The 71,753-nt window shown below is 44.3% G+C and overlaps 4 protein-coding genes across 6 annotated transcripts; 3 read left to right on the top strand and 1 right to left on the bottom strand.

Moving 5' to 3' along the window:
- Window positions 1-35,177: 35,177 nt before the first annotated feature.
- On the bottom strand, window positions 35,178-37,394 carry LOC123142188 (uncharacterized). Of its 2 annotated transcripts, none has more exons than XR_006470545.1 (2): window positions 36,869-37,394; window positions 35,178-35,734 (listed from the first exon to the last, which is right to left on the bottom strand). XR_006470545.1 is itself a non-coding variant. In XM_044561188.1 (2 exons), the coding sequence occupies exons 1-2, from the start codon at window positions 37,063-37,065 to the stop codon at window positions 35,565-35,567; spliced, it is 360 nt and encodes a 119-aa protein (XP_044417123.1). In that variant the 5' UTR covers window positions 37,066-37,394; the 3' UTR covers window positions 35,203-35,564. The 2 variants fall into 2 exon arrangements, 1 of the variants encoding a protein (XP_044417123.1); XM_044561188.1 differs by having other exon boundaries at window positions 35,203-35,727.
- Window positions 37,395-40,234: 2,840 nt separating this feature from the next.
- LOC123142187 (uncharacterized) lies at window positions 40,235-41,090 on the top strand. The gene is made up of 2 exons (XM_044561187.1): window positions 40,235-40,765; window positions 40,850-41,090. The coding sequence occupies exons 1-2, from the start codon at window positions 40,508-40,510 to the stop codon at window positions 41,003-41,005; spliced, it is 414 nt and encodes a 137-aa protein (XP_044417122.1). The 5' UTR covers window positions 40,235-40,507; the 3' UTR covers window positions 41,006-41,090.
- Window positions 41,091-44,633: 3,543 nt separating this feature from the next.
- LOC123146223 (probable E3 ubiquitin-protein ligase RHB1A) lies at window positions 44,634-48,738 on the top strand. 2 transcript variants are annotated; one of them, XM_044565830.1, is made up of 7 exons: window positions 44,634-44,856; window positions 44,980-45,127; window positions 45,980-46,106; window positions 46,776-46,950; window positions 47,051-47,188; window positions 47,744-47,853; window positions 48,234-48,738. In XM_044565830.1, exons 3-7 carry the CDS (start codon window positions 46,044-46,046, stop codon window positions 48,261-48,263), a joined length of 516 nt encoding a protein of 171 aa, XP_044421765.1. In that variant the 5' UTR covers window positions 44,634-44,856; window positions 44,980-45,127; window positions 45,980-46,043; the 3' UTR covers window positions 48,264-48,738. The 2 variants fall into 2 exon arrangements, with proteins under 2 accessions (XP_044421765.1, XP_044421766.1); XM_044565831.1 differs by lacking the exons at window positions 44,634-44,856; window positions 44,980-45,127 and adding an exon at window positions 45,592-45,844.
- Window positions 48,739-54,510: 5,772 nt separating this feature from the next.
- LOC123142184 (calmodulin-binding receptor-like cytoplasmic kinase 2) lies at window positions 54,511-56,208 on the top strand. Its single transcript, XM_044561186.1, has 2 exons — window positions 54,511-54,816; window positions 54,900-56,208. Exons 1-2 carry the CDS (start codon window positions 54,564-54,566, stop codon window positions 56,039-56,041), a joined length of 1,395 nt encoding a protein of 464 aa, XP_044417121.1. The 5' UTR covers window positions 54,511-54,563; the 3' UTR covers window positions 56,042-56,208.
- The last annotated feature ends 15,545 nt before the right edge of the window (window positions 56,209-71,753 follow it).

The raw sequence follows: 71,753 nt of genomic DNA, 5'->3' as shown, positions 1-71,753 counted from the left end.
AAGCGTAATCATAATGCTCCATGCACAAAGCTGATACCACATTTTCTCCTTTCTTATATAATCTTTCTTACCTTAACAGTGCAAACTTTTTCTATCTGCTTCATGATTTCCATATAATGAAGTGGACTATGCATCTTATTTTCAATCTGATTACCAAATCTGTTGAGACCTACTAAACAGTACATTTATTTAGTTGTCAGAAAAACTGGTTTATTTGATGAAAATCATGAAGCCATACAGCTATATTGTGAAGACATTTTCTGATTGCAGTCAGTAATTCATTGCACAGTTTCTTATGTATGCACCCTATGTAATTATTAGCAACAAGGATGAGTAATTAAAGCCATAATTTCTTATGTTCGCAACCGATGTACCTCAATCCAAAATTTCTCTTTTTTATACATAATTCATGACCTCATTCATATGTTTTGTTTTCTTCAAAATATCAAGTGAGGGCAATCTTTTGTTTGTTGATGCGGTAGTTTTACTTTGTAGTATGTACTCATCTAGTTTGAATATCATTAAATTAGATATTGTCTGGTATCTCTTTATGATAAAACCAGATCATACAACATATTGTTGCAAGAAATGGCAAGAAATGATCCTATTTTTGGAATTATCTATTTTCAGTATGAACTAAAATATGTGCTTGAATGCAGTAAAGTGATTTGTTCATACCGTAAAACCTGAACACTTTAGTTAATTGTCAACTTAGATTGTACAAATAGGAGTACTTTAGAGGGGAGAACAGCTACGCATGCAAAGAAAATAAAAAAGAACAAGAAAGATAACAAATAATACATAAACGTATATTGCAATACATGAGGTACATGTTGTGTGAATCATCTGATTGATCATATTTTTGTATTCCTACTTTAGGAATGTACTTGATACTCTTATGAAATGCTACATTTCTGTATTCCTAATCTGACATAGCTGTCGATCAACTAACACACAGGAAGATGACGAAGACGTGGATGATAGTAAGGAGAGTAGGGACAGCAAGAGCCGCTACGTCCTTAGGAGGCTGCGGAATGGGGAAATCCCATACCGCAGCGGATACAACAGGCTCTACGGCAACATAGCATGCCCCTTCTGCTGCGCGATTATCAAGAGCGACTACAACAGCCTGATCATGCATGGCACCTATATCGGCCGTGGTAATGGGAGGAACCGCAAGCCCCACGTCCGAGCTAAACATACCGCTTTTGGTGCCTTCCTCAGGAAGTACGCAAAGGGGCATCTGCCATTCTACCTCCCGAGGCCTCCTCGTCCGGCCAAGATGCCGAGGATCTGATGCGCTGCTTGGTTGTTACTGCTGGCCCACCCTAGTTAAGACCGTTTTTATGTTATGTTGTCGTGTGATACTTCTGCCCCACCGTACTGCTTGAACTTATGCGCCGGTTTATCTTTTGGGTTCTGACTGTTTAACATGCTATGTTTAAGTGTTTGGTAGTACATTGCTCATTTCTGGTAATGGCCAACTTCCAATGCTACGTGCTTAGGTACATGCTAACAATAATAAACATGGTTTTCTAAAGCAGCAGTGCCAATTTGTACATGATAGGCGCCTAATTAAGCGTCTACCCTGTTCTAATAAGCGTCGTTGCTTCATTAAACTATTGTTTATCTTGTTAGCACCTACCCTAAGTGCATTGCGGTCAACCTTGCCTAATACCACTATGGTGATATATGGTACATATATGTTATGACTCTAACTGAAGATGCTAATGCTATATCTTGCACTGAATTTGGTATGTTTAGAAATAATGACATTCAAGTTATTTCTATGGACAGTTAAACCATTATAAATGAGCTTGTATTAATAGCTGCCAAAAGTAGAGCACACAAATGTTTGCCAGGAGTACATACTGCCATTTGAAGGAAAACAAATGAGCATGCATTAGTAATTGCCAGAAATGTAGCATGCACATGATTGCCAAAAGTACCTATTGCCACTTTTTGACATGCACTTAGGTTGTACTATAAGATATTGCCAAAAGTACATCATGCAAATGATTGGCAGAATGACCTATTGGCAGTTCAACCAAAAGAACTGAGCATGCATCCCTAATTGCCAAAATTACATAATGTTCGTGATTGCCAAAAGTATGTACTGCGACAGCAGATATTGCTATATTGTGGTATGTTATCATACCCTACTTTTTACGGTCTTAGCTGGTGTTAGCACGCCATCTTTCACCGCTCGTCGATGCATGTTTGATAAAGTTCAATCACCAAATCGTAAATGACAAATGTATCATAAGTAGTGCTAACTACAGTGCTACCCAGTACGTACCTAAACTACCATTTGGTTAACTTGAATGGGCTCGATATAGCTTGTGATTGTTTGCGTGATCGTCTTGACATCGAAGAAGCCACTTGTTTAGCAATGGTCTTGCTATCAAATTTCACTCTTAGCTCTTCCATAGTTTTTGTTTTTTTAGCTTGCACTTCATCGACAAGCTTCCTCGGGCGTCCACGTCCTCTCCGCTTTTTTGGGGAGCTTGGGGTGTCGGGATCCTTTGGGGAGCTCGACGTGTCTGACATCTTGCACTCAACGGTACCGATAATTTCTTGGACATCGTCTTCTGAACCCATAGGTTGCGATGCAACATGGGCTTCATACGTCTCCGCCTGTAAAGCAGACATGAGTGCATTCGGTAGTGTCATGACACATATGAATAAAATAAAATATTCGTGCTTTTTCGCTAACCGTTATGGGGTACTTGTATGTTTCCATGCGAAGACTGTTGCAATCTGAACGCAACAAGCTTGAAACTATTTTCCAGCTAAATATATCTATCTGTGACTACATTTGATAAGCGACACATATGTCAGCACAGCGTTCAGTCATAAGATATTCTACAAGAAAATATAGTGTTTGGCTCACCTGCTCCACTTTGTCGGTAAATACTTCACCGTTCCATGTCAACATGTACTTCAGTGTGAAAAACGCACATGAATGCTTGCAGTGTTTAGTTTAGGTTTTAGTAAACTTGGACGTGTCGGCAAGGAATAATTTAGGAGGTCGTACGTACCCGTCATTCTGTTGCAGTATGTCGTCATAGCGTACTACTTCCCAGTCGGTAAATTTGATGGGCTTAGCTGGTGTTACCAAGCCATCCTTCACCGCTTCGTCCATGCAGGTCTGAATCGCCTCCACCTAGCATAATTCGAGTATTACGAAGGGTTACGGTGATTTGGGAGTTCATGTGCCATGCGACAGTAAAGAGGCAGCAAGATAAAGCTTACAAGAGCAGTTTCCTTGGACTCGTCAAATTGATTTTTCAAGGAGTTTAGGATTTGAATCTCTTCTTTGTCGAAATTGAACACCATTGCCATCCAGTGGTTATCATTCACATTCAACGGGATGTGGACCTGCCGTAAAGTCAAAGAGGACTCATTCCACGGAATAATGTATATAAGGTAACAATTAGGGTTCGGGGGACCCCTGAAATATTTCATCTACACTATCTATTACGATATATGAAAGTGAGGAAAACGGTTACCTTCCGGCGTCCTACAAATTTATTTGCAATACGCTGAACCCACGAGCTTCCATGGCCCTTTGGAATAACCCCTTTTGTTTGTAAAAGCTTTCTGGTTTCATTGGGGGATATGACTGAGGTAGTATCAGTCTCAACTCCGCTGATGTGAGCATACGCCATAATAACCTGCCAAATTTGTAATCATGTAATGATGTGCCAACAGTTCAAATAGTTGATGTACAATGGAGTACAAGGGGCTTACATCACCACAGATGTATTTTTTATCGTAAATTGGCTTCAGTTGTTCCGCTCTTAGGGGAATGTCTCCGATTTGAACGACTTCAACAGGGTCGTGTGTTCCCCGGATGAAAATGGCTGCCTCTTTGTCCTCAGCGGTGAGCACGTAATCATTATCAAACAGAGGCTTCATCGATGTGATTCGAGGATCGTCCTTGTTTGGCAGGACGTGTCTGGCACTTGGTGTTGGAGTCGAAGTACGTGGCGTGGATGCGTCGAACTTAGGAGTCGCCATGAAGGGATCACTGCACACATTGACTTGTTCCTACAACAACAAAAAATGGTCAATTATAATTAGTTTGGTAATACTACTTATGTGGTGGGCCATAATTATTACCTCGATGCCTGCTTTCTGTGACTCGGATTGTCGGCTGACTTTACTTTTGTTTTTTAATTCCTGTAACAATTATAACAATAATGAATATGGAGGAACATATTCGTAACAATAAAAAATGCACAACATGACATACCTTCAGTTCCCTCCTTAAGTCCTTAATTTCGTCCTCGAGCAGCGAGAGCCTAGGATTACTGCCAGATTTACTCTTAATGTCGATTAACTCTTCGCTCAGGGTGAGGAATTTCGCGTCAAATCTATGCTGAAATTCCATTAACTGTCTGCCTATCTTCTTTTCTTGTTCAGCACAACGTGCATTCAGGGATGCAACTATCATTTCCACCTGTGCAAACGAAATAACACCCCGTTCACAAGAAATCAAAATGAATGAGTTTCGATGCGACCTTTTACTGATCTTGGAAAATGAAAATTGTCTTTGTTGGGCTTACTTGGTGGCTACTCATATTTTGACCTTGTGATTGTGCTCGAGATGAATCACCTTCATCCACACGTATAATTTTTTGCTTCCTGGATCCTTTCTATTGTTGGCCTCTGGTTGTCGAGCACAAATTTCCATCACAACCTTTGAATCAGGTACAATGAATCAGTAGTAGCAAATAAATAACCGGATATATACATGGGTCAAATCTAGAAACACACCAGTCCTTTATGAAGACCTCCTGAGGTGTAAGCTTCTGCTCTTATTACGCACGTGCATTCGTCCCATCGTGCGACCAATGGTGGGGGTATAGGAGTATACATCAATTTGCCGGAACGCAGGTGCTCCCAGTACCAAATCTTCACAATAAATTACTTCGTCAATATAGAGAGATATAGAAAAGAAAAACAATTGTACAATGTTAACTAGTGATGTTGCACTAACCTGAAGCAGAGGTAGATTTCCCTGTAGAGATACTTGATCAAGAGAGTTAAATTTGTGTATGGACATGAACAAGTGTTTCATTGTGAAACATCCCCAGTTCAATCTCGGAAGGCTTTTAATATCCGCAACAAGTTTAAGGTATTTCGCATCGACATAAGATTGTGTTGTTGGTGCTAAAACTGTGCCAATAGCGAATAGAACGAACCGCGCCAGGAAATCATTGTCCGGTGTTTTGGAACTTAAGATCTCTCTCTCAAGGTCAGCCAGATCAATGCTCCCATTTTTTTGAAATGTGTTAAACAAATTTGGATCCGGTGCGCTTTCCAGCTTTTTATCGATATCCTCCCCTTCTATCGCAAGGCCAAATATATGGTGCACGTCTTCTGCGGTGATAGGAATGGGTGTTTTACCTATGGTAATGGACGATGTCTCACTATCGAAGCTCTTTGCTAGTCTTATCAACATAATGCGCCGGAGTTTAAATTCACGAATCATGTTTAGACACCCAAGACCGGTATCGCTTATGATTTTCTCTATGTGTTTTGATGACAACAATTTCATGACTTTGGCGAGCCTTGACGGTGAGCACACTAACTTCATATGGCCGTGTTTCCTCAAGATTTCCTGCAAAAGTGGCAATAGATTTTATCGAGTATGAAAGAAGGGTCTGCAAGTACAGTTTTCAAACGAAATGTCAACTACGTACCTCATCGGTCATTTCGGAGACGTGTTTTTCTCCATTAGCAGGACTTTTAACAGTAGTTTCCATTTTACTGGCACCTATGGAACAGAAGCAAAACCGGTTCAATTTATTTGACCTTCACGTTGAGAAATGTGTAACAAAAATAAAATCTTATACGCAGGCACGGATGAGTTTATTAAATAATATGAACTACATGTAACTTTAAGCACACTACAGATTTTGGTCATGCATAACATTGGGACAGTTCAACTAGGGTTTTGGGATTGCATAAACATACGACGTGTTATTTCATGAAAGAGATACCCTTGTTGTGGTATTACCTCTTCGGACGTTCGTGTAGTGTGCCAAGATTGATTACAAGATAGTTATTAATGAGAGCTATGATCAGGTAATCTTGACGACTGGAATAACTTGTGGGAAACCTATTAGGGCTTTACTAGTAGACGTGTGTGTCTGAGAAAGATTAAAAAGAGCTATGATCACGTAACCTTCTGTCATCGGCGGTGGCGGCCCAATGCTCCACGCGGATAGTGCGTCCCACACTAGATGTCGATGTGTGGCGCTCGATGGCAGCAACAGGAGCAGCGGCGCGTTGACGCGCGTAGTAGGCGGCGACAACACCACTCCCGTCCGACCCCTCAGGCGACGTTGGCGGTGGGCGGGGCGGCGGCGGCGGCGGGCTACAATCTGATCTTGCAGCGGTCGTGGGAGGTGGTAGGGGACCTGGATGCTGCGGGTGGTTACGAGGGAGGAGCTGTAATCGTGGGATTTCGGGAGATCTGGGCGGCGTGAGTTATGGGAGGTTGAAACATTAGCATGTAATTGGCCAAAACAAATGTAATGTTCCGAAGAAAAAACAAATGTGCCGTCGAGAAAGGAATGCATTTTTTAAGTGGTAAAATATGTTGTTTGTTCTGAAAATGCCCGGAAATTGGCCGTACGTGACTAAACTTGCAACTTCGCTGAAAATGGTTGAAATTTGAAAGTACCCCAATAATTACCATGGCTTGCAACCCTGCAAAGTTGGGTTGATTTCAGGTAGGTCAACAAACCAGCATGTGATTTCGGAGGTGCCAGTCAAGGCCGCAAGGGCGTGTTTGGGGGCACCCCCATGTTTAGTAGATCATCTACAATACAAAATGATGTGTACTAATTCCCATGGAATCCCATGACCAAAACAAGCTGCCATGCGAAATGCTTCTAAGTTTAGACTAAGATTTACACATGAAAAAACTTTCAAACTTAGATGAAAATGGTTCAAACTTGGCATATGTATCCCTAACATGGCCATGGATTGTAACGATACAAACTTGGCGGTCATTTAATATAGGTCAATAAACCAACATGTGCTTTCGGAGGGTACAAGGATAGCCCGGAAGGGCCCGTCTCGGGCCACCTCCTTCAATACACCATGTACATAGGATTCCAAGTTATTTTGATGCCATCCCATGAACCAAATCAAGCATGCATGCACAGTGCGTTCAAGGTTACACATGATTTTCATGATTTTTTCACCTCCCAGACGGTCTACCCGTAGACAACCATCGAAAGTGGTAGCACATGATGCCTTCAAGCTTTATTGCCTAAGGTTAGACCTAATTGACACCATACCAAGTGCGAACATTGGTTCAAACTGGATTCCATCCATGGAGTCGATGCAGTACACGCACTGCCTCCGTCGAGAACCTTCGTGCTACACTGTCGAATGTACAAACCAAGTAGATCATGCTTCATGTGGAATGAACCCAAGTTATGACATGCAATGGAAAATGTTTCATTACAGGCTTCCAGGACAACATCAAAATGAGTTTCAGCAAAATTTGCAAGTTTTGGCAATTGCGGCCACTTTTCGAGCATTTATGACCGAAAAATGGAAGAAAATGGAAAATCTAGTAGAAACTTACAACCATTGTGCATGCATGCTTCATTTGGTCATGGGAGGCCATGAAATATATTTGACAAAATATAAAGATGGTGTGAACATGGAGGTTCCCCGACACAAGCCCTTCCGGCCGAGCCTGGCGCCCTTTGAGAGCAGATGCTATAGTACTATCCTGACCTGTATGAAATCGACCCAACTTTTTGGGGTGACTATTGAAGGCCATGTTTGAACCATTTTTTTGTAAAGTTTGCAATATGATTCACGTGTGGCCAGTTTTCGAGTATTTTCGGCCGAAAAAATTACCGTACATGCAAAATTTTGTGTAAACTGAATAGCATTTTTGCATGCTTGCTTGATTTTGTCATGAGATGTACTTTAAAAGCTTGGGAGAATTTCACAAATTTCATGTTGTACTCGCTTCACAAAGTGGACAGTGCAGTTCGAAGGTTCTAGACGGGAGCAGTTGATGTGCCCGAGCTTTCATACGACATGGAATCCGGTGTAGGCCAATGATCCAACTAGGCTTGGTGTGTCAACTAGGTCCACCATAAGACAAACAAAGTGTAATGCATCATGTGCCCCCTTCTTTCGATGTGTGGCTAGGGGGTAGACCATGCAGGCGATGTTTCCTTTTCGCTTCGAAATTGTAGAAGAATTATAAATGTTGGACAAATTAAAAACCATTGTGAATGCATTATTGATTTTCTCATGGGAGATCATGAAATAAAGTTGGCATCATTTGTGGATATTGTAAACACGGAGTTGCTCCAATACGCGCCCTTCCTTTGGGCTAACATGGCATCCTCTGAGAAGACACATGATGGTTTGTTGACCTTTTTCTTGAATCAACACAAAAATTTTGGGGTAACAACTCATGGTCATGTTAGTCGTCCATGCCAAGTTTGAAGTATTCTTAGTAAAGTTTGCAACTAATGTCACGTGGGGCCAGTTTTCGGGCATTTTCGATATAAATAAATCCCAATACGTGGAGAAGTTGTCGAAACTGAGAACCATATTTGCATGTTTGCTTGATTTTCTCATGGGAGGGCATGAAAAAAAGTTGGAATCATTTGTATGTGGTGTTAACATGGAGGTGCTCCCGGACTCGCCCTTCCGGGCTAGCCTGGCACCCTCCGAAAATGCCCGATGGTTTGTTCACATATCTTAAGTCAACCGAACTTTTTTGCGGTGACAATTCATGGCCATTGTACGCCTCCATGCCTAGTTTGAACCATTTTCGACAATGATTGCAAGTGTTGTCACGTGCGGCCACATTCGGGCATTTTCGTCCGAAAATGAAAAACTTCGCTAAACTAAAAACCATTTTGCATGCTTGCTTGCATTGGTCATGGCATGTATAGTTGTGAAACTTATTTGGAAAATGGACAAGGCCAATTTTGGAATTATATATCGTTCAAACTTGTTTCGAACCAAAAACCTAGTTCACCGTTATGAAATGTATTTTTTAGCACAACATAATGTTCTTTTTTATCTTGATGATATATGTTAAAAGATCCCATAACTCACGCACGCCACCTCTCCCGAAATCCCGTGATTGCACCGCCTTCCTCCTAACCACCCGTGGCATCGGGGCCTCCTACCACCGCCACGACCGCTCCAATATAAGATCGGAGACGCCGGGCGTACGCGCTTTTCGAAATCTCCGGACGCCGCCGCCGCCGCCATCGTCAGCTTAGGGGTCGGAAGTGACTGCTCTTTTCGCCCCCTCCTCCTCACGTCCCTCTCTCGAGCGAAAATGGTTAAGGAGATCAGTGCGGTACGTATTTGGACTATAGAATCTGTCAGATCTGAATTCAACTGCTAGCACTAATCTTTAAGACTGTACGTACTAGTAATGAGATTGATCTCGATTCGCAGTGTGGCATTTGTTTGGACACCAAGGGTTTGTGCCCCGGTGAGCATCGTATGAGGGAGTTTTGTACCGTCACCCTGCGCGCGGGATTTGCAAACAAGACAGTAAGATCCAGTCTGACATGACCCGTAGCAAATATCATGAGAAATTTAGTACTCCGTCCGATCCAAAATTAATGTGTTAGATTCATGTAGATACGCATGTATCTAGTCATGTTTTCTGCATAGATACATCCGTATGTACAAAAATTTGTCCACAAATTTTTGGACGGAGGCACTAATATTGAACGAATATTGTACTCGGACCCTTTGTACTCAGTCAGTTGTTCGTAATGTTTACTGCAAAAAGAGTTATATTGCATGTTGATTTCTTAGATGATAAAATGGTTTTGTGTACGTGCATGTAAATTTAAATCTTCTATGGGGTTATATGATAATACTGCTAAGAAGTAGTGAACTATACTATGCTAGTCATCTATGATTGGACAAATTCTTTAGATTAACAGGCAGTTCATATATATTAACAATCGTACATATGCTACTCAGGTAATCCCCTGCTACGACAGATAAAGTTTCACGCAGAAATTTGGAGTGCCCTTGGGAAAATATGGGAACTTTGAAGCAAGTTTCAGTACCAATGAGGGGTTTGAATTCCCATGTGAGATTACCAATGACAATGAGTTGACATACATTTCAGGGGAGTCTTGGAAGGAATTTGTTAGAGTTTATACGCTACATGTGGGTCAGGAGATTACGTTCAGTACTGACAATTCAGAAGTACCAAGTAGCGTTGCGACAACTGGGAATTTGCCTATCATACATCCGAGTAAGATACTTTTTTGCTCCTGCAAGTTTTATTACTCTAAATTTATCATATACCATATATAATAAATTAAATTGTATGTGCTATAATATTGTAGCATACTACCAATTGTCCAATGAGAAAAGAGATATTATTGACAATGTCGCTGTAACTGAGGGGACAAGCTTAAACTGGAGAATGATGGAGTATGTCATACGCCAAGTGATGGACCTTGACAAGTTAGTGGAGCGTCATGATGCTGGAAACTATGATCAGGGAAGAGCATATGCATTCCTCCATACGTTGACATGGTCAGATTGCAACAAGAACTTCTCGGTAACCATCTTTCTGTTCTTCATTTACTTTGTGTCATTTTAGTATGTTTTTAGCTTTGTTCCAAATTAATTGTTCTTCCTTTACTACATAACAATAAGTTGCCATGTGGTGATGTAACAAATATTGTTTTCAAACAGAAACTGCCTAATCGTGTTGTCCCCGAAGAAATGGAGGAATATGGTGCCATAACCATTGTTTATCATCCACACAGTACTGTGTCAAGTACATACACCATTTCTGATATTGACGGTCGTGTCTGCGTCAACAAATGGAACGAGTTCATGAAGAAGGAAAAAATCTTGCTGTTAGGACAGAAGGTGCTGATGTTGCTGTACCTGGGAGATCATGGGATTTATTTGTTTGTTTCCCATGTTCCTGACGTGCCTCTAGAGTAGTTTTGGCAAAACGTAGTGTGATAAAATAAATTAAGGGATTTTTAAGTCATTGTTGTAATGGCGTACTTTATTTTTATATCATGGTACTCTTGTGTTCGTGCACAACATAGTGGGCAAGAATTTAAATGGTCGTTTACGTTTTTCCATTCGATTGCCTTCATTGCAACTCGGTTTATTCATTATTTTTTAGCAATTTTAACATGCTCCGTCTTGCCCCTTATTTTCTCATAATAGTCAAGAAGGTAAGAAATAATCAAAACAACTATTTCATGCAATCATCGTGTAAGATTTATTTCTTACTCTTACCTATCATGTTAAAAGAGGGGTGGGGGCCGGGGGTGTAAGAGGTATCATGTTAGAACACCTCTTCTTATTAAGCTGTTATTACATGTGACCATGATAATCGCCTTGATACGATCACAAATATATTATTTCTTCACAATCAACATCACACACACACACAACACCATTACACTAGCCGTCAACAGCTTCAGCATGAAAACAATTTGTCTCCCTAGTCCTAACATCGTATAAGCTTGGTGCTTCGTAATGGTTGCCACATTGCTCTGACTGTAATTTGTCCTGCCTCCAATGTTGCCAATCTTGGCACATGCATTCTTTTCACACTGTTTTTTTAGCGTTGTAGCTGTTCCCTTCTATCCTGTGCCGCAGCCATTGCATCAAGGGCATTAGCACCAACAAGGACACTTGTACCAACAAGATGATCCACATACTCTAGTTCCCAGCGCCAGAAATCACATGGATCCTATGAATCAAGTGAACTCAAATCAAACCAGCACTAACGAAACAGTAGAAAAAAATTACTCATGCAGTAAATGTCATGTAAAGGGATTGTACATCGTGGTGCTTGCACTTGTAGAACACCCAACCATCATGCTCTTCAGTACTGGAGAGATAGAATCTAAACGTTTCGCCACAGTCAGGGCAAGGGATCAGGGGCACATCAACTGATCGGCCCCTCAGCGCGCACCTAATTGAGCTCGACGACGACATGGTTGATTTGGTGTCAGGTGACTGCGGCAATGACAGACGGTGGTCGTAATCCTTTGGGTAAGAGAAGAACTAGGGACTCCTCCGCTGGGCTAACAAACCCTAACACCAGGACCAGAGCATCGTGCTCCCTCTAAATAGGCTAACTAACAAATCTTCCAACCGACTACCCACCCTAAAATCACGGACGGACCATCCATGCGCATTACTTGTAAATATATCGTCAGATATCACAGGAGATATGTACCCTTCCATCGTACCGCATATCCCTCCCATCTTTTCTTTCCGCATATCGCTCCTTCCTTAACCGCCCAGAAAGTTTTGGTGTCCAGAGGTAGCCGTCGCCGGGATAATCGCCATCGCTCTGCGGAAGCCCACACCGACGGCCGAGTAAAAAGGAAAAGGTATCGTCCTCCACGTCTCCTCCCATCTCTTGAAACGTTCATACTTTTTCCGTCGATTGGACCAAAAAGGAGGTTGTGATGAGATTAGAGATGCCATATTTGTGTGCAAGATCTTTGGTATTTGTTCCTGGCGGATTAGTTTTTCGTCGAAGGTACTATTTTGGTGCAAGATTGTGTGTGCTTGTCTTTACTTGGAGTAAAGGCCGTTATGAGATTAGATGTGATTGCAAGTTCACAGTAGTTCATAATACGATCTGGTTACGGAAATATTATGTTGGTGGAGCTAATTTTCTAGCCCTTTCTGCTATACTGGATTATTATGAATGATTTGCATAAGGTTGGAGTGAAGAATTTTATGCAAGAGCTTTGCGATTGGTTGTTAGGGGATCCTGATCATACGGTCTAGTTATGGATATTTTTTGTCATTGGATTTTCTTTACAAGACCTTTAGGCTATGTTCCATTAGTAGGAATGATTTGGATGATGTTTGATTTAGCCACTTAGATGTGGCGTACAAAGACTTGTTCTCAATACTACAGTAAAGGAGGTGCTGTTGAAGGAGTTGCTGGATTATTTAGGACTGATTTGGATGAGGTTGTTCATACCAAATTAGGAATACGAATTTTAGGAGATTAGAGCGTTTGCTGGAAATTCATGACTCAGTTTGTCTCACACATACCATGCTATTCTATATTACGAGGTATTTAAATAGTCCTATGTTTTAGTGAGAATCGGTATATTTTGACAATCTGGATCTCATTAATCGCATTCTACTATCTGGTGTTGTAGGCACCATGGATTCACATGTGCATGGCAATAAGCGTGCGGAGTACGACAGGTTGTTGCGTGAAGCCCGCCGAGAGATCGACGCGAAGGTCCAACACGAACATGATGAGATGGACAGGGCACTCCAACAGGAACGTGCGTATGTCCATAGGATGCTTAAGGATGAGCGTGCTGATATGTCTCAGAAGATTAAGCAGATGCATGAAGAGATGGTTAAATCAGGACCGCGAGGCCATGTAAAAGAAATTCCAGCTGCCGTACAAGGAGATGCAGCTTAAATTGCAAAAGGACCGGAAGGTTGTCGACGGCCTTATACAGACAGAGCGTGTCAACATGGACCCGAATGTGTTGCAGGCACGTGCCAATATGGACATTAGGCTACAACAGGAGCGCAAGGACATGGACTACAAGGCTATGGTGGAGCAGGTCATGATGGAAGGAAAGATGCTGGAAGACCGTGCGATGCTTCAATCCCACGTTCAATGCCACAGCAGTCAACCGCAAGAGCATGTCTTCAGTACTCCCCCTGTGAGTACCTTGCAACGATGCTATTCAGTCACGATCACGACCGATATTGTGTATTAATAGTTTTTTTGTGAGTAACTTTGTGTAAGCTATTCATATTGTTGGGGAACGTAGCAGAAATTCAAAATTTTCCTACGTGTCACCAAGATCAATCTAGGAGATGCTAGCAACGAGAGGGGAGGAGTGCATCTACATACCCTTGTAGATCGCGAGCGGAAGCGTTCAAGAGAACGGGGTTGATGGAGTCGTACTCGTCATGATCCAAATCACCGATGATCCTAGCACCGAACGGACGGCGCCTCCGCGTTCAACACACATACGGAGCAGCGACGTCTCCTCCTTGTTGATCCAGCATGGGGGGAGAAGAGGTTGATGGAGATCCAGCATCACGACGGCGTGGTGGTGGAAGTAGCGGGATCCCGGCAGGGCTTCGCCAAGCGCAAGCGGGGAGGAAGAGGTGTCACGGGAGGGAGGGAGGCGCCAGGGCTTGGGGTGCTTCTCCCATGTGCCTCCCCACTATATATAGGGGTGGAGGGGGCTGGTTTCTTGCCCTCCAAGTCCATTGGGGCGTTGGCAAAGGTGGGGGAAAGAAATCCCGTCATTTCCCTTCCCCACCGATTGTTATCCCCTTTTTTAGGGATCTTGATCTTATCCCTTCGGGATATGATCTTATTCCTTCTAAGGTGGGATCTTGGTGCGCCTTGACCAGGGGTGTGGGGCCTTGCCCCCACTACCCACGTTCATGTGGGTCCCCCCATGCAGGTGGGCCCCACTTCGGAACCTTCTAGAACCTTCCCGGTACAATACCGAAAAATCCCGAACATTTTCCGGTGGCCAAAATAGGACTTCCCATATATAAATATTTACCTCCGGACCATTCCGGAACTCCTCGTGATGTCCGGGATCTCATCGGGACTCCGAACAACTTTCGGTTAACCGCATACTAATATCTCTACAACCCTAGCGTCACCGAACCTTAAGTGTGTAGACCCTACGGGTTCGGGAGACATGCAGACATGACCGAGACGACTCTCCGGTCAATAACCAACAGCGGGATCTGGATACCCATGTTGGCTCCCACATGTTCCACGATGATCTCATCGGATGAACCACGATGTCGAGGATTCAATCAATCCCGTATACAATTCCCTTTGTCAATCGGTACGTTACTTGCCCGAGATTCGATCGTCGGTATCCCAATACCTTGTTCAATCTCGTTACCGGCAAGTCACTTTACTCGTACCGTAACGAATGATCATGTGGCTAACTCCTTAGTCACATTGAGCTCATTATGATGATGCATTACTGAGTGGGCCCAGAGATACCTCCCCGTCATACGGAGTGACAAATCCCAGTCTCGATTTGTGCCAACCCAACAGACACTTTTGGAGATACCTGTAGTGCACCTTTATAGCCACCCAGTTACATTGTGACGTTTGGTACACCCAAAGCATTCCTATGGTATCCGGGAGTTGCACAATCTCATGGTCTAAGGAAATGATACTTGACATTAGAAAAGCTCTAGCAAACGAACTACATGATCTTGTGCTATGCTTAGGATTGGGTCTTGTCCATCACATCATTCTCCTAATGATGTGATCCCGTTATCAATGACATCCAATGTCCATGGTCAGGAAACCATAACCATCTATTGATCAACGAGCTAGTCAACTAGAGGCTTACTAGGGACATGTTGTGGTCTATGTATTCACACATGTATTACGGTTTCCAGTTAATACAATTATAGCATGAACAACAAACAATTATCATGAACAAGGAAATGCAATAATAACCATTTTATTATTGCCTCTAGGGCATATTTCCACCAGTCTCCCACTTGCACTAGAGTCAATAATCTAGTTCACATCACCATGTGATCAACACTCAAAGTTCACATCACCATGTGATTAACACTCAAAGTTCACATCGCCATGTGACTAATACCCAAGAGTTTACTAGAGTCAATAATCTAGTTCACATCACCATGTGATTAACACTCAATGAGTTCTAGAGTTTGATCATGTTATGCTTACGAGAGAGGTTTTAGTCAACGGGTCTGCAACATTCAGATCCGTGTGTGCTTTACAAATCTCTATGTCATCTTGTAGATGTAGCTACCACGCGCTACTTGGAGCTATTCCAAATAACTGCTCTACTATACGAATCCGGTTCACTACTCAGAGTCATCCGGATTAGTGTCAAAGTTTGCATCGACGTAACCCTTTACGACGAACCCCCTTTCCACCTCCATAATCGAGTAAATTCCTTAGTCCACTAGATACTAAGGATAAGTTCGACCGCTGTCATGTGATCCCTTCCTGGATCACTATTGTACCCCTTGACTAACTCATGGCAAGGCACACTTCAGGTGCGGTACACAGCATAGCATATTGTAGAGCCTACATCTAAAGCATAGGGGACGACCTTCGTCCTTTCTCTTTCTTCTGCCGCGGTCAGGTCTTGAGTCTTACTCAATACTCACACCTTGTAACACAGCCAAGAACTCCTTCTTTGCTGATCTATTTTGAACTCCTTCAAAATCTTGTCACGGTATGTATTCATTTGAAAGTACTATTAAGCGTTTTTTTAATCTATCCTTATAGATCTTGATGATCAATGTTCAAGTAGCTTAATCCAGGTTTTCCATTAAAAAACACTTTTCAAATAACCCTGGATGCTTTCCAGAAATTCTACATCATTTCTGATCAACAATATGTTAACAACATATACTCATCAAAAATTCTATAGTGCTCCCACTCACTTCTTTGGAAGTACAAGTTTCTCATGAACTTTGTATAAACCCAAAATCTTTGATCATCTCATCAAAGCGTTCATTCCAACTCCGAGATGCTTACTCCAATCCTTAGAAGGATTGCTGGAGCTTTGCATACTTGTTAGCATCTTTCAGGATTGACAAAACCTTCTGGTTGTATCACATACAACCTTTCCTCAAGAAAATCGTCGAGGAAACAATGTTTTGACATCCTATCTGCAAGATTTCATAAATAATGCAGTAACTGCTAATATAATTTTAACAGACTCTTAGCATCGCTACGAGTGAGAAAGTCTCATCGCAGTCAACTCCTTGAACTTGCCGGAAAACATCTTAACGACAAGTCGAGCTTTCTTAATGGTGACACTTACCATCATTTTTTGTCTTCCCTTTAAAATCCATCTGCACCCAACAACCTTACGACCATCAAGTAGTTCTTCCAAAGTCTATACTTTGTTTTTATACATGGATCCTCTCTCGGATTTTATGGCCTCGAGCCATTCGTCGGAATCTGGGCCCACCATCGCTTCTCCATAGCTCGTAGGTTCATTGTTGTCTAGCAACATGACTTCCAAGACAGGATTACGTACCACTCTGAAGTAGTACGCATCCTTGTCGTCCTATGAGGTTTGGTAGTGACTTGATCTGAAGTTTCATGATCACTATCATAAGCTTCCACTTCAATTGGTGTAGGTGCCATAGGAACAACTTCCTGTGCCCTGCTACACATTAGTTGAAGTGACGGTTCAATGACCTCATCAAGTCTCCACCATCCTCCCACTCAATTCTTTCGAGAGAAACTTTTCCTCGAGAAAGGACCCGTTTCTAGAAACAATCACTTTTGCTTCCATATCTGAAATAGGAGGTATACCCAACTGTTTTGGGTATTCTATGAAGATGCATTTATCCGCTTTGGGTTCGAGCTTATCAGCCTGAAACTTTTTCACATAAGCGTCGCAGCCCCAAACTTTTAAGAAACGACAGCTTAGGTTTCTCTAAACCATAGTTCATACGGTGTCGTCTCAACAAAATTGCGTGGTGCCCTATTTAAAGTGAATGCGGTTGTCTCTAATGCCTAACCCATAAAAGATAGTTGTAATTCGATAAGAGACATCATGGTATGCACCATATCCAATAGGGTGCAGTTATGATGTTCGGACACACCATCACACTATGGTGTTCCAGGCGGTATTAGTTGTGAAACAATTTCCACAGTTTCTTAATTGTGTGCCAAACTTGTAACTCAGATATTCATCTCTATGATCATATCACAGACATTTTATCCTCTTGTCACGACGATCTTCAACTTCACTCTGAAATTACTTGAACCTTTCAATAATTCAGACTTGTGTTTCATCAAGTAAATATTCTCAGCATCTACTCAAATCATCTGTGAAGTAAGAACATAACGATATCCACTGCGTGCCTCAGCACTCATTGGACTGCACACATCAAATGTATTACTTCCAACAAGTTGCTCTCTTGTTCCATCTTACTGAAAACGAGGCCTTTTAGTCATCTTGCCCATGTGGTATGATTTGCATGTCTCAAGTGATTCAAAATCAAGTGAGTCCAAACGATCCATCTGTATGGACTTTCTTCATGCATATATACTAATAGACATGGTTCGCATGTCTCAATCTTTTCAAAAATGAGTGAGTCCAAAGATCCATCAACATGGAGCTTCTTCATGCGTTTTATACCAATATGACTCAAGTGGCAGTGCCACAAGTATGTGGTACTATCATTATTATCTTATATCTTTTGGCATGAACATGTGTATCACTACGATCAAGATTCAATAAACCATTCATTTTAGGTGCAAGACCATTGAAGGTATTATTCAAATAGACAGAGTAACCATTATTCTCCTTTAATGAATAACCGTATTGCGATAAACATAATCCAATCATGTCTATGCTCAACGCAAACACCAAATAACAATTATTCAGGTTTAACCCCAATCTCGATGGTAGAGGGAGCATGCGATGCTTGATCACATCAACCTTGGAAACACTTCCAACACATATCGTCATCTCACCTTTAGCTAGTCTCCGTTTATTCCGCAGCTTTTATTTCGAGTTACTAACACTTAGCAACCGAACCGGTATCTAATACCCTGGTGCTACTAGGAGTACTAGTAAAGTACACATTAATATAATGTATATCCAATATACTTCTGTCGACCTTGCCAGCCTTCTCATCTACGAAGTATCTAGGGTAGTTCTGCTTCAGTGACCGTTCCCCTCATTTCAGAAGCACTTAGTCTCGGGTTTGGGTTCAACCTTGGGTTTCTTCACTTAGTCAATGGGTCTTTCGTCAAAGTATCCTTGGGTTCAACCTTGGGTCTCGGGTTTGGGTTCAACCTTGGGTTTCTTCGCACATAAAAAATTATTTATGGAACTTTGGTGATTGCAATGTATTAAATTTGACGTGAGATACTCATATGTAGGTGCCGGTAATGGAATTTTACATTCATAGGGATTGTGAGCTTTCGCATGTCCCGACAGGATACTTTGACGAAAGACCCATTGAGATGAGATTGTTTGAACCCGGCGTATTGGACTATGATTTTCTCATGAAAGAAGTGACGAAAGACCCAATACGAAGAAGTCACTGGATTTTGGCACCGGAGACGAGCTTCCGTAGGAGGGCTAATGTTATTTTAAACGTTTTAAGCTGGAGACAACATTTTTTGGTTTTTTTACGAATGTTTGCTGTTATGGAACAATTCATTCACGATGGAGGTCTTGTAACAACATTTTTCCTAGAATGTGATTTCCATTTCCGACGCGACATCCATGTGTTTATACCCAACTGTACACTCCATCCGTTCCTAAATACTATATGTTTTTAAGATATTTCAGTATGGACTACATACGGATGTATATAGACGTATTTTAGAGTGTACATTCATTCATTTTGCTCCGTATGTATTTCATACTGAAATCTCAAAAAAGACTTATATTTACGAACGGAGGGAGTAGTTGTTAATGAGCAGGTGCTGCAGGATCATGTACAACTGCGACTGAAAAAAAAATTGCTGCAAAACGGTGCAAGAAATAAACCAAACGGACATTTTATGTGGCACAAAGTGACAAAATTGCTAGCGAATCATCCTCGGGATCCGCGGAGTCAGACCTGACGAGATCTGCTCCGGGATCGGTGTGGTGTCAGGGCGCATCAAAGCGCAGGCGGATCCCCGCCAAAGCGCACGAGAAAGGGCCGTCGCACGCCCGCGCGTCGTCACCCGGAGACAGGCCGACCGAATTAATCTATGCGGGCCCCGCACATGTACGCCTGTCGGGCCCAGTTCGATAATCCCGCGCGATCCGCCTACTGTGCAGTTCCATGCATGCACGTAGGTTTCCCACGTCCGCCACGCCTCCTCCCCCAAAGCCCGACCCATTCAAGCAATTCATGGCGGGCCGGCCCACGTCGCGCCGATCTCGAGCCAGGATCATGTCTTAATATTTTTAGTCCCACCTCGCCCCCCCGAGCAAGTGCTGCGCCGGCTTAAATACCTTCATCTATTTGATTATCACAAGCGTTGGTCTTCCTTGCACTCTACGTGGAGGATATGTAGGATGAGTATGATTAATCATCTGTATTCATCCTATATATTCTTCACTTGGAGAGCAAGGATGACTGATGTATTTTTTAGGATTTATAGAAAATGCAAACCAAATATCGCAAAAAAGAGAATTTGAAATAAGATGTAACATGTTATTTTTTGAGTGGTCAGGTAATTTTTATGTAAACAAAAGGAAAAGGAAAAAAATAAACAAAAGGAAAAGCATGGGCCAGCCTAGACATCTAGACCCACGCGTGGTCCAGCACGCGGGATAGGCTGGCCTATGAAAGCCCATCTAATCTGGCCCATCGCGTGGGCGCACCAGGGCAAAGCAGACTGTGGTGGGAGTTTAGTCCCACCTCGCCGAGCGAGAGGGAGACGCACCAGCTTATATACCCGGCTGTGCCTCCCCACTCAAGCTCCTCTCATATGCAGGCAGTACTTTGCCTAATGTTTCATGCTCTTTGCCCAGTTGGCCCCACCAGCAGAAGAGTAATCTGTACCCCGGGCCTGTATCCTTGCCCATAAACTGTTGGATTCCTAGTCGTATACAGGCCGTGGTGTATGAAAACTCCTGCCTCTGGTATGGTAGGTGTGCATTTTTTTGCATTCATATTGAAATTAGTCAACAAAATTTAACACATGCTCACTGACTTACCTAGCTTTGTTTGTGCAAGAGATCATGTGTGCCAAAATTTGGGTGATTTGGAGGTGGTCGAAAAAATCACCGCATTCCGGAGGGACCATTTGGTCTTAACTTAAGCCATTTTTTGAACAAAGGCGATTTTTTTCCACCACCTCCAAATCACCCAAATTTTTTATGACACGGTGACCCACATGTGCCATTACAATGCCCCCTTGAGGTATAGACCGATGTTATGATCAGTCAGTCTAGAGGGCAGTATAAATTCAAAAAAATTCAAAAAAATATAAAACTTTGGAAACCTAGCTTTGTTTGTGCAAGAGATCATGTGTGCCAAAATTTGGGTGATTTGGAGGTGGTCGAAAAATCACCGCATTCCGGAGGGACATTTGGTCTAACTTAAGCCATTTTTTGAACAAAGGTGGTTTTTTCCAGCACCTCCAAATCACCCAATTTCTCTATGACACGGCGACCCACATGTGCCAAACATGTCCATGAAAGAAAACGTGGAAAAAATATATTTTACAATGCCCCTTGAGGTATAGACCGATCTTTTGATCATTCAGTCTAGAGGGCAGTATAAATTCAAAAACATTCAGAAAAATATAAAACCTTGGAAACCTAGCTTTGTTTGTGCAAGATCATGTGTGCCAAAATTGAGGTGATTTGGAGGTGGTCGAAAAAATCACCGCATTCCGGAGGGACCGTTTGGTCTAACTTAAGCCATTTTTTGAACAAAGGTGGTTTTTTCCACCACCTCCAAATCACCCAAATTTTCTTTTACACAGTGACCCACATGTGCCAAACATGTCCATGAAAGAAAATTTGGAAAAAAATATTTTACAATGCGCCCTTGAGGTATAGACCGATGTTATGATCAGTTAGTCTAGATGGCAGTATAAATTCAAAAAAATATAAAACCTTGGAAACCTAGCTTTCTTTGTGCAAGAGATCATGTGTGCCAAAATTGAGGTGATTTGGAGGTGGTCGAAAAAATCACCGCATTCCGGAGGGACCATTTGGTCTTAACTTAAGCCAGTTTTTGAACAAAGGTGGTTTTTTCCACCACCTCCAAATCACCCAATTTCTCTATGACACGGTGACCCACATGTGCCAAACATGTCCATGAAAGAAAATTTGGAAAAAATATATTTTACAATGCCCCTTGAGGTATAGACCGATGTTTTGATCAGTCAGTCTAGAGGGTAGTATAAATTCAAAATAATATAAAACCTTGGAAACCCAGCTTTGTTTGTGCAAGAGATCATGTGTGCCAAAATTGAGGTGATTTGGAGGTGGTCAAAAAAATCACCGCATTCCGGAGGGACCATTTGGTCTAAACTTAAGCCATTTTTTGAACAAAGGTAGTTTTTTCCACCACCTCCAAATCACCCAAATTTTCTTTTACACAGTGACCCACATGTGCCAAACATGTCCATGAAAGAAAAATTGGAAAAAATATATTTTACAATGCCCCCTTGAGATATAGACCGATGTTATGATCAGTCAGTCTAGAGGGCAGTATAAATTCAAAAAAATTCAAAAAATATAAAACCTTGGAAACCTAGCTTTGTTTGTGCAAGAGATCATGTGTGCCAAAATTGGGGTGATTTGGAGGTGGTCGAAAAAATCACCGCATTCCGGAGGGACCATTTGGTCTAACTTAAGCCATTTTTTGAACAAAGGTGGTTTTTTCCACCACCTCCAAATCACCCAATTTCTCTATGACACGGCGACCCACATGTGCCAAACATGTCCATGAAAGAAAACTTGGAAAAAATATATTTTACAATGCCCCCTTGAGGTATAGACCGTTGTTTTGATTAGTCAGTCTAGAGGGCAGTATAAATTCAAAAAAATTCAAAAAATATAAAACCTTGGAAACCTATCTTTTTTTTGTGCAAGAGATCATGTGTGCCAAAATTGAGGTGATTTGGAGGTGGTCGAAAAAATCACCGCATTCCGGAGGGACCATTTGGTCTAACTTAAGCCATTTTTTGAACAAAGGTGGATTTTCCACCACCTCCAAATCACCCAATTTCTCTATGACACGGTGACCCACATGTGCCAAACATTTCCATGAAATAAAATTTGGAAAATATATATTTTACAATGCCCCTTGAGGTATAGACCGATGTTTTGATCAGTTAGTCTAGAGGGCAGTATAAATTCAAAAAATTTAAAAAAATATAAAACCTTGGAAACCTAGCTTTGTTTGTGCAAGAGATCATGTGTGCCAAAATTTGGGTGATTTGGAGGTGGTCGAAAAAATCACCGCATTCCGGAGGGACCATTTGGTCTAACTTAAGCCATTTTTGAACAAAGGTGGTTTTTCCACCACCTCCAAATCACCCAATTTCTCTATGACACGGCGACCCACATGTCCCAAACATGTCCATGAAAGAAAATTTGGAAAAGATATATTTTACAATGCCCCCTTGAGGTATAGACCGATGTTTTGATCAGTCAGTCTAGAGGGCAGTATAAATTCAAAAAAATTCAAAAAAATATAAAACCTTGGAAACCTAGCTTTGTTTGTGCAAGAGATCATGTGTGCCAAAATTGAGGTGATTTGGAGGTGGTCGAAAAAATCACCGCATTCCGGAGGGACCATTTGGTCTTTTACTTAAGCCATTTTTTGAACAAAGGTGATTTTTTCGACCACCTCCAAATCACCCAATTTCTCTATGACACGGCGACCCACATGTGGCAAACATGTCCACGAAGGAAAACTTGGAAAAATATATTTTACAATGCCCCTTGAGGTATAGACAGATGTTTTGATCAGTCAGTCTAGAGGGTTGTATAAATTCAAAAAAATATAAAACCTTGGAAACCTAGCTTTGTTTGTGCAAGAGATCATGTGTGCCAAAATTGTGGTGATTTGGAGGTGGTCAAAAAAATCACCGCATTCCGGAGGGACCATTGAGGTGCAGGAGAGTTCGCGGCCGCAGAATATCCCGTAGCCCTTTCTGGAGACAGGACAACGACGAAATCCGAGGCAGATTAGCCTGCAGCAGCCGGTTTCGGGCGGTCCTGATCTTCTGTGGCTGCGGGCCGAGGCGCTGGTGAGAGTGGAGCGGCAGAAGATCCAGGGCGGCTCGCAGACTCATCATGAGCCCATGATGTTGCAGGCCCACTGGAGTCAGGGGCTGTCTCCACGTCCGCCTGGTGAACGGCGGGGCGCCGCTTGTAGCACACGTGCTGGGCCGCAAAGCGCGTGCGTCCCTGACCATTATCTGGTTTCCGCGTGGCCGCCGGTTATTGGTGCGAGCCGGAGGGCGCGCCTCGCCCGGTCCGAGGTGGCCGCGTGTCGAGCGGCGGGTCGGAGGCGCGCGTGCAGCCGACCGCAGCTGGCGCGTCTGGTCGATCTGCCGCGAATCCGCAGCTGTCACCTGGCGCTGATCCCGGAGACGATTGCCTGGGCCTCTGCGACGGAAATCCCGAGGAGGATATGTTCCCCACGCTGCGGCACACGCGATATAACTCACCTGAACGATTTCTTCACCAGTTTCTTCGCCGTTTTCACTGTTTTGTTCGCCTGGCTCCCCTGTAGCATGGTGAGTTGTACATGCAGATACAAACACACTGTGATAAGAAGTCGCAAGCAATTTTCCTTGCACTCTACGTGGAGGATATGTAGGATGAGTATGATTCATCATCTGTATTCATCCTGTATATTCTTCAATTGGAGAGCATGGATGACTAATGTATTTTTCGGATTTATCAGGCTTTTATTTTGTTTTCAGGAGCGAAATATAATTCCTCCATTACATCTATTTCTAAATTTTATCGTGCAACCTAAACAAGCTACACGCTGGCCACAAAGAAACCATGATTCTTGAGGTTGTACTTGAAAAACTCACATATAAAATGCAAAAAAAAAATCCCAAACTAATACTGTTACAAGGGAGTGGACAACCAAATAGCCGAGTCATACAATATGAGTCAGTCACTAACTGACAGAATGAAGTATTTTAGAGAAAAGGTCACACGATACTAGACATAGACGACAATGCACACGCCAACATCAGGTTGATCGTCGACGTACTTGATGTCCGACCGTGTGCACAATGTTGTAGCTATCATAGTTCTGCTTTGAGATCCTGCACATAAGGATATTATTAATGTCATGGAATATATTTGGACACATTAAAACATTAAATTATGGTATATTAGGTACCTCTATCAATTTGGCGCACGTACGTCGATTGTGACCATCTGCCTCATGACAATAGCTACATCTACCCTTTGTTCTGGTTTTCTTCATCTTTGCCTGTAGCCTTTTCTTCGGAGCACCTCGGCCTGGCACATGCACGGGATCCAGAACCTTTTTGAAACCTTCACCATCAAGGTTAGCCGATTGTGGCATCAACGGGCCAAACCTAATGTTGTTACCCTGAGCATTAGTTGATCCCTTGCTATCAGCTTGTTCACTTGTTGATCCCTTGCAAACATCTTGTCCTTCCAAAACCCTTTTTAGATGCTAAAACGCCTCATCAGAGTGGCATGCCTTGAAACATGCTACGTGACTAAAATTCCTTAGCTTACGGTACCTTTGTAGGGCTGCAGAGTATGCATACATCTCGCTCTTTCTGGTCGGTGCGAATGCACATTTTGCACTCATTGTCCACCTAGTGAGAACACAACACCTGGGCAGTGTTTCTTCTTGCGGCAAGAACATGGTGTGCCTGCGCATTCCAATTTGCGGCAAGAACAACTGATACTGCGAAGCATACCTTCCTTCGACTCCGTGCGCACTTCGATCTTTTTATCCATTCTTTCCTTCTTAGACACAACGTATGTGGTAACCTCTGCTGCATCAAGTACCTCTCTGATCTCACATTTTTTGACAGCATCTTTGCTCCATAAGACCAACTTAAACACAGCAGGAGTGAAAACTTTCGCGGCGTGTTTCTCAAGAACTGAAGCATTTTCCTCTGTGAACGGAACGGACTGTAAGGCCTCGACGTCTTGGAGAGCCTCGTTCAAGCGTCGCGACGCAAGGCAACGCTCATAGTGCTCTAGCATTTGAAACAACGTCATCTTAGCCTCAAGATGCGTATGTAGCACCGAGTTTAAACTCTCACTCCGCTGATTGCTGCTCAATCCTAGAAAACAACGGCCCTCAAGATATGGAGCACACCACAGTTTTCTCATCTTATACATCTGATGCAGCCAGGAGTCCTCACTTGTTACTTTATTCCGTTGTAAGAAGTGTAACCATTTTCTCTCATGCTCACTAGTAGAAAAAGGGCCTTTAGTCCCGGTTCTGGAACCGGGACTAAAGGGTCGTTACTAAAGCCTCCCCCTTTAGTCCCGGTTTTTACACAAACCGGGACTAAAGGCCCTCCACGTGGCCGCTGCCTGGAGGTCCACCTTTAGTCCCGGTTGGTAACACCAACCGGTACTAAAGGAAATTTTATGATTTTTTTTCAAAAAAAAAATTGAATTTTTTTTATTTTCAAATTTCTGAATTTTTTTAACCTCTAATCTCTAATCACCCCTCATCACTGCTCAATTTCACCTCTAATCTCTAATCACCCCTCATCATTCCAAATCATCTAACTTCCGAATGGTCACCCATCCTCTCACTACTCCAGTCTGAGCACGCTTAACTTCCGGGTTCTATTCTCCCTCGTTTCCAAGTCTGCACTTGTTGTTTTCCTGACAATAGTAAGATGTCAATCCTATTAACCCTCAGGAATTTAGCTTGAGCAGGAAGTCACACATTTCACTTTTTGAGTTTGAAACTATTGTTCTAAAAAACAATAATTATTTAGTAACACTAATATTTCTTGAATAAGTAGTTTGACCACAGTTTGACCAGATTTGACCAAAATTCAAAAAAACTAAAATAATTATTTAGTAACACTAATATTTCTTGAATAATTAGTTTGACCATTGTTTGACCACAGTTTGACCAGATTTGACCAAAATTCAAAAAACTGAAATAATTATTTAGTAACACTAATATTCTTGAATAATTATTTAGTACCACTAATACTTCTTGAATAAGTAGTTTGACCATAGTTTGACCAGATTTAACAAAAATTCAAAAAAAAGACAGAAATTTGAGCATAACTTTTTTTCCTTTTAGAATTTGAGGATTCTAAAAATTTGCAAACAGGTCGTAGGTGGTCAAAATCGGATGCGGATTTTCGTGCTGAACATTTTGACATATTATACATTTTTTTCTGACATCGTATGCAAAAGTTATAGCCGTTTTACATTTTCCCTACACTTTTTGCAAAACATGTCCAAATTTAAGTTTTTAAATTTTCCTAACTAGTACATGTAGTAACATAACTACATCTGGAAGGATTTTAATTTTTGAAGTTTTTATCATTTTCTTTTGCTTTTTACAAAACTGAAAAGGAGATCCACCGGGGGGGGTGGTAGAGTTTGAAAATGGGACCTTTAGTATCGGTTCGTGCATGAACCGGTACTAATGCCTCAAACCCCATTAGTACCGGTTGGTGGCTCGAACCGGTACTAAAGGTTAGACCTTTAGTACCGGTTGGTGCCACGAACCGGTACTAATGGGCATCGCACCCTTTAGTCCCGGTTCGTGGCACCAACCGGGACTAAAGGTCGCATTTGAACCGGGACTAATGCCTGTACGGTGCCCTAGCCGCTTGAACCGGGACTAATGCTCACATTAGTCCCGGTTCGTAATGCAACCGGGATTAATGCTCTTTTCTGGCCGAACCAAAACCCTGTTTTCTACTAGTGGCTCTTCAATGGAAGATGTATCATATATGAAAGATCGGAATTCCTCCTTTACCGCGTCATCATGCAGATGGCGTACAATGTTCTGCTGAATGTGCCATATACAGAGCCTATGGTTTGAGTCAAGCCACACCACCCTGATTGCTCTCTGCATTGCAAGGTCCCCATCCGTGATCACAGATATAGGATGCTTCTGTCCCATAGCATCAGAAAAGGTCCGTAACATCCACTCGTATGCCTGGCTTGTTTCATGTGAAATGATACCACATGCAAAAATAACGGTGCTGCGGTGGTGATTCAACCCGACAAATGGCACAAATGGCAGATTGTACTTATTGGTTCTGTATGTGCTATCAAAAACAATAACGTCTCCGAAAGCCTCGTAGTCAAGTCGGGATTGACTATCACACCAGAACAGTCCCTTCAGATGGCCAGCTTCATCAACCAAGTACCTGAAGAAAAAATCTGAATCTTGCTCTTGCCTCGCCACCATGTGATTGATCACCGTTTGAGCATCCCCGGAAGAAATTGTTTCCTGCTTGTTAGCATGGCAGAAATTGTAAATGTCCCTCATAATGCATCCAACCTCATCATATCCACCATATTGCATGCACATGATATCCATAATATGGTGTTTTCTGATCCCAGATTTTTCCATGTCTGCAATGTCCGCTTTCTGCTCATCGCTAATTCTTCTGTGTGAACGCAAAAGACACGACAGATCCCGTGGGGCTAGAGGATGGTTGTGTTCATCGATGAAATCCTTGACAAACCACTGACCTGTTTCCTCCTGTCTTGCAATCACCAATTTAGCTTTACACCCTACACGAGTTATACTCCGTGGCCTCCTCTTTCTATCTTCCATCTTTCTCTTCATGTGCTTCTCTTCACGAACCCCTTCACGACTACACACAAATTTCCTTAAAATTATATGGCAGTTGGATCCATCCCACTCGACATAGCTTCTCCGGACACTAAAACCTTTCTCAAGACCATATTTGTTATAGAATGTATAACCTTCATCCTCACTATTAAACATCTTGTTGGCAATATGATAGTACTCCATCATTGACTCGTGACTTACGTCCGCCATGTCTTCCTGCATCACAATTCGGACGAATAAAAATCTGAAAGGACAGACATAAATGCATGCAAAACCCAGTACGAAATCTTGCATGGAATTTTAAACTTTGCTCCTTGTACATGTTATGGCAAGCGATCATAAACGTCCATAAACTGGGTCCCCGTAAACTAGTGAAGTGACCATGGATGATGAAAAATTCTAAATTGAATTGCATGCACTAGGGAAACCTAAATCGATGATGACTAAACAAATCTAAATAGGAAGTGCAGGCTACGAATCAAAGTAAGTTGAGATTCGGGCGATTCATACCTTAAGATGCAAGTCCGGAAGCGATGGGATCAGCGGGGGGCTTTCTCCTATACCGCCGCCGACGCTGCCACCGCAGATGTCACGCCTTATTCTTCTTCCTGCCGCCGACCATGTCTTTTATAGTGAAGGGGACCAGGAGGAGGACGAGAACGACGCCGATGACGGTGAATTGGTTCCTCTCGCCGGGCTCGTCGGACAGAAGGAAGAGGACGAGAACGACGCCGACGACGGTGAATTGGTTCCTCTCGCCGGGCTCGTCGGACAGAAGGAAGAGGACGAGAAGGAGGACTTGACCGAGCTACTAGATCTATACGTGGTTTTGGTCGTGGACGTGATCGGTTGAAATTTTTTTTTTACCCTGGACCATTATGTCCTTCTCTGATTAAACTAATTAAGTTAATTCATTCTTAATCCCCCACCAGATCGGACGGCTAATAAAATCGGAGGGATAAGTACTCGAAAGTACTCCGAGTACCGCCCCAATCACCGTAAAGGAGCTCTAAAGAAATATAAAAACGTTTAAGGAGTATTACTAGCTTTCCTCGCTTTGATTCTTCAGAGGTGCCACCTTTCTTCACTCTCCGTGTCAAAGTTCTCAGCTACGAGTGTGATTGCCTGATTGGGACTTCGATTTCTTTTGAACACTCCAAATCAACCCATCCAGCCCAGCTTTTTCAATAACGCTGCATAAATAAGTCCAGGTTCTTTAATCAAATCCAGTCGACTGCATAAGCAAGGTTTTTTTTTCCGTCCTTGCTTCCTTGCTTGGCGAGGGAGGCGGTGGGGTGACCACGTCGGCATTTCTTGCTTCCTTGCTTCTCTGCTACGTCTAACATGTGAGCTACGCAAAGAACAAATTTATGGATCTTAAGAAATCCACAAATTTGTTAACCTACACGATTTTTTATGGGTTTTAGTAGTGAATAGTCTAAGTGCTAAAAATCAATGAATTTGTTTCTTTTGTAGACCAGAGTTATAATATCTCAATCTCATAAAGGAATTGTATACACATGTAGAATTCATTCATACGTTCATGTGGATCATTTTCTCTGAATTTTTTGAAGCTTGCGATTTTCATTTTCATTTTTTTCTCCAAAAAACCGACCCAAAGGAGCCCCAGCTTTAAAGTGATTTTTTTTGTAGTGTACTTACTAATGTCAATAAAACAGGAGACGGTAAGAATTTCAAAGAATTGATCGATGCCGTGGTACACATCTGCGTATTCTTATGCGGAAAAGAAAGGTCTCGTGTGATAATTTCTTGCACCACCCAACAAATCACCATGGGTTCTGTTGTGTGGTAGAGGTTAGTTTCAACTTTCAACAAGTCCCTTTCACCGAGAGCAATACGTGGCTGTAGTTCAGGTGGAATTCCAAGATTTTCAGTCTTGACGTGTTGTTCACGCAAGATATTTCCCAACTTTCAACCAATAACTTTCACGGGTAGCAATAGCATGCCATGTTCACACGGAATTGCAAGATTTTAGTCTTTCTCTCGCAACCAACCCTTTCTCCAAGAGCAATAGCATGACGCTCGGAATTGGAAGATTTAATATTACTCTCTCTCTCTCTCTCTCTCTCTCTCTCTCTCTCTCTCTCTCTCTCTCTCTCTCTCTCTCTCTCTCTCTCTCTACACACACACACAAAAGAAACGCGAAGAAATATTGAAGATGGAGATGGTTGTCTCTGCGATTGCAGGTGACCTAGTTAATCGGTTCATATCCTTCTTGATAAAGAAGCACGAGAGCCATGCAAATCTAGAGAAGAAGGTGGAAAGGCTACAACAGCTGCTTCGTCGTGTTCACATGGTCGTCGAGGAGGCCGAGGGGCGATACATCACCAACTCCAGACTGTTGCTTGAGCTCAAGAGGCTTGTGGATGCCATGTACCAAGGTTATCATGTCCTGGACACCATCAAATACAGGGTCCTTTGCAGCTCAAGTGAAGAAAAGGAGGTTAGCAGCAGCTCCAATGCCTTGTCGCTCGTGAATTCTATCAACTGCTTTCGTACCAATTCTATCAACTGCTTTCATACCACTAGGAGCACTACAATATTTGATCACCTTGAAAGTTCACTGGAGAACTTAGAAACCATGGTTTCTAACATGAAAGAGTTCGTATTTCTTGTGGGCGGATGTGAACGCATGTCCCGAAGCCCTTATGACACGTACCTATACACTGATAACTTCATGTTTGGACGTCAAGTAGAAAAACAACAAATCATGAGTGTTTTGCTGCAAGAAAATATTCCCCCTTTCGCTCCAACTGTTCTTCCCATCATCAGCACCAATAGAGTGGGCAAAAAAACTCTAGTCGCGCACGTTTGTAATAACGACAGAGTTCAGTCACACTTCTCTTCGATCTTGCGTCTGAATGGAGAAAGCATTTGTAGAACTGAGCATGGAGCTTTCATTCAAGCTGGGAGGACTTTGGTTGTGGTTGAATTTACTTCAGACATAGATGATGAGAGTTGGCAAAAGTTCTATTCCTCGGCCAAGCGTATGGGCAAAGGAAGCAAGATCATAGTCATAAGTAGGATTGAGAATGTGTCTAGGCTCGGAACCATAAGGCCGATGCACATAAATAGCTTATCGCTCGAGGAGTACAGTTACCTCTTCAAGGTCCTTGCATTCGGAAGCACAAATCCAGAGGATCACCCCCAGCTATCAGCGGTAGCAAGTGAGCTAGCTGTGTTGATGGGAGGTTCACTTGTGGTAGCAAATGTGTGCGCCGATATCTTCAGAAAGAACCAGAATGTTCAGTTCTGGCAACGTATCCTCAACAAGTACAGAAACGTGGTGGCAAACAACCTCTCAGTGTTCCGTGAACATCCAAAGCTTCTCATGGAGAGAGATCGCCAAGTGGATATAGCAAAACTTGTGTCGTCGACCTCTGCTCCGCTTCGCCTCATGCCACCGCACTGTGAAGACGACGATTGTGTGAGGGATTTGCCCAAGGTGAGGTTTGGGGACTTGATCGCCGGCTCGGTTGTTCCACCGAAGGAGGAGTTTGAGTTAGTAGCATGGGAGTCGCGGATACCGCCGTATAAAAAGTATGTTAACGTTGCTAAATTCTCTGGTGAGGTGAATGTTTCTGAACGTGCGGTCTTGCCTAGCAAGAAGCGCAGAAGATTTAATCAGAACAAGTAGTTTTGTTTATGAGATGAAGACAAGAGGACAATGAGCTGTTGTAAATCTGTACAAATTAATCTATGGGCCCTGTATGACATAATTAAATCGCCAAGCTTTGTTGGCCATTCAAAAAAGATTGATTACTTCGAGCTGTATAAGCACGCTATGTACCGTGATTTCCAAGCTCTTAACAATGACTCATAGTTATCATTGGCAGTTGGCGGGCAGTCTACACAAGGGAAAGCCAAGCAAAGTAAGAAAATAAATACCGGGTAACTGTTTTGGTCAAAACAAATAACTCATGTCACTCCGGGGGAAATCAGTCAATTTTTACACCTGCAGCTAGGTATTTATATTATTTTTTAAATGTTTGCACCATTTTAAAAGGTGCTCAACATATTTAGAAATGTTCACATGTTTAAAAAGTTATTCTTAATATTTATAAAAATGTAAAAATTTGTGCACGTAATTCGTAAAAATGTTCATGAAATGTATTAATTTGTTTGAGCTAATTTTTAAATCATTCGTGACATATAGTTTCTGCTCGCCATGTATTCAAAAAACTATTCTCGTTGCATTTATTAAATGGCCATTGTGTATTTAAAAATTGTTCAACGTGTATCTGGAAATGTTTAATGTATATCCACAAAATGTTTCACTTCTGTTAAAAAATGTTCAACATGTATTAGAAAAATCTCCAACGCATACTCAACAAAATGTTCAATGTCTTCGAAAAATGTATATTAAGAAAGTCCAAAGTGTATTAAAAATGTCCATACACTGAAATCAGGCGAATTTGAAGAAAAAAAAAGAGATGAGAGAAATTAAAGAAGAAAAAGAAATATAAATGATACTCCCCCCTACCATAATATAAGACAACGTCTTACATTATGAGACGGAGGGAGTAGAAAACAATTTTCTTTTAGCTTTTGGGTTTGCACTTCTATCTGACACAACATGCGTCTTATAGGTATTGCCATAAATAAATTCCATAACAAAAGCCAGTTTTGAGTCGGGCCACAAACCTAAAGGGCTAGAGCATAGTAGAGGGCCCCATCTTCTCGTGGGCCAGCTCCTTGAACCTTTCTTTTTTTCTCTTGGCCCACCATTCCATAATATAGTGCGTATATTCATTAAAAAAATCAAACTTTGACCATGTTTAGTGAGAAAATATTTGCATTTAGAATACATATCATTGAATACACCGTGAGTTAAATTTTTGTACTGTATAAAAATGGTTGTAGTTCTTAGGCCTCTTTGGGACGCTGCCGAGCTCCACCACCAATTTGTCCTTCTTGTCCGGCACAACTCCTTGCCCTTGGAGGAGTTTCCCGTAGCACCATTTTCAATCAGAATCGAACATTATGAACATGAGGTCAATGGAGGGGAAAATTTTAATACACATATGAACAAGAGCAAGGGAGGCATGCAGAAAATCTACTACACTTCATAATCAACATTGATTCATTCCCGTGACCGATGCATCATTTGAGCACACTTGAACCTCCAAAAGCCCCTATGTATCTACAACTGCACTCCTCTACATATTTCACCCATTTCTCTCTTTGTCTTCTATCGTCTCGTCTTCCAAAGCTCTCTCTGTCTCACCACCGCTCCACTCTGTCACCATGAACCCCTTCGCCACCGGCCCTAGATGGAAGACATTATCCTTGGGTGCTCGCTCATTGACCATCAAGTTCTTGAAGTCTATGGAGGCTCGACGCGGCTACGCTCTAGTTCTTGTTGGTTTGCAATGGATTTAAATGAATGCAAGCGTAAATAGAATGCGAGCATGGTTATCAATGCCATTGGGGATAGAGGGATTACCACCATTGATGAACTTCCGCCTGGGCGTGATGAAGTCGATGCTCGCCGTCCAGATCTTAGCTCCGATGCTTGCCATCTAGATCTTTTGCTCGCCGTCGCTGGTGTGAGAGTGGAGAGAGGGGAGAGTGAGCGGTGAGAGAAGAGTGAGGGAATTTATGACGCTGCTTTGAGAAACAACGCGCCGCCTCCCGTGTGTTGTAACAACCCAAAATTCTAAATTTTGGAATGTTATATTAAATAAATATTTTTGATTTTTTTCTTGATTGTTGTATGAATGATTGTGTCAAATTAAGTGGAATTTGAAACTTTTTGAAAGTTGAATGAGAGGGAATAAAAGGACTTTCTCAAACTTTCATTTTTACATTTGGTTCCATGAATTCAAATTCAATTCAAACACAAAACCCTAGAGTGAAGATGACATGACTCCTTCCATCAAAGAAATGAAAAGGGTTTTTGAAAAGACTTGAATTCCATTTGAAAATATTTCAAATTCAAAAACTTTATGCAACTCAATGATTTTCATGAGAGAAGATAAAATGACCTCTTCAAGTTAAAAAGAAAGAGATTTAGAAGTTTAAAAGAATCATTTTGAAAGTCACTTTTAAGTTATCTGAAACCCACTTTCATTTGAAGTTATTTGAATTTCTAAATTTCAAATTCTCTGGAAATATTCTAAATGAGAGAAGGAATAAGACACTTCAAAAATTTAGAGGCATTTGAAATATATTTGGTCAAAGAAAATAGAAAAGAATTACAAATGGTTTGAAACTCAAATTCAAATTCATTTGAAGTTTTTATTCAAATTATTTTTCTCCTAAAGAAAAATATATGGAAATGAGGGTAAAATGATTCCCTTCAATGAAGAATTCAGAGAAAATCAATTTGAAATCATTTTGGTATTTTAAAAATGATTTTATTAGTTTTTATTGCATCAGTGGCACTAATAGAAACTATTTGAAGTTTCTATTAGTTTTTCTCCTAAACATATGCAACCACCTCCACCCACGTGCCTCGAGTTGCATTGCTCAGGGTTGGCTATGAAAAAATGGCTGATTCAATCGTTCCTCTAGAGCCAGGCCCAAAGCCGCTTTAAGGTTTGTGTAGGCTATGTTTTCGATGCAACTTAATTACACAACCAAATGGCCTGAAATTACATCCAGCGGGCATGGCTAAGTGTAATTCATTCTGCTAGGGCCTTTGATTATTTTGTAGTAGTAGCATACATCGTTGTTAGACGTGGATGCACAAGAGAGGGGAGGGGAAACGTGGGCGGCCTGAGCCCAACTGGTAGACTAGACAAGATGCTTCACTTTGCTTCATATGAAAAAAAAATTATGGGTTTGAAAAAAATTCGCGTATCTAAGAGGCTCACGAGAACGGAAAAAGCAAAATAAAATAAAACAAAAACGAAAAGGGAAAAGTGAATAGAAAACCAGGGAAAAAAATGGCCGGGAGCTTCTTAAACCTTTGCAAAACCGGTCAGAAGCTTCATAAAACCGGTCGGGAACATTCGCGAAGAAAAAAAGGAACCAGCTACATGGGCCATCCCATTACGTACGGGTCGGGCTCTCCTGCTGGGTTCCCAGCACGCAGTATTGTGCAGGCCCAACCACCGGCCAACACATGTCCTGGTGGACCCACCACTCAATAAACACAGCACATCTCTCTAGTTGCTGTTACGTTCCAGAAAATCAGCAAACAACCTTTTTTTTCTACCGCATAACAACAGATTTTGCCGCCAAAGTTTCTTCATGGCTATACATCCTGTGTCCTACCCATCTAGGAGTACTCCATTGTTGATTGTTGCACCCTGGATACAAGAGAATAGATCAGGATTGCTAGAAAATTGCCCTCTCCATGGATCAACCTCTATGGTGTTCTTCAGCATAGAAGGAGCTCCTGGCACTTCATCGCCCATAGGTCCATTATTGCGCCTGGAATCTACAGATTATTAACACTCAGATAAGATTAAAACAAATAAACAACTAGGACATGTAAATTAATCCTTCAGAAATAGCCCCCGTACTTCATCTTCCATAACCTTGTTTCTTGTGTTCAAACACATGCAAATTAATCCTTCGGAATTGCATTATAATTTATTTGCTTCAGTGTTAGCTGTATATCATTACCCTGTTTCTGTCTAGATAAACAAATATGCTTGGAAACTCTGAATCATCTGCATTTGTTTGCTGCTTATCCATCAATATATGGCAGATTAGTCGTGGACAATTAAATAAAAGAGGGAGATATTATACATCAGCATCATGAGTTAATTTAGTAACCAGACATCAGCTTGATGTTACTTAGAATCAAAGTTCACTACTAACAAAGTACAACCTAGGTTTATTTTAAATTTTACTGCATGAGATTTCTCGTTTGACATATTATCCTTTTGCCAGTTTTAATGATAGAGATTAATGTATCAATGAAAAAGATAAATATTTTTTCAAATGCTCCTGTGAATACCGTGTGATGTTTTGCAAAACCTTTTGTTGTATCTTGAAGTGCTTTTCAGGTTTCACTAAAACCAGGACTCTGAATATCATGTGATTTTTCACTAAAATCAACTAAGGTATTGTTTCACTTACAAATCATACCCTCAAATTCTTTATTCCTCATACAAAATCGTTCCTTTCCTTTTTCAGGACTTGGGTAGCCAATCAAGTCATGCACAAGAGAAACACGTTTAAATAGCTCTATAAAAACTTTGCTCCTGAGGATTGCTCTACAAACAATTACTTTCAGATGTAATCCCTCCGTCACTACAAAGTTGAGTCACTTATTTTGGGATGGAGGGAGTACTACTTTTCCTTGAGATGTGTAACTGTTCCATCATCAAGAAAGATATTGAGTAGTTGCTGTAATTTTTCCACTTTCCAGTTAAATGTTGTCTTGGGCACTAAATTTAAGAGAAGTTTTCACCAATTTGCGATTTCACCTGCACTCGTGATTGAAAAGCAGAGAAGATGTATAGGTGAAGCTGGATAGCTCTTATACTTCTAATTTCAGTACGTGCATATGTCAATAGGTGGATAAGTGAGAGCTAGTTAGCTAGAAGCAAACAACTACAATCACCTTTGCCTGTTGAGTTGCATTGAGCTCACGCCTTCTTCAAGTGTGACCCAGCGACCTCCGGCGGCATCTCCACCGGCCACGGCCGCACCCGCCGACTGGGTGCATGCGTTGTGGTTCCACCTTCTACTAGGGAGCAGGTCGGGCACAGCCTTGGGCGTGCCAGAGGCGGGCGGAGCTAGCCGCGACGGTCCCGTCATCGCATCAGCCAAGGCAACGGCCCGCACGGCGCAGCGCGACTGAAGCAAGTGGAGCTAGCTTCCATGGACCCCATCTTGCCTCCAGTCAAGGGGTCAAGGCCACTGCCCTCACGCGGCGCAGCACGCCGGAGCCGGGCGGCACTAGCCGCGACAGGCCGTCTTTGCCGCTTTCCAAGGTCACGGCCAGGGCGTTGCAGCACACCGGACACGTGCAGCGCTAGCCGCGACAGCTCCCGTCTGGCCGCCGGCCACGGCGCCGAGCGGCGGACCTCACCTTGCTGGAATCCTCTTTCATGGAGCTGTAGAACGAGTGGCTATGGGCTGTGGAATAGCAGCAGACCGCTGGGATAAGGCAAGGAAAAAACATTTTCTGTATAAATTAAAAAAAGGAATTGTGGTTGCTTTGTGGTGGGGTCCGTCAGGACACGTGTTGACCGCTCGTTGGCCCTGCACAATACAGCGTGCTGGGAACCCAGCAGGAGAGCCCAACCCATTACGTACAAGAGGTGTGCGCCGTGTACCGATTGCCAGGGGCGTTATAAGCGCTAAATGGGAATCGAGGGATTCGAAGCATTGGAGTTTTGTTTTGTTTTTTCTTTCTCATGGAAATTCAAGTTTTGTCCTCTGCTAGAAGGATCGAGTGGCAGTGACGTGTCTCCATCTCTAGTTGTAGTTGTGGATGCCACACACCCGCAAAAAAAAAAGGATGCCACAGGCAGACGTGGACGCACGAGGAAGAAGGAAGGATATGGATAGGAGAAACGCCGGCGGCCCGATCCCAACTGCAATAACAGACCCAACTTTGACGTAGTCGCTTGGCTTTATGCGCACCACAACAAATAGATAGACTAGGCGCTTCGCTTTGCCATGAAGGCCTTTCCGTCAAAAAAAGAAAAAAGAAAAAAGACGCTTCGCTTTGCTTCTTCGGACTGAGAGCATCTCCAGCCGTTGGCCCCCAGGGGCGCCTAAAATCGCCGCCTGGGGGTGACCCGGCGAAAAAAATGGGCCTGGGGCGAGTTGGCCCCCAGCCGCCGCTCCCAGGGCCGGCACCAAGCGCGGGTAAAAAAATTGTGTAGCAAATTTACGCAAAGTTCGGCTAAAACACGCTAAATTTCGGCAAACTTGGACTTATATTCGCGGATTTAAGTCGAGTAGTCGCCATTACATATAAAAACAAATCAAAAAAAACTTGCTGAAGGCCGAGAAGTCGCCGTCGTTGCCGCCATCGTCGGCCTTCTCCTCCTTGACTCGGGCGCCCCTGCTGGACCCCTCCCCGGCTGGTGACGACGGCGGCGCGTCGTCGTCGTCATCGCTGTCGTCGATGATGACGACTCCTCCTTCGTCGCGGCCTCGGCGGCGCTGCTCGAAGCGCCGCAGGGCGGCGCGCTGGCGCTCCGTCACCATCTTGATCGGCGGCGGCGCTCGGGAGATGGAGTGGCTGGGGGAGAAGAGATCGGCGGCAGCGCTCGGGAGAGGGAGGGCTGGGGGAGAAGAGCTCGGCGGCGGCGCTCGGGAGAGGAGGAGAGGTGGCACTCATCACAGGCGAGCGAGGCCATATATAGCCGCGCCGCGTCCGTGTGTACGCGTCCTAGGGAGAGGAGGCGTCGGCGCGCCGCCCTGTGAACGCGCCGCCCGTGAGGAATCAATGGCAAAGCTGACCAGCGGCAGCCTTGCCATTGATTCCCCGCGGGAAACCGAGGCGTCGAGAGAAGACGAGGCGGGCGGTGTCGCTGACGCGGCTGGCCCGCGGTGCTTTCGCGCCAAAAACAATTCGCCCGGCGCCCCCGAGCGCCCCCAGCGCGCCGGGTTCGGGTTGGGTCCGCCGGCTTTCAATTTCGACCCGAGCCGGCGAAAAAAGGGCTCCTGAGAACGTGACTGGGCCGATTTTTTAACGCCGGCGTTCGAAAAATCGCCTGGGGGTCTTGTTGGGGGCGCGGCTGGAGATGCTCTGAGGTGCTGCCTTTCTTCACTCTCTGCGTCAAAGTTCTCAGCTGGTAATGTGATTGGGACTCTTACTTCTGCGTCTCCACGTCAATCAGTCCATTCCTTAATCTCTTACCGCCCTTTCAACAAAATTGCATAAATAACCCAGCCCCATTTCTTTTCTTTAGCTCAATTAATCCATTCCCTTTGTAGGGGTAATTTAATCCATTCGACTACACAGGTATAAGTAGACATGCAAACAGCGATAGTTTTTAAATTTACATCCTATGTCCTATAATATAAGATGTTTTTTTCGAACTAACAACGTCTTGTATTATGGGACGGAGGGAGTACTCCCTCCATTCCGAATTACTTGTTGCGTATTCATATGATAAGTGCGTATGTATATACAGAAGCATCTGCGTCTGTACAGTATTAAAAATAAACTCCATCGCCGTTACGCATCCTTCGCCTGCCGGCCGTCCATACTTAATCGGGAGCGATTAGTTTAAATTGCTCACAGGCGCACAGGCGCCAACGCGTCAACTAGCTGCCACCACCAACCAAACAAATATCAAACTTCTTCTAACACAGTTTATAAACGTATACACTTATTTTTATGAACGCACATCTACATACGTATCTTATTCCTATAAGCACCTCCTATAGACTGAGTAGGCACATCATCTTAACAAAGTCATCACAGATGCTTTTGTAGTCGATGAGGATGTCTTCTCTCACTAAACACACATCATCGAAAAAATCTGAAATAAATCCAAGAAAATGCGAGCGCCAGTGTCAAATCTAAGACTCGAAACCTAATGGTCTATGGATACCATCTTCTTATAACCATCTATCCACGGGTTGATTCGTAAATCATATCCCACTCAACCCTCCTCTTCTCCATTCTGTGGATAAATCCACCTTGTCTTTTTTCCACGACTATAAATTGTGTCATAGGATAGGGGCTGGGGCGCGCGGTTGCATGCTTCTTGAGGCGGTCATTATCTCAAAAAAAACTTAAAAAAACATGGTGGCTGGCTGGTGATCTTGTGCGCTCTAAGATCATCTATAGTAGACCCCGTAAAAAGCTCTGACCCGCAAAGTAACCGCCAAAATCCCGCCCGAACATACCCCGCAAACGCGGCCGGTCCGTAAAAAATTTTGAAGGGCGCGGCAAAATCTTGACCTCAACCCGCGAATACGCGCCCCCCCCCCCCCCGGGCCCGTCGGTTCCCTGCCTATAGCGGGAGCAGTTGGTGGGGAGGACATTTCAGGCCGCGCTTTTCCCCATCTACCACCTCCCCTCTCCCCCTCGCCCTGCCGCCGGGCCGCCGCCCACGGTTCTGGCGAAAGTAGCCGGCGGGATCACGCCGAAAGGCCGCCACATGCACGAGGTTGCCCTCCGCCCCCCCCCCCTCCTGCGTCGGCGGGCTGAAAAGTTGCAGATCTGCGGCCCTTCGTCGTGGGCGGCCGGATTGGGCTTTTTCGTCCGCCGGTGGCTGCGCCAAGCGAGGGAATGGTCGGGGAGCACCTCGCGCAGCCCCTGCAAAGTCCCATCGCCGCATGCAGGTACGGGTTCGTCCTGTCGCCGGCGCCGACGGTTTGCCGGCATAGATTCGGCGGCCGTCTGCCGGGCTCGGCGCTCGCGCAGTGGCTCTGCGGCTCGTCGATGCCGCTCATACAGTGCGACGACTGTACGCGAACAGTGCTGCGGCTAACTTCGGGCATGCCGAAGCACCCAGGATGGGTGTTCTTCAAATGCGAAAACGACGGGGTACGTGTTGTTTTCATTCTGCTTTGGCACCGCATTCTTTGGTTCAATTGCGATAGCTCATTTCGAACATCATCATGTGTGTAGGAAGATGGATGCTCATTTTGGTTTTGGGAAGACGAATACATTAATTTATTGATAGAAAGAAACTTAATAAACGTTCGTGCATTCCTTAGTAGAATCAAAGGTAATGAAGCGGCTGCATCTGCAACTAGAGGGAAAACAACGTCTACTTCTTTATAACCAAAGAAGAAGAATGAAGAATGCAAAATCAAGAATCCGCAGATCAACAAGGAATGCATGGAGAAGATATTGGTCCAACTAGTGGGAGCAGCTATGGAAGTTGGAAATCTTCTAAAATGCATAATTGTGGTTCTTATTTTCTCTGGGCTTGCTATTCTAGCAAAGAGTTGGTGATGTCCTATGTATCCAATGCTGTTGAAAAAGCAAAAAAAATGTATTATCTTGTGTCAAATTGAGGTGCAAATTTCGGATTTGCGGGCCGGCGGGAGCGGCTCCAGACCAGACCCCGCAAAGCCGACCCGTAAAAGAGCATATTCTGCGAATATCCTTTTATACGGGTCCCTTCTGCGAGGTCTGCCTCTGCGGCCGTCCGCGCCGGCCCGCAAAGCCGTTTTTCCGCGAACTGCAAACGGGTTTTGCGGGTCGGTGTTATGCGAGTCTGCTAGAGATGCATGGAAAAATAAAGGACCATTGGCCCCTTGTGCCTATTTGATCCAAAGAGAGCACATCCTTAGCCATTCCCGTCCAAAATCAGTGGATGAACCCCTGCACATAACCACAACTACCGCCGCTGTACATGCTACTCCCCTGCCGCCGTTGTACCTGCTGCTCCCCCTTGCTGCCCTGCGGCCTTCGCCCTCTCGTGCTCCTCCTGCTGCCTCACACTAAAAATCCATGAGCTCCATTATATATCTCCGCAAGCTCAAAGTTGAAATGCATAGAGCCGTTTTAACCAATGATCCAAATTGCACCAGCTTAGTCACACATACGAATGATTTACTGTAATTTTTTATTTTTTTCTGACAAATTCTAAATTTCAATCAAAATGTGGTCAAACTAGTTAAGCTCGAAGTTGAAATGCATTTTGTCGTTGAACCAACGATCCAAATTGCATGAAACTTTCCCAGATTAGTCACACACTAGCGCGCAAAGGCGCGGTGACGCCCGTCAAGAAGTCCATGTCCGTGCCTTGCCGTTAATCAAAGGGAAGGAGTGCTAGTGTTTTTTAGATTGGATTTTGCAATCTTGTTATATAGCAACCTTGCTTTTTGAGTTTGGTTAAACGGGACATTTATTTATTACACACAGCTGCATAGCTCGGAGGAGTATATAAAAGCAAGTGTAGAAGCTCACCGACATGTGGGACCAATGAAACATGTGTCGGCAAGTGCCGGTATACCTCGAGAAACCTGTAAAAATTCATGATTCTTTTTATGTACTTGCAATTATATATATAAATGGCATCCATGCCCACAAAGAAAATATCAATCGCTAAAGCAGTGTTAAAATAGTTGGCCTCTACAAACCCGATCTTTCTTAAGATATAATTCAAAATTCTTGTGCATCATCGTCATCAGCGCTGGCGACCCATGTCTTGACCGGTGATGTCCATAACGTGTGTAACTCCTCTTTCAGTAGCCCGAGATATAGATTAACATTATTTTCCGGTTGTTTCCGCCCTTGAATCAGCATACTCACATGCAGTGGCGGAGCTACGACAAGGCCGAATGGGCCACGGCCCGCCCAGCCCATGCGATTTTCTGCAGTGTATACGTATTTTTGGGCCATGAAACACAATCCCTATAACTATTTCCTACAGCTGGCCCGGCCAACTTTTTGGGCCAAGCTCCGCCACTGCTCACGTGTATGAACTTTGTCTTCATGCACAACCATGGGGGAGGTTGTACATTCATACATGCCCCCCCCCCCCCCCCACACACACACACATAGATTATTGCAAAGCACAACTTTTTACTCATCTATCTCGAGAGAGATCAAGCACGGTGATGAGGTCGGTGAGTAGATCTAGTTTGGGAGGTAGATAGGTTACACTTCATTAAATGGGTAGATCTAGTTGGGGAGGAGAGCTAACTAGCGAGACAAAGCTAGGAGTGTGGAGGGAGAGAAAAGTGAGGAAGAGAAGGATGTGCATTAACGGAGATGGTGGAGGGGGTATTAAAGAAGAGAGAAGAGAGGTAGGAGAAGGCAGAGAGAACAAAGCTAACAATGGGGGAGAGGTAGGAGAAGCAAGTAAAGGAGAGGATGGGGGAAGGGGAGGGTAAAGGTGGTTGTTGCGCCTTAGTAGCAGTGCGGGTCCAGGGTCAGCGCTACTGCTAAGCATAGTAGCAGTAGCGCTGGGTCTAACCCGCTGCTAAGCGGGGCTCACCAGCTGGTGGAGTGCAACCATTGTTGCACACCGGTGCAGGGAACCCGCGCTACTGCTATCTATTTAGCGGTAGCGGTGGTTTCATGGGCCACGCTGCTACTATAGCCAGCCCCGGTGGGCACCATGGGGACCACTTATCAGTAGTGCGTGTTGTCAAGCCCGCGTTATTGTTATAGATTTACCTATAGCGCGTGTTGCACCCCCGCACTGCTGCAAAGTAGCAGTAGCGCGGAATATTAACCCGCGCTACTGTTAATCCTCCACCTATAAGGCATTTTTTAGTAGTGCAACCAATGCCCCCATTATGTGTGTGTCCCCCCTGTTCTGACAAACGTGCCAACAAAAACACCGCCGTCACGTGCGCGATGTGGCCTATCCGGCCTGTTTCAACACGCAAGCCAACCAGTAGCCTGTAGCGTTCGAGCCACGACCCCCTATTTGATAGGCGCACCAATCAACACCCTCACCCAGCCGCGTGCGTGATGTGGGGGCCCCTGCCTAGTTTCGATAGGTGTGCCAGCCAACGCCTCGTCTCGGGCATGTCTGTGGGCCCCATGCCTTGTTTCGACATCCACCTCGGCGAACGCCCCGCTCGTGGCCGCATTGTTCACACTCACGCGCAACCGTCGGGAGGTCCATTCGCAAAAAATAGATGCGAGAAAACGAACGCACCCGCCTGCCGTCGGTTTTGAATGCCGTTTCGAAACATCAAATGTATATAATCGCAAAACAAAACAAAACAAAAATAAACATAGTCAATGTTAGCAGCTTAGAGTTGGGCCACGCGAGAAAATTGTTAAGGATTAATTTAATCCTAATAATCAATGCTTAAGTCGGTTGTAGTTACCGACATTGTAATCCTAACTGCCTTGTAAAGTGGGTATAAATACCGGATCTTCAATCAATGAGAAATACTGTTCGATCATTTGCTCTCCCTCCCTCTTTTTACTTTCACAAAAATGTCTTGCGGATCAAGGGCGTAGCCCCCTTTCTCTCTTACTAGAACCACCAAAGACACGAGTAGCACAAAACAGCTTACCTAACCACACACCATCGCTGTCAAGTCAAAGCCACGTCGACGACCCCGCTAGCATCACAAAGTCCAACCATCCCAGCCAACCAGCCCCTACCCTACTCGGAGCCGACTGCCCGCACCACCACGGGGGCCACCGTCAGCGACACACCCAGCTCCACGTGGCCCGCCCCCGTGGCACCCCAATCCTGCGGCCGAGCCTTTTTTCCCCTCTCCAGAAAACGAATGGTTTCCTCGAAAAAAAACGAATGGAAAAGAAAAACGCTACCGCGTGACGTCAGAAAGCGAGGCGCCAGTGCGGGGAGGATCTTATCGGCGTCAGCTAGCACCCGTCCCCTCCGCGTGACGGGCGGGCCCGGGCACCGCCGTTGGCCCACGCACAGTCACGGGGAGTAGGTTTGACTGGGTGAGCAGGCATTGTTCCCTCGGTCCTCGTCTCCACTCAGGCCACTCTTGCAGAAAAGCCCCTCCGGATCCCGCAAACCGCCGCGCACCACCCCCGCTCTCCCTCCACACAGGAGAGGAGAGGAGAGGAGCACAGGAGAGCCAGGGAGCTCGCTCGCTCGCTCGCTCGGCCCCGGCGGACGGAGAAACCCCACCCCACCACAGCAGCTCGCCGGCCGCCGCCGGACCTTCCTCCGCTTCCCGCCGGTAATCCGTGCCCGGCTCGACCCCGCGCGCGGCCTCTCCCGTGCTCATGCTTCGGTCGATTCCCCTCCCCTTCCCCGGGATGAATTTCGTTTTTATTCTCTCCTCCGCTCGATTTCCCCCCAGGTCCGCTCGAATTCCCGGGCCCTCGCCGCCGCCCGCGCCGGAGGAGAAGGAGGAGGAAGCGGGAGGAGCGTCGGGGTTTTCGCTTGGCTTGCTCCGTCGGTACGGTCTGAGGCCGCGGGTTTTGCTTCGCTTGCTCGGGTTGCTCGAGGTTCGTCTCCTCCTTCCGCGAACCCAAATACCCGTCTGTTCCTCTCGGGGATAGCTCCGATCCGTCCCGCCGCCCGCGGATTCGGTAACCCGGCTGTGGTTTTAGAGTAGCGGCCTAGCGTGCTCCACACAAAAGAGAAAGGGGGTTGCGGCTGGCTCACGCCGTCCGCCTGGCCCCTGCAGTCGACCCAGCGTGAACTGGGTGATGAGGAGTGCGGTGAGCGGCGTTGCGAATCAGCGTGGCTTCGATCGGAACTTAGCTGTCTGGTGACGCCTGGCTGGCTGCTTCTGCAGGCGCAATCCGGCACTTCCTTGCACGCTTTGCGCTGGGGGTTTGGAGTTTGGGCACACTATCCATGTCTTGTTGGTGCTGCAGGCACACTGCACCCTTGCCCATGCTTTTCTCGCTCATGAGTTGAAGTGAAGGCTACATGGGGAGTGCACTTGTGTTGTGTGCAAGCCTTGCCTTGTCTGCAGGGGACAAGGGTGCATCGGTAGGTAGCTCCGTGCTCGATTGGTCGATTTGCTATCGGCTAAAAGCTCCGGTGGCACTGCCGGTGTCCATTTCTGAGCTAGAATGCGAAATTATGTAGTATGGTGCATGGTTTAGCATGACTTGCAGTATGAAGGCATGGTGGTCAGGTCATGTCCACAAGTGATATGTCATTTCTGTGGGTGTTAGAGATCAGCTCTATTAGAGTAACCAGAGAATAACAAGGTGCCTGTACAGTTGTATGGTCGCGTGCCGGCACACTTTGCCTTATCTTGTGCAGTTGTGCTATATGCTGTATTTCTAGTTCAAATCATGATTCCCTGTTCTTTCTTATATCTGTATGGGCTTGTTTCTTTGTAGGGTATGAGAGACGAAAACAACAGCTAGAGGATAGCCCAGATTAAGCTCCTTCATCAAGGATAGAATGGGTGGCTGCTGCTGTTGTGCATCAAGAGCGGAGGCGGATAGAGCACCGGTTCATATCTATGTATGTAGACCCTGTTTTATGCTCTGTGAATTCACAGTGTTTTCTGATTTGTGGGCCACTGTCAATTTTTGAATGACCTGTTCAACTTTCGGATGACCCGACGTCAGTGTCAGGGTGGTCTCTACCATCTTCCTTGCATTTCTTTTATATGAAGATCAAATCAGATTATCCACAATCACGATACTCATATATTTATATTTAAGTTGTTTTATGTTTTTTGCTAATAATTTAAGTTGCTATATGCAACACGCTCTGCTCATTTGTTGATCTGGCATGTGCGAGTCATCAGTGCGTGTTCCCGAATTAGCTGATGTTTTACTTGAACATGCTTATAATAGCGGAGTGCTACAAGTTTAACTGCCTTCTTTGCAGTTTTTGGTGCAACATGACAAATTATGTTACCTACAGCGTGCATCTCCCATTTGTGTCTTCAGTTCTAGATGATTTGGCATTGTAGACTCTGGTCTTTAGGCAATATGCTGCTTGCTGTAAACCTGTAATGTTGTCTACTGATATGTACACACTTTTGCAAAAATGACAGCCTCCTCTTTGTTGGTAATTTGCACAAATTGTCATGATTAATAATGACTAGGTGGTACCTCTGTTTTGTCAAGTACGGCATTATTAGTCACTTGATGTTGCTAAGACTGTTTGCTTTGCTTTATCCAGCATCAGCAAAACCAAGAGGAGCATGAACCTTTATCTTCTGCCTTTGACGGGTCATCTCCAGCTTCTGCTATAGTCGCAGTTGACACAAATCTGGACACATCCACTCCTGACACTTACCGGGCACCACCTGCACCATTGCCTTATGATGTTAGTTTGCCAGTTACAGAAAACCCAGGTAAAGCTCTTATGGTCTTTGAGGTTAATTAGATTTTTTTTAGGCTTATTAGAATTAACCTAGTAATGGTAGTGAGGCAAGCTTAATTTTTCATGTGCAGATCTGGAGAAGTCAGATATTAAAAGCAAAACAGATGATCAGCAGGAATCTCTGAAGGTGGATGAATACGAATCATGTGAAAAAGGTGCCCCTGAAGATAAGATTGAGGAGGAGGATGTTTGCCCTATCTGCCTTGAAGGTTGTTTTTCTCTTGATCATTTGTTGATACTGTCTTTACTTGGTTGGTTGTCGAACTGGATGAACATGTTTGTGCTACTCTTCCTATAGCCTGCTGATTTCTTGTTAACAGGGTAAATTGGTCAAGAGATTGATCTTATTTAGTTGAAGCATAATCATTTGTTATTTCTCTAATGATGGTAGAGGGATATGTTACCCAGATTCTGTCGGTCAAACAAATGCTGGTGTCCAGTTATTTTTCTGCATTTGGTTCAGATGTATGCATTATTTATACATTTATATCACTGGACGGATAATTCTGCATGTTTATAAGCCTTTCTTTATCGGAGCCTTAAACAGTTCACTTGTTGCTGGATGCATGCAACCTGACATAGTGGACCTTTTTGATGAGAAGTAAGCTAGGAACTTCCATCATGCTGTAGTTTCTGGTTGCTGATGCGTGTGACACTCCCATTATCCTCCACTGATGCACCAATGGATGCTCTAAATCTAAGCTATATGTTTTGCTGGACAATAAAATTCCTTCTAATAACCTTTCTTTTTGTCATCTCACCAGAATATGATGAAGAAAATCCCCGCTCTATCACCAAATGCGAGCATCATTTCCATCTTTGTTGCATACTCGAATGGATGGAGCGAAGTGAGACTTGCCCAGTCTGTGACCAGGTTAGTATGGTAAAACCCATATAGCTCACTAAAGAGACTGCCGTCGACGCATGTCGATGTGTTTTCTATTGTCGTGTCCTGTATGGCTGTATGTATGTTCATTGTGAGACACGTTGCATGGAAAGGTATACTTTAATAGGTGTTTATGCACCAAAGTCCATTCTGAAAAAGCTTAGATACAAGCTTTCTGATGATGCTGATCAATATGAATATAAGAGGACAACCGGTGGATATCTTTTCGACTATATTTGTGACGATTTGTTATTGGCTATCGTTTTCTTTTCAAGTCCCCAATTTGTGATAATCCTGTTTTTGCACAAATTATCTGTAAACAAATATGGTACCTTGCCTTGACGAAAGCTTCTCGTGCTATTTTGCAGATAACTTTGATAGATGAGATGTATGAATAGCATGTTGACCCTGGTGGATCCTCTCTAGGAGCTCGTGCGTGCCTACCGAGGAGGTTTAGTACTAGTCCTTTTCTCTATGGGGAAGTAAAATCAGCAACTACTCTGCTCCTAATATGATAGTATGATCTGGTGGAGGTGCTACTGGAATGCATCTTGGGAGAACAAATGGGAAATAATGAAAAACACAAGCATCAGGAAATATGTTACCTAAAAAAACATCCATCCCTATGTTTATACTAGCATTTGTGTCGAGCTGTGGCTGTTTATGGTAACAGGAGGATTAGCTGGCTGCATCTGCAACATGCACTTCATACTAGTCGAAACTCTGAATCTAGCTCTCTTTTCCTTTTCATGCTTTCTGGATTTTGGGTCGGTGTTTTCCGTGATTCGTCGAGCGTCTGTATAAACCATCACATACTTACTAGATATAGGGTGACATCAAGTATAAAAGAACTGGTTCTGAATTGTGTCTTCATTTGTATATCCTTACCCCCTGAATCTTCTCCTGTTTGGTGATCCGAGCTGTCCCTGTTTTTCAGCTTATGTTTCTTGTTGAGTAATCCATTTTTCAGCTTATCCGCCGGCAGAATTGTTCCTTAGCTGCTGATGTTGCTCTCGTTGACGAATATGTGGGAGCTCAGCTCCTTGTCCGGGCATTATGGGTGATGGATTTATCATAGTTATTGTTGCGTGTAATCCCATGAAGGTTGACCTTTGAACAGGTCAGGCTGTGACAGCGAAGCCACACTTGAGACTTCATCAAGCGGTTTTGGTAGGAAATGCTGCGCTGCTCTCTTGGGCCACATGTGGCTGCAGCCCGAGGACATTGACACGGTCCCTCCAAGCACATTTACTCGGCAATTATCTTATAAAATAGGGTCATGTATATCTAAGTCAACTGACATTTAAGTATGTCTTAAGACAATTTTAGAACGCACAACTTGTCGTAAAGTCGTAAGACAGTGGTTTTTACGATAATGTCATAAGTCTTTTATGAATACTTTTTGGAAATTGTGGCGATAGAAAAGGAATTGGAGTTGCATTTTCTGAAAATAAACTTACTTATACGTATGAAAAACTCATCTGGTAACTAAAATCATGCGTCCATTCGATCTGAAATGTATGGCGTTGAGCGGTTGTATAAAAAACGAACAAATCCGAGCCGTTGTATCAAAAATGAATAGATTCATGCCGTTGAATCAAAAACGAACGGTGAGGTCGCTTTCTTCTTCATCCTCCCCTTCTCTTCCTCTGGCCTGATTGCAGGTAGCGCATTGTTTCTCTCACTCCCTCAACTAAGTGAAAATGGCTCCTCACCAACACTGGTCAACCCTCGCCCTCGCCCTTGCCAGCAACGTCGTGGTCAGGCACGCCGTTACTGTCTTCGGGGTGGTCCTGGCTCGACCCTAGGGTGCTGCGGCCAAGCGACCCCCCACCCCCCTTCCGCTGAGCTTCACAGGCATTCCTCGAAAATTGTGTTACCCAAAAATTGATTTCGGCCTAAGAAATGCTCCCTCCGTCCCATAATGTAAGAGCGTTTATATTATGGGACGGTGAGAGTAGCGTCTATGAATTATGATTAACAAAACCGACAAATTTCGTTGTATACACTACTAGGGAAAACCCTAGTAGTAGCGCGGGTTTTGAGGCTATCAGCAGCGCGGGCAAGCCGCGCTATCAATAAGGCGCTACAGCTAACTGTTAGTAGTAGCACGGTCTGTACCCGCGCTACTACTATGGACTGTATTAGCAGCGCTTTTCCGGAACGCGCTACTATTAATTAGCTGTAGCGATTTCCTGGCCCCGCGCTACTGCTATATCTTTCATCATTTCCCCCCGGCTTCCTACCCCGTTTTAGCTTCAATAAACAGCAATTTCCAGATGCTAGGTACTACTAGATATCAATTTCATAAAGCATTATAGGTACTAGGTAGTACTCCCTTGGTTCCAAATTACTCGTCGTGGTTTTAGTTCAAATTTTGAACTAAAACCACGACGAGTATTTTGGAACGGAGGGAGTACTAGATAACAATTTCATATATACTCAACATGCATCCTCAAGCAGTACAAGGTGATATCGACGACGATCATCATATGTAGTTCTAGATAATATCGACGACGATCATCATATGTAGTTCTACATGATATCGACGACGATCATCATATGTAGTTCTAGATGATATAGCCACACACACATATGTAGTTCTAGATGATATCGACGGCGATCATCATTCTCAAGCCTGGGCGGTGGGTGTTCCTGATAGTAATTAGGATGGCCTGTCCAACACGAAGATTCTTGCCAACGAGGAATCTCTTCCACCCAACCGAGTTTAAGTGTGTGCGGCCGTCTGTGTCCATGCGGTAAGTACAGGTGGTGACGGAGCCCCTTGCGGTAAGGCGTAGTCCAGTTGAGCCTTCTTCATCAGGCTCGATACCACAACTCACAGATAGGTTCTTTGGCAATTTCTGAATAAGCAAAACATATCAATTAATAAATAGCCTCGCACATACTCTTGCAAATATATTTCTATTAAGTCTAGATTTCTACACTATCAAAAGACACAGTACTACGCATTTGTACTAACTAATCATGAATTCTACTAATAAGTATATATGGATTATCTACACTATTAATAGTTCCTTGGATTCTACACTAATAAGAGCATGTGATCAGACTCTACACTAAAGCATATCATCGACTAGATTCCACAAAGCATACCATTGGACTCTACACTAAGCATATCATCGGATTCACTAAGCATATCATTGAATAATTTGCATTTGTAAGTATAACAATAAAGCATATATATATATATCATCAAATTACTACAGGCAGTACGTATAACATACCGTTTCATGCCGATCAACCATGGTACTTGTCAGGCGGGTCACGAATGACACCCCGACAAAGTCATCACGTGGCGGAATTATGTCCCATAGGTTGCACACCTCCTCCTCGCTCAGCCTCATTCTTTGAGCTATGATGGCTTCATGAAGTGGGTTCTCATCATCTTCATCGAGTGGGTCCTCATTATCTTCATCATCTTCGTCATCTCCACCAGGTTGAGATAAATGACAGCCAACTTGGGTCTTTCTGCTCTGAAAGAGAAGCTGATCAACTCACCACCAGTAAGACGCATGTGGGCAAGGAAACGGGCCCATCCATCTCCTCCAATCTGCGACATATTGCGTCCTTTCTCGACCTCCATAGTGTACGGCCCCCAGGAGCCTCAAATGTCACAGTGTCTCATGTCAGCTTGTTGAATTTTAACCTCACATTGCATGGGACGATCTGTGTAAAAAAAAGCAAAATGACACAATGCAGTAATGCCAACACTAAAAATTTCAACCTCACATTTCATCTAATTTCTTACCGCCGCATGACGAAAACTCGGCTGGAAGTAGATGCCGAATAGCTTGCCAGTTGCAAGGCTGCTGGCGCACCTTGACTTGCACAGTCGACATAGTGGTGGTGGTGGTGGCGCTATTTTCCTAAAGCAATATGAGCAAAGGATTAACGATTCACTTCACAGGAAAGAAAAACAGTAGCATGTGATATTTTTGGTTCTTCCGCAAAAAGCAATTTTATGGACAAAGCATTTCAGTGGCACCTATTGCCCAAAAAACTTTTCACAAATATGTACCAAATAAGGGTACCACCTACCAAGACATTTCATCTCATTTGGTCCCTATTGCCTAAGATAATTGATTAAAAAAACAAGTGGCAAATTTAACTAAATTGGCACCTACATTTTACCAAAAAATATCTTATTACAAAAAAAAGCATCTACCTATCCATGTACAGAAAAAATAACAATAAAATAGTGCATACTAAATCAACTAAATCAACTAGCCTACTAAATCCACTAGCATACTAAATCAACTAAATCAAAATGTTCTAAATCAACTAAATCAACTAGCCTACTAAATCAACTAAATCAAGATGTTCTAAATCAACTAAATCAACTACATACTAAATCAACTAAATCCAACTAGATGGAGGAGGGAGGAGGGAGAAGGAGGGGCGACTCGAGGAGGGAGAAGAGAGTAGGACGGAGGAGGAAGATGGAGCGAGGAGGGGCCAGCCGACGGCGAGTGGAGGGAAGACGGAGGAGGAAGGTGGAGCGAGGAGGGACCGGCCAACGACGACTAGAGGGAGGACGGAGGAGGAGGCCGGTACCGAGTCCAGCGAGGAGGAGGAGGTGGCGGCGGCGCAGATCGGAGGAGGGGCGACGGGGAGGACCGACGTGGGGGTTGAGGGCGAGATCGAGTGAGTGTGTGTGTGTGAGTGGATCGGATAGGTCCGAGAGTGGGGGAGATGGAATGCTATATCAAAAGGCGCTACTGCTAAACGACCTAGCAGTAGCGCCTTTCACAAAGAGCGCGCTACTGCTATGTGTCAGCATGTAAAAATAGACATAAAAAATATATTGATCATCAATGATCTTTTTGTGTATAATCTGATTTGTCAATATGAGACCTCACCAGTTTAGAAACTGGTGAGTACTCATATTGCGGCCATAAATTCTACATATAGAGTTCAATGAAGATCAAGTGGTTGTGAAAGTTTGAGAAGTAGTATATTTAAGGTGGTACAAACTCTCTTCACGAAGCGAGGTGGGACTAATTTTTTTAGTAAACTTAGCAGTAGCGGTTATTGTGTAAATGCGCTACTGCTATGGTCCCTAGTAGTAGCGCTCTTCATATTAGCGCACTGCTGCTAGAACTAGCCTCGCGGCGGCGTCGTGGCAATTATAGCAGTAGCGCGTCTTAGAGTACGCGCGCTACTGATACATTTATTTCAGCAGCGAGGTTTGTGCGAGCGCGCTACTGCTAGTTAGCAGCAGCGCCTTATTTTAAAGCGCGCTGCTGGTAAGATTCTGTGTATAGCCTTTTCCCTAATAGTGATAGTGGGAGTAACTTAGGTAATAACATAACACATCCTAAGAAAAAATTGCTTATGTGGCATGGAGTAAATGAGGAAAGAGATGCTTGTGATAACATAATACTCCCTCATTTTCAGTTTATAGGGCTTATCTCAAAATATTAGTTTTTCCATTTTATAAGGCCCAATTTGGTTGTTCCCCATCACAAGTTCGGATTCCAAGGTGCATTAAATAATTGCATGCAAGTGTTAAGAGAAAATTGACCAATGCATGTACTTTATGCATGCATGCATTGCAATTAATACATTGGTAACATAAATTTTTGAGGAAAACAAGACCATTAATTAGGTGCTTTTGCAAATTATAAAAATTATTGCACCACTCACCATCTATCTTGGTTGGTGAGATTTTTGAATTGAGCCTTATAAACTGGAAAGGAGGGAGTATGTTACTGTAACATAACACATCCCAAGATAAAATGAGTCTATATCTCAATTAATGAAGGTTTGCATGTTACCATCCATATGTTACTATCCACTATGAAGGTAGTAACATAGGGGGTGTTTGGTTCAGAAGTCCTAGGACTTTTTCTAGTCCCAGGGACTAATCAAAAAAGACTCTCTAGTAGAGTCTTTTCCTAGTAAAGTCTTTTTCTAGTCCCTGTAGAAAAAGTCCCTCCCGTTTGGTTCCTAGTAGAGTCTTTTTCTAGTCCCTGTAAAAAAAGTCCCTTCCGTTTGGTTTTAGGGACTTTTTCTAGTCTCTGGGACTAAAAAGTCCCTGAACCAAACACCCCCATAGACTAGTAACATACATGTTACTAGTCTAAGTTACTCCCCACTTATGCAGTTCACTTTCGAGGGAAATCAAGTGGTATGATGATTCTTAAGTGAATCCTTGTAGCTGATCTGGCAAACGGATGGCGCGGGTGGAAGAATTCTATCCTCTACCAATGAGCATTTATAAAAGGTCGCCTAGAAACACTGCAACGACTGCATCTGGGTCCCGAAGTGTTCCGGCCCCACTTGCAGCGGCACACGTTAATTCCATGGCGAGGGGTGGGCCCACCTGCGGTGCCCGTTTAAATGCTTGCAAGCTGAGCTCTTGGTAGTTGGTAGAGAACTCTTCCACTCTTCGCTGGATCGTTTGCCAGGTCCAGGTCCAGGTCCAGGTCCAGCACACTGGATAGCACTGCAGAGTGGGTCCGGGGCAGCCTCGGGCCCACATACAGAGACACATTGTATGGTGCGACGAGGGCCCACGTGCACTGGGCCGCTGCCTAGCTGGCCGGCCTTCCTTGGATGGACGTGGTCGCGCCCGCGCCCGCGCCCTTGTCCTCTCCTATAAACCGGTTTCGACTTCGCCGCCCGGCTCGCTGGCTGGAGTTGTGGACGTAGCTGTGGCCTGTGTGTGGGACATGGACGGACGCGACCACCGTAGGAGGCTGTCGGCGTCGGGGTCCGGCCGGCGGGAGCGGCTCGGGCCGGCGCCCAGCCCCGCCTGGTCGCAGCAGCTCTCCGTCGGCAGCGGCCGGGCCAAGTCGCTGTTCCGGTCCATCGGCGTCTGGTTCAGCTCCCTCTCCACGCCCTCGTCGCCCACCTCCGCTAAAAAGAAGAGGTCCAAGCAGGCGCCGGCGCCGGCGCATGACGACGCGATCAAGAAGCCGCCTTGTAAGCCTTCCCTTCTTCTCGACGGTCGGCCGGTCTGCTTATTCCCCTCCGTCACCCGGACTGTGTTGGTCTTACTGTTACAGCGTTCGGCTACGGCACCGGGCGGGCGTTGATGCTCCGGGGAGGAACGGGAGGAGGAGGAGGGCTGTACGGCGGCGGGCGGAGGAGTTTATCGCAGACGCAGCAGCAGTACCAGTTCCAGAGCTCGGTGTTCACCATGGAGGAGATCCTCAAGGCCACCAGCAACTTCTCGCCGGCGCTCAAGATCGGGCAGGGCGGCTTCGGCGCCGTGTACAAGGGCGTGCTCCCCGACGGCACGGTGGTGGCGGTGAAGCGCGCCAAGCAGCGGATGCAGAACCCGCACGTGGACGTGGAGTTCCGGAGCGAGGTCAAGATCATGGCGCGCATCGAGCACCAGAGCCTCGTCCGCTTCTACGGCTACCTGGAGCACGGCGAGGAGCGGGTGGTGGTCATCGAGCACGTCCCCAACGGCACCCTCCGCGAGCACCTCGACCGCCGCCACGGCCGCTTCCTCGAGCTCGCCGCCCGCCTCGACGTCGCCATCGACGTCGCGCACGCCGTCACCTACCTCCACATGTACTCCGACCACCCCATCATCCACCGCGACATCAAGTCCTCCAACATCCTGCTCACCGCCTCGCTGCGCGCCAAGGTGGCCGACTTCGGCTTCGCGCGCCTCGGCGCCGGCGGCCTTGGGCACGGCGAGGACGGCGGCGGGGGAGCGAGGCACGTGTCGACGCAGGTCAAGGGCACCGCGGGGTACCTCGACCCGGAGTACCTCAAGACGTGCCAGCTCACGGACCGGAGCGACGTCTACTCCTTCGGCGTCCTCCTCGTCGAGATGGTGTCCGGGCGCCGCCCCATCGAGCCCAAGCGGGAGATGAAGGAGCGGCTGACGGCGCGGTGGGCGATGCGCAAGCTCGTCGAGGGGAAGGCGGCGGAGGAGGTGCTGGACCCGTGCCTGCTGCGGACCGGCGCGACGGCCACGGCCGTGGAGGCCGTGCTGGAGCTGGCGTTCCGGTGCATGGGGCCCGTCCGTGACGAGAGGCCCAGCATGGACGACTGCTGCCGCGCGCTCTGGGCCGTCAGGAAGACGTACAGGGACACGGTGTCCGCCATGGCCGCCGCCGCCGACGCGTTCTCCGACCGGGCCAGCTCCTCCAGCGCCAGCACAGGCACCACCGGCGATTTCTGCCCGATGTAATTTTGTTTTGATTTGGCCTTATTCTTGTAAATATTTATTTTATTTTTGAGAACACGACACGTGAACTATATATAGCTTTAAAGACTTGATCAAATGGGGCAATTGACCATGAAACAAGCGACTTGTAATTAAACACTTGACGTAATACTCATACAAATTAAAGTGCATTAGAGAATACCGTGTGACTTCTCATGATACTTTTGCTAGAAGAAATCTATCTTGCAAGGTTGATTGACTTGTAACATATTAACATTGTTACGCTTTGCTATCGCTCAACACCAATTTCGTGACATAATGGTCCATGTCGGAGAAGTCGGAGAGGCCATCAGAGAAGGACTCGACGACGAGTGCGGCGCCAATCGGCGCGGGGCCGATGTCGCCCGCGGTTGTCGGAGTAGACGAAGTGGCCGAGGAAGATAACGGTGACGCTGGCGACGGGCTGGTGCTGGATGAAGACGAAGCAGGTGGTCGGGCGGCAGCGGCTGCGGCCGAAGAGGAGTGACGGCGGCTTGGTTAAGAGCGCGGCGGCGGTGCTCGAAGTAGGCGAGGAACCCGACAGCGTGACGAAGACCGGCACGGACGGTGGCGTTCCCGCGCCAAGGGAGGTGGCGCGGCGCATACCACGATCGAGAGGTCGACGCGCGGGGACTGCGATGGACCACGGACCGCGGCGCTACGGCCCGAACGGGCGAGGTAGCGGTGGCGGGCAGGTCGGGGTGACGGCGGAAGACCTCGGGGCAGTCGCAAGGACCGTGGGCCACGGCGCTACAGCCCGAAGGGGCGGCGCAGCAGTGGAGCGCGGGTCTGTGCAACAGCGGGGACGGCCTCCGGACGGCGGCGTGGACCGCATGCCACGCTCTCTACGACCCGACAGGGTGACGCAGCGGCGGCGCGAGGGTCGGTGCAGCCACGGGGATGGCCTGGAGCCCGGGGCGGCGGTGGACCGCGGGCCGCGGCACTACGGCCCGAAGGGGCGACGCAGCGGTGACGCGGGTCGGTGCAGCCGGGAGAAGAACCACAGGACGGCGGCGCTGCGGCCCGACGGGACGACACAACGGCAGCCCGTTCCTCGATCGGTAGAGGGGCGCGCTGAACTCAGGACAGTCTTCATGGGGCCTGCGGAGGCGCGCGCCACCGACGGGCCAGGTCGGTTGCACGGCATAGATGAGGCGAATCGCGGCGGCGGGCAGGTGATCAATCCGATCGCGCCCGAGGTCGGGAATGCCGCTCGGTGGAGACGGGGTGCCGGCGGAGTCCAGGATGAAGCTGGGACGATGGACGGCGGTAGGGCGGCTATGATGGGCCGCCGCATGGCGCGAGGCCGCCGGGTCGGGGTGATGCAGGATTCCCGGTCGGAGCAGGGCGGTGAAGGGCCGCCGCATGACGCGAGGCCGCCGGGTCGGGGCGACCAGAGGGCAGACGCGCGGACGACGTGCGAGGCCGCCGGGTCGGTGAAGAAGCTGCTCTATCGCGCCGGTGTTGGAGTAGAGGCGCACGGGGTCGACGGCGCCGATGGGCAACGCAAACCGATCAAGATTAGATCGGAAAACCAAAAAGAAACCGCCGATCAAGATGACCGGCAGGAGAGAGAAAACCCCGGAGCAAGGGCTCGGGGAAAAGACTCTCTAGGGCAGCCGGTCAACACGACCGGCGGACGAACCCTAGGTACGGGCGGCGCGGCCCCCGGCGGCTGTCATGGAGGCCGACCGCCCCAGGGGCGACGCGCAGGTGCGGAAGCGGCGGCGGTTAGGGTTTAGAACCTGGAAACTGATATCATGTTATAAGGGAGAGAGGGATTGGTGGAATATTCGATTTATTGCTTGAGTCTCGTGGGCATATATAAAGGAGTACAATGATCAACTTGAAGTACAAGACAAGCCAGAACAAATCCTAGTCTATCTCGTCTGTCCTAATAATCAATATACTCAACATTTGATATGCACAATAGCAATATGTAAGTTGAATGGATTTGTAATTTGGATAAGTAAATTTTGTGAGAGAAAGAATAGTTGGAGGAGGAATAAAGCTGGGGAAAGAAGAAAGAATGACAACTGTTGGATCTTAATCTATTGGCCCAAAAATCGACTTACCCAAAATAAATTTCCAAGTGACTTACACATAGCCAGTCCGCTTATTACATACTTCTTGATGGTGATATCTCTGCCCAGGCCTGGGCAGCTATGGCAATGGCCCCAGGTCTAACAACAACCCTGCCAATTGCTTTTTGCAGGGTATTAGTTTAGCCCTAAGCATGACCTGATCCTAGTTCCCCCCCTACCCCTAAACTGAAGGATCACATGCTGACCCATCAAGGCATGTCGATTTTGTGCATCGTTATGTTACTCAATACCATTGGCACATGTGACCGCCTACAATCATTTTCAGAGTATCGTTATCCATATTTATGTCCGCAGCCTGAAACTCCTAACGCTCAACCAGGCAATAGGGAAGGACACTCAAGTGGAGTCTCAGTCCACTTGCTAATGTTATTTATTCGTGTTTGCTTCTAGGTCCCACAAGGTTACATGAATTGCGACATGTGTTCTAGTCTATTTGTTTTCAGGTTTATCATCCAGTTTCTCTATTTGTCCAATACACGACCCAAAAGGCTGAGGCATCACACAATTTTTTGGTTTTATATGTATACTTCTAACAGGTTCAACAACTATATGTGAGCTTATGCATCTTCCAAAATCTTGAAAAATCAGGTCTCCATCCAGCAACACCCATATTAGTTTCAGTGAAGAACTATATGGGTGTGCGAGTGCATCATCTGCCAATCGCAGCTATGTATCCACATCTTATCCATTGCACGGACGTGCTAGCAAGGACATCGGATCCCGTAGTGCGCCAACATTGAGTTGCAATGTTGGTTTGAAAGTGTGACATCCTGATTATAGCCACTAACAATTGCTCTAAGTGTCTATCAACTTAGGTCACAAAAGATGCTAGGGAAGATGATTATGACCCCCTCCCCACCCCCAATTCTCAAGGATCACAAGATTTTAGGACTATTCCATAGCTTTTTACCGTGAAATGCTATTTTGAGTCCATCGGTATGCCGGTACTTTCAAAATGGGATAATGGTTTTATGAGTTATAGATACTCTTGCAAAGTGTTAAAGATCAAACCCCCAAGACCCTCTATAACCTCAGTATTCCTAGTCCATCTCTCATTGTTTCATTTGTTTGGACCCTCCAACCATGCTCCATCCAGAACCTCCGACTCCCTTTGAAAGAGATAACCGTTTGCATTTTGTGCAAATCAAATTCTCTAAGTGAGGTATTTAGATTGTAGGAATGCTACATAATTTGTCCGACTCATGTTCAGTTCCTCTGAGTGACTTATGTCAGAGACTCCAAGTCAGCTAGTTTGAACACAAAAGTCTCGTTCGGTCCCTCTGATTAGTTTGACCTGGACACTCCAAGAGGCATATTAGTATCTTAAGCACTATGACCATCATTGTTAGGCCCCTCCGAGCGAGATTATGCTTGGCCATCCGAGCTAGTGTAAAGTTGACCTTTGGATTGGTATGATTCCTCCAAGAAAAACACTTGGAGCCTCTGTATTGTACACAAAAAGTGTGCAACAGTCGCATTTCTATGTGTAGCCTATATATACCCCATCCATCCCACCATTTTAGTCAACACCTATCAAATGTTGTGCTGAGCTTCGAAGGACATTATACGCTAACCCTAGTGGTTTAGATTTGCGCCTCCTAGATCGTCTATGTGTTCTTGGGAGGCTTTAAAGTGTGAAGAAACCAAGAAGTTTGTGACGCTAAGAGGCCTCCTACTTTATGTGAAGATCTACTCCGAGTGTGGTTTTAACCTTTGTGGTAACAAGCCATGGTGGTACAAGTGGGCATACACTTTGCGGCCTCTTTGTCAGCGACATTCATGAGGCTTTGAACTTTGTGGTAGCAAGCCTTAGGACTTTGTGTCTGAACCTCCACTAACGAGGAGTATGATAACAAAAGTTTACAAACCTTAACTCTATTACCTTTCTTGCAAGTTTTTTCCGCTTCGTTAATTTCTGACTACTTCAAATGTGAGTATTGACGCGGTATTGACTACTTCAAATGTGAGTTGCATTACATTTTCAAGTACATAGTTATTCTGCTATGAGATGTGTGATCGTGTGTCCTCAACGGTGAGAGGAGAATGTCGTTGTAGGATCACATGGCGATCATTCAAGGTAGAATTCTTATTGATGATTAAATTCTAAAATAGATGTCTACCGTATAACTTTTAGCGATTGGCAAAAATATATACGATCTTCTTTTTGTACACTGACATGATGTTCTATATTATTGAAACATGCTACATTAATGACAATCTAAGAACACGATCTCCCTTCTTTTCTATGACTTGGAACGTGTCACTTTTCATCGAACACCAATATTGATCAAGTGGATGCTGATATCAAATTACTTCCAAGAGTTATCCACTTGATGTTTATATTGAGGTTTGTATGAGATGTTCATCATGGTATATGTTCAAATTAGTTTCTTTTGTTTGTCTCAGGTCCATCCCAACAGCGGAGAAACCATAAATTTTCTGTTATTCTTGTTACCCGTTCAACACCTACTTTCACTTATGTGTCTCCAAAATCCCATTGAAATGCAAATTCCCACCCCGTATCGTTTACATCTAGTTCCAACACATAATATTGGTGTTTTATATATTTATTATTTTAGTTTTATTGTTTGCATACTATATACACAAGTACATTGATTCTAAAAGATATGAATACGTCTCGACTGAGCTAGGGTGCTGAGTTATTTCTACAATGTCTATCTCCATTAATTGCGACCATTCTTGTGGGCATTCTGAATTACTCTGTAGCTCGTGTCACTCCTATTTATACATGCACAAGTCCGCTAGATTGATGCCACCTACAACACAACACAGAAGCCAGATATCCATTAATCAATCCATAGAATTTCCATAGCAATCACATCAGTTTAGCAATACATCACAAAAGCGGGCCATAACCTCTATTAGTAAACAAATATATAATACAAAAAAAATGAAGTGGGCTAACTTTTTTTTTGAGACCACGAAGTGGGCCAACTAATCATGAACCAAGCAACAATAAGGGCTCCTTTAAGAGGATTAGTTTAACCCTACTAGATTCGCGACAGCTATGTCTCACTCCTACCAATTCCTAATAGTTGCCAATAGGCGACGACTAGCAGGCCGGCCCACTTAGCGTGGTTGCTCGCTGTTGCTCGTGATGGCCCTTGTAGTTTTTTTTTCATCTGCTTTCTTTGTTTTTTTACTTTGGTTTCCTTTTTTTCTCATTGATTTTTGGTTCTTTCTTTCTTTCTTCGCTATACTTTTGTTTTCTTTGTTTCTAATTTTGGTTTATTTGCTTTTATTTTTGTTCCTTTGTCTGTTTTTATTGGGTTTTTTTCAACACATGTCTACTTTTTCTCAGTACACAATGTACATTTATAGAGCATGGGGGAAACATTGTTTCGATATACGTTGGACATTTTTTAAATACATGATATACATTATTTTAAAATACATGTTTTGAACACTTTTTGAATACACAGTAACATTTTCTAAATACACATTGTACATTTCTTAATGGAAATAAAAAAATTTACTCAAAGATTTTTTGTATTGTATAAAAAATGAAAAACAATTATGGACATATTCTGTAAACACGTGAATATTTATTTAAAATTTCACATACATTTGATGAAAGGAAATAAACATTATTTAACCTATGCAAACATTTTTTAACATTGTACATAACATTTTTCTAAATGCAATGAACATTTATTTTTGAAACTCAGGAATATCCCATAAAATGTCACGTACATTTTTTAATGGTATCGAACATTTTATTACATTATGCATACATTTTTCTTACATTATAAAAGATTTGCATACATTTTTTGAAACACAGGGACATTTTTCACTGTCACAAACATTATTTTTGAAAGTTATCAATAGTTTAAAAAATTGTGCAAACAACCTTTCTATACTACGTTAACATTTTTTCAAATTCATGGGTTGATACTTCTTAAGTAAATTGAATTTTTTGAAATATATGCATTTGAAGTAAAATACGTCAACATGACAACCAACGTCCCTACTGATTCGGCCCACCACATGCTCCTCTTCAGGCGACATGAGATACTATCTCGCTACAAGCGAGACATACCCGTGCCCTACAAGATTATTGTGTAAGCAATGCAGCCATGGAACTTTGAGAATGCGTCGCCTACATACTAAGAGAACCGGATCAAAATTATTCGGCCGTTCGTACTAGCCTGGTCACAACATATATCCTCAAAACAAACAGACAAAAAAACTTGTCACAACATGTTACCCTGCCCCTCTCATCCCTGTTTCCACATGTATGACCATCGCTATCTTGCCGCCGCATCCGGCACGCTCAACCATCAGCACGCTCGGCACCACAAGTTGGAATCACCACCCTTGCAAGTTGTCATTAACATCGTTTGCTATTGAGAATCGCCTTTGTCAACCATGGCGTGCCTTTAGCCGTTAATGCGTTCCTGTGCATGCCAAGCCACCGCTCCGGGTTTTCGCTCTGGCAGCAAACCTTGATCTAAGCTGTTTTGCCGCAAAATTTGAGCTATCACAAGTCATGGGTTAAAACTTGATCGACACATTTCAATATTCAAACTTCGAAAGAAAAAGAAGGGAAAAACACATATGAGGAGGACTAAGGTGGTGCCACTTGGCATAATTCCAAAATATTGTAATACAGTAGCATTTCCAGGGCCACATTTGTCACTAAGACAAATTAAGTCGATCACCTGGCACTCGAGACAGGAGTAGCTAGAAACATTTGACTCAAATTCAGTTGTTGAACCAGTCATGTGTAGTTATATATGCAATGAAATCTATCTTGATTTTCCAAGCACAAGCCTACAAAATGAGGATGACCAAACCTTAACTGGAAAGTTATAGAAACGGTCCTGCTGCAGGCCGGCCAGTGCTAACCAACAAACAACTTGACCAGAAAAACAAGTGTCCCGGCCGGCAGGATGATGGAAAGAAACACTTAACAACAGCATCACACACATCATCATACAGTAATGTGTAGTAAGTTAGTGACATACACTTGCATTTCTCCATCGATGCTTGACCTTGGCTACCTTTGCGTCTCGGATCTCCCCAAGACTAGTACTCTCTCTAGGTGCATTCCAAGCCATAAACCCTAGCTAGTTTTCTCCGGCCAAGCGTAGTCTGGTCCGATCGATCGAGTTCAGGCATGGAGCTGGGCGATGGGGGCAGGAAGGAGGAGGTTGGAAGAAGGACCATGCGTAGCGGGGGCGACGGAGACGACGACAGGCAGCGCCCCTACGACGGCGACGACGACGACGACGAGGGGACGAGGCAGCCGTACAAGTGCGCGTTCTGCAGGAGGGGGTTCCCCACGGCGCAGGCGCTCGGCGGGCACATGAACGTGCACCGGAAGGACCGGCCAGCCACTAAGGCGGCGCCAAGGGGCGCCGGCATCTGCGGTCAGGAGTCGCCGGCGGTCATCGACGCGCTCCTGGCGTACGGAGTGCTGGTTCATCCGGAGGCGAGCGGCGCCGCTGGAGGGAGCTCCAGGATCCGTGCCCAGCGGCCGCCGCGGGAGCTCCGGCTTTTCGGCCATGTCGACGACGCCGGTCGTGGCAAGGAAGATCAAAGCTGGAGCGCCAGAGATCGAGGAGGGTGCCACGAAGCCAAGGATGATGCCGGCGATCACGGCGAACAAGAGGAGGAGGAGTTGGATTTGGAGCTGAGACTCGGTGCTGCGGGTCAGTGATACGATCGACTTGCTTCCATGCATCATCTTACTCCATTTTTTTGCTCGGAAATATGCATGGATCCAGCTCGGTCGAGTTCTCAGTTTTGGGTTTGGAAATTTCAGCGTTGAACAAGTTCGTCTGTCAATAATTAAAGCGATTTGTGAGGATAGTGATGAAGATATATATATATATATATATATATATATATATATGACTGCTCAACATTGTGAGGGTTTTGCTTATGATGGATGTTTTTTCTGCAAAAAAAATGATATGTTTGCACTAGTGATTAGATCTTTTTTTTTGCGGTTGATAATTGTATTACTCAAATAGCAGCAGCGCTACGGTCTGAATTACAAAGATCAAGTACCTCTGACAAGCCAGAGTGCAACCAAACGACAGTTCTACTTTCCGTCCTAGCAAATATGTTTGCACTAGTGATTAGATCTATATGAATGCACACACTATTGTGCATTGTGCTAAATGACTGATTAAGGTTTCACATATAAGGATTGAAACTGCCTTGTGTATGATGATTTTTCATACGATTTTCTTACGACAAGAGACATGCCTGTTCCCCGAGGTTTGGGCCCACAACACCAGATCAGTCAGGTCATACGAATTTTTATCGTACGTAAACAGCTCTCTATAAGGATTTTGGAATCTGGTTCTCGAAAAGATTACTATGGTATGACATGGAACTAGCTATTCCGATGCTGACAAATGCCCGACTTTAGTACGCCCTCCGATCCATATTAGCAGTGACAATTAATATGGATCAGAGGGAGTAGGTACCTTGGATTTGGGATCTTATTTGGGACCTATACATTTGGGTGAATAAGATATTACAGTTGGTTTCGATATTCATGGGAGGTGTGGTACTAATTATTTGGAAGAGTTGTTGAACCTACTTCTTCGTATTCAAAAAATTATGCACTATAATGCCATGAATGATGATCTACAAATAACCTTTTTGTTCTCTAGTACAATGCATTATGTTTGGTTGGATGCTGGGAATTTGGGGTGCGTCGGGTTGAAGCACAAGGAAGGATGGTTTACGGCAATCCAGAATTTTAGGGTTGTGATGACCAATTTGAGTGTCTGGTTAAATGAGTGGATGGGACAGTTTTGGTTGAGGAGATTAGAGTTGAATCGGATAAACATAACTTTTGTTTGGTTGGAGGACTGGAATAGATAATGAGTTGTGATCACATCTTTTAGATGCATAATAGCGAGCTTACCTAGTACCACATCAACGGACGTACCAAAAAAATTGAACTAGCAGATTTCAATTTCAATGTAAGATATTTTTATCTGTACCAAATAATGCAACGCACCATAATACAAAACTATGTTAAACATTAATCTAATATCTTAGTTAATCAAAACTAAATACATGCGCAATCAAGTATTGGATGTATAAAGCTATTCTGTACTTGCATGCCAAATATCTAATCGAGATATACCCGGCGAAAGAATCTCATAAAAACTAATTAAAACATACTTGCTAACATCCTTCATGTGGCCCCCGCAAAAAAAACATCCTTCCTGTGGCAAGACAACTTTTTAATGTGTATGCTCTTCGGTGTAGTCTTTTTAATGTGTATGCTCTTCATGTGGCCCCATCCACAGTATACACCAAATCAAATAGGTGATGGGTCAGATACATGGATAGATCAAACAACAGCTAGTAGATGCAATGAGCTTCTGCAAATCGGAATAGCTGGTTGATTTTCATAAAATTAGACACACCGAACTACTGGTCGAGTTTGATAAAATTAAAGATTATTTTTCCTAAATATAACGACAAGGTTTCATAGAGAAATTATATGGTGGACCGTGATCTGACATGGTAGTGACACTTTGGGTGCTTTGGAGGGCACGCAGGAGAGCCATGCAAGAGGATATATATGACAGTCCGTTGCAAGTCCATCACTTCGTCAATGCTTTCATGAGGGACATCCAGATTCTATCGACTCCAAAGCAACCGTCAGTTACAAGTTTGTTGAGCAGGCCATCACAGTGGCTACCAGCACCACCTGATCATGTGAAGCTGAATGTAGACACTGCGGTTTTGAATGAGAATATTGGTGCAACAGCGGTGGTGTTCAGGGACATCAATGGAGTCTTTTTGGGTGCGTCGACAATCACATTCAAATATATTCATAACCCTGTTACACTTGAAGCTTTGGCAGTACGTGAGGCGCTAGCAATTGCGGAGGATTTATATTTACAAAAAATTCATGTGGCGTCTGATTGCAAGAACATTCTGGATGATATCAAGCGGGGATCATCGGCGAAACATGCAGTTATTATGCTGAAATAACAAATCGTTCGCGTCTTTTTATCGCTTGAAACATTATCCACGAGTTTAGGAGCTTAAATTTTGAGGCTCACAATCTCTCTAGGCATGCTCTTTCACTTGGGTTCGGCTGCCAGTTAGGCCAACCCAGAGATTTGAATTTCATCCCTGTAAATGTTGTGACAGTTTGAATAAAGCCTGGTGACAATGTCTCAAAGAAAACTAAACATACAACGAATGTAATGTTGAAAGCTAGATGTGTATAGCAGTTCATAATGATATTATATGTGCCTGGATTTAGTACCTGAACTTGCCAACGGTGCTTGAACTTGCCATGGATGTTCAGTTTAGCGCCTGAACTTAAAAAATACGCCGAACTAGTTCTAAAATTTGTCATGGACGTGCAAACACGGTGCTAATTCCATCCATATACGTAAAGTGTGCCGACGTTGCACCTTATATAGCTGATGTGGCATGGAGCCCACTTATAAATACCAAATAGGATTACTAGAATAATATAAGTCTATGACTGTTGGGCCCTGCCTGTCAGCACAGGAGGGAAATTAAAATGAAAAATAGGGGAGGAACAGACTCGAGCCGACAAATGAAGCTAAAACACAGCCTGTGTTGGCCACCACGCTAATTACCTATCTTGTCATTAGGCACCCCTCAAGATTAATATTGTGTTTTTAGGGGTCCCAAGATTAATATAGGTTGTGGTTCTTAAATGGGCTGCAGTCAGTGCGGCCCATTTAGCACCTGTTAATTTTGCTAAAAAAAATGAAAAAAGTCTTTAAATTATAATGACACTAATACAAAAAAAGTTCAACCACCGTAATCTTCTCACGCCCTCGCACAATGCAAGAAGCCGTGATTCCACTAGGGACCCTTGAGGGCGGTCACCGAACCCGTACAAATGGCAACCCTTGGGGCGGTCATCGAACCCGTACACTTTGGCAACCTTTGGGGGCGGTCACCGAAACCCGTCAAATTGCTCGGGCTGATCTCCACAACCTAATTGGAGACCCTGAAGCTTGTTCGGAGCTTTACACCACAATGATTGAGCTCCGAACACCACCAATCGTCTAGGGCGCCCAAGCACCCAAGAGTAATAAGCTTCTCAACTTGTAACTTCCACGTATCACCATGGAGAATTCAAACCGATGCACCAATTGCAATGGCAAGGGCACACGGAGTGCCCAAGTCCTTCTCTCCCAAATCCCTCCAAAGCAACTAATGCTAGGGAGGAAAATGAGAGAAAGACCAAGAAGGAGAACACTAAGAACTCCAAGATCTAGATCCAAGGGGTTCCCCTCACATAGAGGAGAAAGTGATTGGTGGAAATTTGGATCTAGATCTCCCCTCTCTTTCCCCCCCAAAACTAGCAAGAATCCATGGAGGGATTGAGAGATAGCGAGCTCAAAGAAGGTCAACAATGGGGGCAAAAATGAGCTCAAGAGATGGGGAACCATCGGGGAAGAAGACCCCCTTAAATAGGTCCCCACAAATCTGCCTGTTATGTGCAGAAAACTGTAGGACCGGTACAATCGGTGCACGAACTGGTACAACCGGTCAAAGCAGAGGAAAAACCAACCTGTAGGAAAAAGCCCTAAGCGGCACAATAGCCCGGGGAACCGGTAGTACTCGTTAAACTGAACTAACCAGTACAACCGGTCAACAACCGCCCAAGAACCGCTCCAAAACAGAAACTAGTCCGGTGGTAGAGTGGTACATAGCCGGTACAACCTTCGGACCAATTCTGGAGCGGTACAACCGCTCCAAACACCGGTTGTACCGGTCAACTGGTCAACTGGTACAACCTCTCTATGGGGCAGTACAACCTCTCTATGTAAAACAGGTAAGATCAAAACAACCACAACTTTCGCATACGAGCTCCGAATTCGATGAAATCAAGTTTGTTGGAAAGCTAAAGACAAGAGCAAACACAATCTTGATAGAAATATCAAGAAATAGAAATTGAGAAAATACCCATAATAAAATGGTGAGGACCCGTTCTCAATTAAGACCGGTAAAAACTCCAACACCGAAAACACAAAAGAAGATGCATATGAAATCGGTTTTCCATGAACTCGAGCTTGTCATGAAGATGACCATAAGCTCCAAAAATCACAAATAAAACCAACCAAGAACCAAGAAATATGATGCAAGGATGCAATGATTTGAGCTCTCTACGAATGATACGATCAAGATACTCATCGAGAGCCCCCCTTGATAGTACGGCAATCGATCCTATAACCCGGTCTCCCAACTACCATCATGAGACCGGTAAAATAGAAAACCTATCAAGGGCAAACCTTTGCCTTGCACATGGTCCACTTGAGCTAGATGATGACGATCTTGACTCCCTCAAGTTGGACCACCTTTCTTGATTGCATTGGCTCAATGAAGACTAATTGATTGCTCCCCCATACTCCACTATGGGTGAACCACTCTTCCGCACATCTTCACAAGTCCATTGCCACCACAATGGAAGGCAAGCTTCAAGCACTTGATCTCTTCGTGATGCTCCACTTGAACTTGCACACGGCAATCTTGATGACGATCACCACTTGATGTCATCCTCTCCATGGGTTGTATGATATCTTACTCTTGACGCAAGCCCATGGACACATACCATACCATGGGATCACTTGATCCCTCTCGGTACATCTTCTACGCTTTGTGAGTTGATCAACTTGATTCACTCTTGGCTTAGTCTTGATCAACCTTGATCCTTTCCAACTATCTTCATTTGGATGATGCCTTGAAGGTAAGCATGAATGATCACACAATCTTCTTCTTCAAGACATGCTTGCAATAAGCTCAACTCTCACATGAACAAACTTTGGATAATTCCTTAATAGCACCTTGGTCAACACATAAACTCCTTGAAACCAACACATGGACATCAAGAAAATCCTATGGACAAATCCTTCAAATATAACTCAATGCAACCATTAGTCCATAGAGAATGTCATCAATTACCAAAACCACACATGGGGGCACCGCATGCCCTTTCAATCTCACCCATTTTGGTAATTGATGACAAACACTTTCAAGAGAGTTTATATAAGGAATTATGCATCACTATGCAATGCAACAACCAATGATGCATGAGTATGAGATGCGAATGCTTAGGAACAAAACCAAAGCAAGAAGAAACTCTGTAAACTTCTCCACAAAACTCTCTGAAACTTCTCCCCCATTGGCATCGATTGCCAAAATGGGCGAAAAGCTTAAAAGGCAAATATAACAAGTGTTCCTTCATAAATTGTGTATTTCTCAACAAGAGAGTGGAAAGCCATACACATAAGGTAAATACTTGGAGGAACACAAACTATATTGAGGCACAAAGATTGCTAAAGAATGATATGCCACAAAGACATAACAAAGAGAGAAACAAGCAAACAAGCAATCAAAAGATACCAATTGAACCAACTACACCAATGATCCTACGAGCCATATGAATGAAAGATATTATGATGTGAGCAAAGGAGTGTTCTATAAAAACTAGAGAAGCTCCCCATGATTTGTGCACAAATAGAATATTTGTATTTGAATACAACGGGCACAAAATAGGATCATCACTCCCCCAAAATCAATATAAACTCACAACAAGTGCAAGAGAGCAAATAAGAAACTAAGCCTAGCACTTGCAACAAGCACAAGGTTGAGAGAGCAACGGAGTGTTCTAAAGACGCTAGTGAAGCTCCCCATGATTTGTGCACTACTTAGAATATTCGCATTAGGATACCAAGTGCACAAAATAGGATCATTACTACCCCAAAATCGGTAGAAACTTACAACAAGTGCAAGTGGGCTAAGAAAAGAGACAAGGCATAGCTCTTGCAATAAGCACATGGTTGAGCAACATGTAAACGAGGCAACGTACGAATGGGCTCAACCAAAAGGATGTGTGTGAGACATGGCAAAGCACTTGATAAGACTAATATATGGATGAGCATTAAGCATCAACATAGTCTTAAAGAATGAGAAACAAGGTGCAAGACATGTCCTTCCCACATACACACACACAACATGCAAATGGGTTCACAAGCTTACTAAAATGCAAATTAAGAACTAATGCTTGTGTCAACACATGGTGAAGATAGAAAATGAAAGCCTCATCAAGACGAGGGATACCAATTAAGATGGCAAAGGCCTCGTCAAGACAAGCATGAGGAAAAAGATCTTCACCACAAAAGAGTGCATCAAGATGCAACGAGATAAGACCCGCACTCAAGATAAATCCTTTCACAAAACCACCAAGGAAAAAGGTGGACGTGAAGGAATATGGATATCAACTAGAGATGTAAATTTACTCAAGTGTATAAGATTCTAGGTAGATCAAAATCATGATGATATCAATCCACAAAGAAGGATGTACACACGAAATAGTTACAAAAAGGAAAGAACAAGTTATCCACAAGGAAGTCATAAATATACCAATAAGATATTTGCTTGGAAGCATAGCACATGGCTAGATATGGTCTTATTGTATATAAATGAACTCCTACCACACATCCATCAAAGACATCACAACTAGCAAAAAGAGATCATCGTTGGAATGCTTTGAGAAAGGAAACAAGTATCACAAGATATGAAATGAATATCATGCCAAGATGCAACCTACACAAGGTTGAATGCACGAGAGGAACGCATGAATAGATACTTGTTACCTAGATAGCATTGTAAGGATGTAGAATATACCAATTGAAGGTATTAGATAGTAGTTCATTGAACATCCTAGCTTGACTCCAATAAGCACATGGTGACAACACCTTCCTTGTGAGTGAGCCGAGCATCCAATGCATCTCCATTTGTTCCTAGAACAACATCACAAACAAAATGGTACCCAAACTCATTGGGACCAGAGAGTTAGAAACACCAATACATAGGACAAACTCCACATAAATATGTGCACATAGATATGAAAATAAATATCATGCACATCTCATCCAATTTGAGACTTGGTGGAGTTTCCCCTATATATTGGGTCAAAGAACGAAAGCATGCCAAATAAAATACATGAAGTAAATATGCATGCTCGAAACTTTCAAGGACCGAAACCAAATGAAAAAGAAATACCAAGAGAAAATAGGATACCAAATGGAGAAATCATCACTTGGAAGATATCATTAAAAGATACATCAAGGAATGAGATATCCATTGGTACACACAAAAAGAAAGATATCAAACTCCCAAAAGAGAGAATGGTTCCAAACAAACCAAGCCCTCTACAAAGTTTAATGAATGGCAGAAAGTACCAAAAAGAAATGGCTTGCCTTCCACCAACACACACTTGATAAAGATCATAAGATGAGTGTTTTATAGAAAATAGGATAGCTCCCCCAAGAGTAGTGCATTATAGAGAAATTTCATTTGAATACAAAATGCACAAGGTGGGATCACCACTTTCACTATATCTAGAAAACACTAGACAGGATCAAGAAATTAACAAGATCCACAAGTGGTATGGAAGACATCGGGTGTTGACCCAATCCTTGGCAAGAGATAAGCAAAATAAAAGCAAAAGCCAATGTAAATATGATCAATAATTTCTACCACACATAAGTGAGTACCAATTGTCAAGACAAGAGGTATTTGGAAATAATTCCCGGTGG

The sequence above is a fragment of the Triticum aestivum genome, chromosome 6D (assembly GCF_018294505.1).
Source record: "Triticum aestivum cultivar Chinese Spring chromosome 6D, IWGSC CS RefSeq v2.1, whole genome shotgun sequence".
In the NCBI taxonomy this organism is placed as follows: Eukaryota; Viridiplantae; Streptophyta; class Magnoliopsida; order Poales; family Poaceae; genus Triticum; species Triticum aestivum.
Note: the sequence above shows the minus strand (reverse complement) of the source record. Positions and strands in the feature narration are given on the sequence as shown.

Bases quoted from the DNA above. Each gene is read 5' to 3' on its own strand.
- LOC123142187 (XM_044561187.1), top strand. From the start codon at position 40,508: ATGGTCGGGGAGCACCTCGCGCAGCCCCTGCAAAGTCCCATCGCCGCA. The intron at 40,766-40,849 runs GTACGTGTTGTT...TCATGTGTGTAG, and splicing joins TCAAATGCGAAAACGACGGG to GAAGATGGATGCTCATTTTG.
- LOC123142184 (XM_044561186.1), top strand. From the start codon at position 54,564: ATGGACGGACGCGACCACCGTAGGAGGCTGTCGGCGTCGGGGTCCGGC. The intron at 54,817-54,899 runs GTAAGCCTTCCC...TTACTGTTACAG, and splicing joins CGCGATCAAGAAGCCGCCTT to CGTTCGGCTACGGCACCGGG.
- LOC123146223 (XM_044565830.1), top strand. From the start codon at position 46,044: ATGGGTGGCTGCTGCTGTTGTGCATCAAGAGCGGAGGCGGATAGAGCA. The intron at 46,107-46,775 runs GTATGTAGACCC...TGCTTTATCCAG, and splicing joins GAGCACCGGTTCATATCTAT to CATCAGCAAAACCAAGAGGA. The intron at 46,951-47,050 runs GTAAAGCTCTTA...TTTCATGTGCAG, and splicing joins GCCAGTTACAGAAAACCCAG to ATCTGGAGAAGTCAGATATT.
- LOC123142188 (XM_044561188.1), bottom strand. From the start codon at position 37,065: ATGACGGGACCGTCGCGGCTAGCTCCGCCCGCCTCTGGCACGCCCAAG. The intron at 35,728-36,868 runs GTGATTGTAGTT...TGTAGATTCCAG, and splicing joins ATGCAACTCAACAGGCAAAG to GCGCAATAATGGACCTATGG.